This window comes from Podarcis muralis, chromosome Z (genome assembly GCF_964188315.1).
Source record: "Podarcis muralis chromosome Z, rPodMur119.hap1.1, whole genome shotgun sequence".
NCBI classification, from domain to species: domain Eukaryota; kingdom Metazoa; phylum Chordata; class Lepidosauria; order Squamata; family Lacertidae; genus Podarcis; species Podarcis muralis.
In genome coordinates this window covers 37,940,808-38,012,896 of record NC_135673.1, presented here as the reverse complement: position 1 = coordinate 38,012,896, position 72,089 = coordinate 37,940,808, and the positions used below count along the sequence as shown (strand labels likewise).

Genomic DNA, 72,089 nt, shown 5'->3' with positions numbered 1-72,089 from the left:
GAGCTAGCCCTATTTGAGTTCTTGTACATGAAAGACAGCACCCCATGACATTGCCACATAGCAGAGCACACGGCTTGGAGATATGTTCTTGTCAGAGCTGTCTCAACATCACTGCTGCCTGAAGCCAAGGAAGAGATGATGCCCTCCATCACATTCTATGTACAAAAACCACCCAGATTGGCAGTTAAACCCTACTTTGACAGGACAACATCTTCCACTGCACTTGAGGCAGCAGACCAGGTCAGGAGCTACAAGATGGGCCATATTGTACACAAACAGCTGCCCCCCAGTTGCTTGCGCCTTTGCTGCCCCGATCACCACAAGGAAGGGATCATTTTGATGTTTCTTTGCATCTGAACATTTGGCCTGGGCAGCTCCTCTTCTTCATCAAGGCGAAGGCACTCTTCTGCAAGACATCTCAGGGCAGATTCCAGAATGGTAACTTCATTCTTCTTCTTCTTCTTCTTCTTCTTCTTCTTCTTCTTCTTCTTCTTCTTCTTCTTCTTCTTCCTCCTCCTCCTCCTCCTCCTCCTCCTCCTCCTCCTCCTCCTCCTCCTCTACCGATTACTTTGCTTTTCATTGTAGTGTGATGGAAAAGTTTCAATAAAAAATTATGGGGAGAGGGACATTTAAATATGGCCTGCGGCTGTAAAATCCAATATACACATGATTAATTGCCCAAATTCATTTGGGAAAACTCCCACACTAAACTGCCTTAGGAATGCTGGATTTTTTAAAATGCATACCTGTCAGGGACTGGGCAGAGGATGAATGGTGGAGACTGTCTCCCCATCCTGACCCTTCCAGGCAGGAGGAAGAGGAAGACATTATGGATTTACAATAGGGGTTAGAGGGAAGTCACAGTTCAGAGGCAGATGAGGGGAAAAGTTGGGAAATCATAGGAGAGCCAGAGCAGCATCTGGCTGACATGTTGTCATTAGAAAGCATTCCAGACCCATCTCCTGGAACCCGGAGAGCCTTAAAAGTAGGAGAGCAAAGAGATTGAAGACAGGGCACTTAGCAGAACCCATAGAAGAGGTGATGATGACGACGAATGAGGAAGGGGGAGAGACAGGGGTGGAGATTCATTCGGGACAACGCCATTATCCAAGAGGCTGGGTTCTATAGCCTCTCTCTGTAAAGTTTGAAATAAAAAAAAGGACTAAGAAACTTTTCCTTGTCTTTATACTTTCCTGGGCAACCAGCTGGGAGCTGGTGGCAGCATCCTGACAATACCCCATATTCAAAAAATGCAGACTGAATAGATGTCAGATGTGGAGCTAAGGTAAGGTAAAGGACCCCTGGACAGTCAAAGGCGACTATGGGGTTGTGGCGCTCATCTCGCCTCAGGCCGAGGGAGAAGGTGTTTGTCCACAGACAGCTTTCTGGGTCATGTGGCCAGAAGGACTGAACCACTTCTGGTGGAACGGAACACCGTGATGAGTGCCAGAAGGTAAACGCCATTTACCTTCATGCTGTAGCGGTACCGATTTATCTACCTGCAGTGGTGTGCTTTCAAACTGCTAGGTTGGCAGGAGCAGGGAACAGAGCAACGGGAGCTCATTCCGTCACAGGGATTCAAACCGCTGACCTTCCAATAGGCAAACCCATGAGGCTCAGTGGTTTAGACCACAGTGCCACCCACTCCCTATTAGGCCATCTAGGCAGCTACCTAGGGTGCAGACCTCAGAGGGGCAGAGTAGTGACCTTTGAAGGGCACGGTTTTATACTGATTATTTTTTGTCATATCTTAAACATTTCTGATAATACTTTACTTTTATTTTATCTTTTGAATGCAGTTTCTCAAAGCTCAGACCTACAACTTAAAGTTGTTGCAAAAGAGACTAGTTGGCTTGGCAACTATATCTTTGATCATGCACATGTGTCAGTAGTTGACCTGAAGGAATTGGCGACAAAACTTGCAAAGAAAAAGGTATGCAAGGTGAGATTTTTATATGCTTGAAATCAAAACTTTTAAGAGGCTTAAATTTTAACATCAGAATTCGCAAGATTATTCAAAATGATGTGTGTGCTAAAATATATCTTCTGTATTTGAGAAGGATAATCAGATATGGTTGTATTACATATTCTTACAATTTAAAACACGTTTAGCCATTTCAAATTTTGTGCTTTTTGTTTTTTCTGTAAGACATCTGTTTTTGAAAATTGTAGTTAGCAATTTTCTAAAAAAAAATTTTTTGGGTGAGGGACAAATAATTAGCCTTGCCTAAGGTCACAGGTTCCAACTCCCTGGGGCTCTGTGTGCCTAAGCATACACAATATTCTCCATGAAGGGGCCAGGCACCCACAAATTTCAGTGGCAGGGTCATGCATACTGCATGGCGCCCATGGCTCCGGGCACCATGGTCCTGGGGCCAAGTTGGCACTGCTGCCTAGGGTGCAAAACAGCCTGGCACCACCACTGGGGCAAGGCACAGCAAGTGTGTAGGCATGGTACCCATCCATTCTCTCGATTCTCTCCACACATGGGAGAAGTGTCTTCCAATCTGGCATGGTCTTCTATAGGTTGTACTACATTTGCTTGTGCCTATCCCCCAACTCTTATAATATTTGCCTGTTCTCTCCCCCTCCCCAATTCTTCTTCTGGAACTGCTATTATTAGCTTTAAATCAGGGAGGGAGATAGAAAAATGAATATTGGGTTATTTTATTCTTTTGAAGCCTATCAGAAGATGAGCACTCTAAAAAGGAATCTGCTCCCTTCTTATCCACTTTGAAAGATGTTCTGTCTTTGTAAGGACAGATATGTTAGTAAACTCATTTAAAATAATGAGCTCCACACTCCTACTCCTTTTCCTCGATACTCTTGGCCCCTCCATATCAAATAAAAATAAAAAGTCCCCTTTCAAGTTAAAGTTACCATTTGCATTCCTTTGTAATTTTTTAACCTTTAATGACTTTTTAATTTAGCTGTTTAATTTCTGATTTCTAATGCCGATAACCGCTTCTTTAAAATGATATCTCAGCTGTGCTTTTCCTAAAAGTCTCCAACACGGCTATAGTTTGTTCAAAGGATTGCAATGTGCTTAAAGCATGCCAGTTAGCTCTCTCTCTATATATATTTATATATATTCTGCAAAACCTTAGCACCACACACTGGCTGTTGATCAAGCTGTGCATTTCTAAGGGATTTGCTACTGAAGCCTTTAAAATGGCTTCTAAGAATTCTCCAGCGACTGATGTCAGATGGATAGAGCTGTAACCGAGGCCAGGCACTTTGGTTGAGAATACAGAACAGATGTGGAGTGATAGATGCTGGGCAGAAAGAGAGGAGAAGGGGTAGCTTTTAACGTAGGTGAGGCTGGTGCGGGAGACTTTGTTTCAATCTTAAATTCACCATGACTGGCCCAAGACACTTTGCTGCATGAGATGGGCACAATGGCACTCCTCCCTCATTCCACATACCAGTCCTGCTCTGTGGTGAGACTGGGGGACAAGACAAGGCACAAGCTGTGCTTTAGGAACACAGGCGTATAATGCTGCTTCAGCAAGAAACAAACTGAGTCCAATATTATAGCAGCAGTGGCATCCTAACTGCTAGCCCTGCTCACATCAGTAGGTACTACTTTAATTAATGGCCTGGACTTCTCCAGTAGTCTCCTACCGTAACAGAACAAGGGAATCTCTCGTTTCACTGGCCTATCTGCAACAGAGTTGTTTGTCCCCTAGGATATCAGTGACATGTCCTCAGGCTGGAGGGGCACTGACCCAACAGGCAGTAGCAGCTTTTCTGGGCCTGATCCTTCAGGCCTTTTCCCTTTTGGTTAGGAGTCCTGGGTGCCATCACCTGTAGAAGAGGAATGTGACTCTTCCTAATAACAGGGTAGGAAGCCCAAGGCATACCACCATCTGAAGCAAAGTCCAAATTCCCCGCCCCAATCTGCTACATTCAACAAATCTACAGCTGGTGTCCCTGGAGACACAATAGCTGAGCTGTACGAATCATCAAATGGACACTCTTCCACATAAACCATTGTACATGTGTGGAGACAGCTTGTATTCAGTACAATGTGTGAATGGGCTTTATAGAATAGGAAGGAGAAGGGCATTCCTGTCATTGTGTTTCATCACTGGGAATGCAGTGGATGATGAATAGTGTCCTGGCTCCCATGTATGGGCATGGTACCTGGACTGTCAGCATGGTTATTTCCAAAACCTTTATTCCAGAATTCACTGCAAATAGATCAGTAAGCAAATATACCGTATAGATCAGTAAGCAAATATACCGTCTCAGCATTTGACACTCACCCTGAGCTCTCCTTTTGAAGAGCGGGGTGGACACAGTCATTTGTGCAGGTTCTGTCCCAAGCCACAGGTTTAAGCAAGCAAGCAATCACTTTTATGAGTACGGTGGGTCTGTTCAAACTGGCACAACCAATGCCATTCATTGGAGATGGAAAACAGGACAGTGTTATATGTTCACTGTCCAGCCTTAGCTCTAGTGCCTCCCCGGGGGTAGAAAGTGCTTCACTGTCCAAAGACAGATCCAGAGCCAAGTTGAACAATTCTTCCTCAATGCTTAGGGCATCTCATAATGATGAGGAGAGGCTTTCTCCTGACAACCAGCTCAGCCTCTTCCCAGCATCCAGCTCAACACTTTCCAGTGCACTGGGCCCCTCTCCAAGATCAGGTTCAGCACTGCCATACCATTCCTCCCTCTACCATCAACCAGCCCTGCCATGAAATCTCCACAGGGTTCATGGCATATAGTGGACAGAGGCAGAGTAGCTGAAGATATTCCCAGTGTGGGTTTAGGCTACTGACATCATTAGGGTGGCCAGACAGTCAGCAACTATGTGTTGGCATGGTGCTGTCTCTAGTATCCCTTGCTTCCATGGCCCCTTTCTATTGACAAAAGGTAAGAGTAAAGAAGCCTCTCCTTCCTCCATTTGCATGACCTGAAAGCCAGAAATTGCCCCCAAGAGAAAATCACCTCATTGATCTGAACTGCTTCCTATGTACTTCATTATTATTATTATTATTATTATTATTATTATTATTATTATTATACCTTTAAAAGTGCTTATTAGATCTAGGAGAAATTGGAAAAATGGGGAATTGAAACTGACCCATCTTAAATTCTTCTCCCCCACACATTTCCATTTCAGTTTGCATTAAAAAAAAAAAATCATCGTGAAAAGTTCATTTTTAAATGTGAACTGAATTGAATTTCTCTGCCATCCGTTGTGCTTCTATAAACTGAGCTGTGTGCATATATTTTAAGACTTGAATGCATAACTCCCCTTTTGGAAGGGATTTCATTTAATGATGATTTTATACAACAGCAGAGGTTTGTTTTCCTTTGTGTGCACCTACAATGACAAATTTTAAATGTTTCCATCCCCAGCCTAATAGTAACACAGGCTGTTTTCAAGGATCTCTGTGTAGTGTGTAGTTCCAACACATCTTTCTCTTTAGTTTGAACCCCTGCTGTTGAAAAGTTATTTGCACTCAGATCAAATTGTGATCCGGAGAAAATGAAGGCATTTATGTTGAGGGGGAAAGGGGTGTAAAGGGGGGAGGGAAGGATGTACATATGAAATATTTATAGGATTATTGTTACAACATGGGAGAAAAAAGGTATCAATACAATTATGCTCCACAAATCAGATAAGACCCAGGAAACCTGTTTTTGGAAGGAAGAGAGAAGTAGGGGTGGGGGAAAATTCTCCAGTATGTGTGCGCACGCAAAGACTTTTGTATTATATGCTGTTGCTTTGTCATCCCAGTATAAAAGGATAGTTTTCTCATCGACTGTAGTATTTTCCATATAAGGAGCATTTTGACAAACCGAGTAAGCTTCATTTCAAAGACCTCTCGCTTGGGACTGATAAATCTTGAATGCTTCTGATTACCTGAAGGAACAATATTCAGGCTTATGAGATTCCAAAGTGCTTTTCATCTTCATGCAATGCAGCTATTTTCTGAACCTTTGACCTCATTACCATGCAGCAGCTACCTGCACTTCAGTCTTTAAATAATAAAACTCGCATCTGAAGAACCAAAACCAAAATAAAATAAAATATATTTTATTTATTTGTTGTTCTTGCTGTTTTTTAAACACTCCTCAGAAATTGCTCTAACTCTATTTGACTTTCCTTGGATAAAATGATTATGTTTCTGTTATATTTTGTAATATGAGAGATCACTATTGGTAGCTATTATGTTTTAGGAATATGTCCACAAGAGACTTTAAGGTTGTAGTCCTATTTGTGCTCACCTGGGAGTAACTTCCACTCAAATCAATGGAACCTATTTCTAAGCAGACATGTACAGATTTGCTGTGTTAGACTAGCATTGTTCCTTGGGAAAGAGCTGCGGTTCAGTGGTAATCTGCTTTGCATGCAGAAGGTTAAAATCCCCAGCATCTCCAGGTAGGACTGGGAATATTCCCTATCTGAAACCCTGTAGACAGGATATTAGACAATACTGAGCTCGATGGACCATTGGTCTGACTCAGTCTAAGCCAGCTTCTTGCATTCCTTTGTTTCTAGCAAACAAAGAAGAGGCAAAGTCTCAGTTTGCACACACAAGTGGACAAAGCATCCCTTCAAAGGTGCTCACTGACACTGAGGGACCTTATCAAATGAGGAACCCACAAGGGCAGCTGATTACCTTTGAGGGCTCAGCTGACCAGCACTGTCATTGAGCCCCACTTTACAAAGAAACAACAGGAAGCTCAGTTTAAACTCCCATTTGTTCATTTGAAGCCATGTGCTTGCCATTCATATGTCTGGCTTCACATGTGACATCAGGTGTAGCGGATGTGGGTGTGGTTTGGGGGATGATGGATGCATGGGTGAAATGGAACCCATACAAGGCCTAATTAGGCTCATGGGCTTAAGGTCCCCCCATCTTGTGGAGACAATACTGAACCATGTAGACCCCTGGCTCATAGCTGTCAACTTACAGATTTGAAAATAAGGGACCAGCAGCCTCGAAAATAAGGGATCAGCAGTCAAAAAAATGGATTTTCCAGGCACAGGTATGTTCAACTTCTGAGCCCCTCTGAGCCAAAGGCAGAAAGCCCAGCCAGCAGCCAAACGAAGCCTCATCAATAAGGGACAGCAGCGGGACATGGTGCTGGGATAAGGGACTGTCCCGCCAAATAAGGGACGCTTGACAGCTATGCCCTGGCTTGACATTGCATAACACACCTTCCTATGTGCCTATGTTTATACAAGTTGTACACACACATGGGCTGTTCAGAAGATCAATGAACCTGTGAAGGACAGGAATGAACTGGGGAAGTAACAACCCCTCCACACATCCACTGGATCTGAAAAGGCTTTGTGGAAAATCTGAGCCCAGTGGAAGCAGCTGTTGACAGAAAAGAGAAATTTACCTACATTGATTTATAAGAGCAAGGTCATGGAACAATTATCACTAAGGTTATGAAACCAATATTTATGTCCTTGCACCACTGTGATAATCCTTTGCACTCAGTCTCCACATTTATATATTTCATCAACTCAAGACTATGCAAGTCTACTCAGAATAAGTCATTTTGATTCCAAAGAGCCGTACTTCTAGGTAAGCAAGCACAGGAATTGCAGCCACTGGAGGTTTCAGAATGTTTTATTTTGTTTTTTTTTTTTAAATAAATTTTTATTAGTTTTCCATAAATAAAGAATAAACAAAACAAAAACATAAGCATAAACAAACAAAAACATGACTTCCCCATACCACCCCTTTTCTGCATTCTTGTTTCAAGATTTTTTAGCAACCCTCTGATCTTAACTTAAATATATTTCATGTATTTAACTTCAGTTAATTATTAATACAACTGTAGTTCTTTATCTCTTATAACTCTGAGCCCCTAATTTTCCAAATTACAACAGTTTTTAAGATAAACTTTAAATTTGTTCCAGTCTTCATCCACCGCCTCTTTCCCCCGGTCTCGAATTCTGCCAGTCATCTCTGCCAATCCCATATAGTCGATCACCTTCGTCTGCCATTCTTCCAACGTGGGTAAATCTTGCGTCTTCCAATACTTTGCTAGAAGAATTCTTGCTGCTGTAGTGGCGTACATAAAAAATGTCCTATCCTTCTTTGGCACCATTTGGCCCACCATACCCAAGAGAAAGGCCTCTGGTTTTTTAACAAACGTTCTCTTCAGAACTTTTTTTATTTCATTGTAGATCATTTCCCAGAAAGCCTTAATCTTCGGGCAGGTCCACCAAAGGTGATAGAAGGTTCCCTCCGTTTCACTACACTTCCAGCACTTGTTATTGGGCAAATGATAGATCTTTGCTAACTTAGCAGGAGTCATGTACCACCTGTAGATCATTTTCATAATGTTTTCTTTTAAGGCATTACATGCCGTAAATTTAACACCAGTGGTCCATAACTGCTCCCAGTCAGCAAGTTCAATGTCATGCCCAATGTCCTGTGCCCATTTAATCATATTAGATTTCACCATTTCATCTTGAGTATTCCATTTCAACAGCAAGTTGTACATTCTTGACAAATTTTTAGTATTGGGTTCTAACAGTTCTGTTTCTAATTTTGACTTCTCCACTTGGAAGCCTTTCTTTCTGTCCTGTTTAAATACTTCATTTATCTGTCGATAATGTAACCAATCTCTCACCTTAAATTTCAGTTTCTCAAAACTCTGCAATTTTACATTTTCACCATCTTGTTCTATAATTTCACAATATTTAGGCCAATTAGAACCCATATTCAATTTTTTCACCTCTTTTGCTTCCATTGGTGACAACCACCTGGGGGTTTTACTTTCAAACAGGTCTTTATACTTAATCCAAACATTATACAAATCTTTCCTCACCATATGGTTCTTAAAACCTTTATGCAATTTTACCTTGTCATACCATATATATGCATGCCAACCAAATCTGTTGTCAAATCCTTCAAGATCCAAAATGTCTGTATTCTCGAGGAGCAGCCAATCTTTCAACCAGCAAAACGCTGCTGATTCATAGTAGAGTCTTAAGTCCGGCAGGGCAAAACCCCCTCTATCTTTCGCATCTGTTAATGTCTTAAATTTTATTCTTGGCTTTTTGCCCTGCCAGACAAATTTCGATATGTCTTTCTGCCACCTCTTGAAACAGTCCATCTTGTCTATTATTTGTAATGTCTGAAACAGAAATAACATTCTAGGCAATACATTCATTTTGATAACAGCAATTCTGCCTAACAAGGAAAGTTTCAGCCTTGACCATATGTCTAAATCTTTCTTAACTTCTGTCCAACATTTATCATAATTGTCTTTAAAAAGATTCACGTTTTTCGATGTCAAATTCACCCCCAGGTACTTCACTTTTTTTGCTATCTCCAAACCTGTTTCATTCTGGAATGTCTCTTTTTCTTCATTTGTTAGGTTTTTTTCCAAGACTTTAGTTTTTTGTTTATTCAACTTAAATCCTGCAACTTGACCAAATATCTCAATCAGTTCTAATACTCTTTTTGTGCTAGTGATTGGCTGTTGCAAAGTCAAAACTAGGTCATCTGCAAATGCCCTTAATTTATACTCTCTCACTCCGACCTGAATTCCTTTAACCAACTGGTCCTTTCTAATCATATTTAGCAAAACCTCCAGAACCAGTATAAAAAGTAGGGGGGAAATAGGACATCCCTGTCGTGTTCCTTTCTCTATGGCTATCTCTTCCGTTACCACATTATTCACAATTAGCTTTGCCTTCTGCTCAGAATAAATTGCACCTATACCATTTTCAAAACCTTGGCCTACCCCCATCCCTTGGAGATTCTTTTTCATAAAACTCCAAGAAATATTGTCAAAGGCTTTCTCCGCGTCCACAAAAATCAAAACCGCTTTTCTGTTAATGTTCATTTCCAACAGTTCCACAATGTCTATTATGTTCCTCACATTGTCAGACATATGTCTTCCCGGGAGAAAGCCGGATTGATCCTTATGAATCTCACCTGTCAATACTTTCTTCAGTCTTTTTGCTAAAATGTCTGCAAAAATTTTGTAATCCACATTTAATAATGATATCGGGCGGTAGTTCTTAACCTGGTTCTTTTCAGTCTCGGTCTTTGGTATAAGTGAGATAAAAGCCTCTTTCCACGTTTCAGGTGCCCTTTTCCCCTCCAATATTTCATTGCAAACTTCTTTCAATGGTTGCACTAAACCTTCTCTCAAAGCTTTATAATATCTAGCCGTCAGTCCATCTGGTCCTGGAGACTTTCCCAGTTGTGCCTTTTGAATGGCCTCCTCTATTTCCTGTTCTGTTATTTTCTCATTCAAAATCAACTTGCCCTGTTCTGGAATTTTCGGTAATCCATAATTTTTAAGAAATTCTTCTATTTCTTTTTCGTTTACTGGCCCCTGTGTGTATAATTTCCTAAAAAAACTTTGAAAACAGTTACTTATCTCATTTGGCTTATGAACATTCTTTCCCTCTATCTCCAAACAAGTAACTGTATTCAATTTTTGCCTCTTTTTCAATTGCCATGCAAGAAGCTTCCCACACTTGTCTGCAGACTCAAAAGTCCTTTGTCTCATTTGTTTAATTTTCCATTCTATCTCTTGATTTGTCAGTTCCATATATTGCGTCTGGTAATATTTTATCTCTCTCAAAATTTCTTGAGACTTTGGTTTTGACCTCAGTTTCTTTTCTCCTTCCTTCATTTTTTCTAAAATTCTTTCTTTCCTTTCATTTTGCTTTTTCCTCTTGATTGAATTCTGTTGTATCAGGAAGCCTCTCATCACGGCTTTACTCGCGTCCCAAATTGTTCTTTTTTCCACATCTGTTCTCAAATTTATCTCGAAGTAATCTTTCAATGTCTTTAGGGCCTTTATACAGAATTGTTCATCTCTAAATAGGGAGTCATTCATTCTCCATCTAAAGGATCCAGTTGTTGTCATTTTCATCTCCATCTTTACGGCATTGTGGTCGGAGCAGGTTTTTGGGCAGATTTCTACTTTTTTAATCTTTGTAGCCATCACACTAGATACCCAGATTTGGTCAATTCTCGTCCATGTCATTTTAGATTCCGAGAAAAAAGTTCCCTCTCTCTCGAGAGGATTCTTTGTTCTCCAGATGTCAATCAAGTCCATGTTTTCCGTCATCTCGAAGAAAGTCTTTGGTAATCTTCCTTCTTTAGATATTGTCTGTCTTTGTGCCTTGTCCATATTTGTAGAAACCACTCCATTCATGTCCCCCATCATTATTATTTTGCAGTCGAGATAATCTAGTAAGGTCTCATGCAACTTCTTAAAAAATTCTGCCTTCCCATCATTTGGTGCATATACTCCAATTATCAAATATTTTTCCCCCTGGATCTGTACTTCAATTGCCAGGTATCTTCCTTCTTCATCCTTAAATTTTAATTTTGGGTCCAATTTTTCCTTTGCATAAATCACTACTCCTCTCTTTTTTACTTTATCGGAAGATATAAATTCTTGTCCCAATCTTTTGTTCACCAACAATTTCCTGTGTGCTCTAGTTATATGAGTTTCCTGTAGACATATCAGATCCAATTGTTCCCTTTTCAAAATGTGGAAAACCTGTCGTTTTTTTCTGGGATGGTTCAAACCGTTGCAATTCCAGCTTAGAAGTTGCAGAGACATTTTGTTTGTTAGATGTTTGATCCTCCGACCGCTCCAAGTTTTTCTTCCTCTTCAGTTGGCAGTTGTGGTAGTCCGAATGATAAATTTGCAATGTCCGTTAGCCCTCCTCCTTCTGGTGTTGATCCTTGTCCTTCTCTTGCCGGGTCCACCGTACCTTTCTGTAGGTCCTCTAGGTTTCTCTCCAAAAAGTACTCTTTCTCCTGTACTGTTCTTATTCTTACTTTCTTCCCTTTGTAGTTAAAGGACAACCCCTGTGGGAATTCCCACCTGAAGGGTATGAAGTTCTTCCTCAACAAATTGGCAAGATCTCTATAAAAAGTCCTCACTTCCAAGATGTATTTAGGGATGTCCTTAAAGATTTGGACTTGAATGTTTCCAATCACCAAAGCTTTTTGATAGTGAAGGTTCAGTATCTTGTCTCTTTCCTCTTTGGTTCTAAAGGTGATCAGACAATCCCTTGACTTCTTGCTTTGCTTTCTACCAAGTCTGAAAGCAGTTGTTATCCCCACTTCATCTTCCTCCAGATCTTCTTGCCAGTTTTCCAGAATTGCCTCTGTGAGAAATTCCGCCAGATTGTCCTCTTCTTTCTCTGGAACCTGTCTAAATTTCAGATTTCGTTCTTTCCGTTGTAATTCCAGTAAGGAGAGGGCCGCTTCATGCTCATTCACCTTTTTCTCAATCGGCACAAGTCTTTCCTGTGTCTCACCTGCAAAAGATTTTGCACTCTCTGCAATTTTCCTTATTTCTGAAGATTCCTGAATCAGTCTATTTATAGATTCTGTATTTGATGCCACTGATGTAGTATTCAGATCCAATCTTGCTGTAAGTTCTGTCAATTTCTTTGAATTTTCTGTAGATTGCTTTGTTAAGGCCTCAAGGGATTGATTTATTTTAAGCAGTGCCTGTGTCATAGATTCCATTGATGCTGCTGTCCCACTGTCCGGTGCAGGCACTGTGTTGCCAGAGATTGAACCTCTTTTCTTTTGTGTTAGTTTGGCTTTAGATCTGGTTCTTATCTCCTCTGCCGTGCCACTCATATCCCAAGGCCGTTCTCACAGGAAAAACTTGCAATGGAAAATCCCACTATTAGTCAGTTGCTTTGCAATTTTTCCCTCTTAGCCCTCAAGAGGGAGCAGTTAAAGGTTTCCAAGTTAGAAACAACAAAGAGACAGAAAGCCGGATGTAAAAAGTCTCAAGTCCGCCATTAAAGTTGTAAAACTTTTTCTCCAATTTAAATTTGGTTAGTCCAATGTCAGTAACAAAGTCCCATTTAAATCTTAAGTGTCTTAAAGTTTTTTCACCATTTAAGGTATAGTCTATATCCACTTCAAAGTTATTTTAAAGAACAGTTTTCCCGGTGTTAAGTCCTGGCAGGTCGTCCCGGGGATCAGAGCAGTGAAAAACTATGTTTCCCTTTAAATTAAAAGTATCTTCACAAGACTGTCTTTTTTTCCCCCTTCTCCTGGCAATCTGGAGGGGAGAGATACTTTTGACAGCTCAGGTTTGACAGTTCGCAACTAAGTTTCTAATAACTGCAGCGAGGTCTTTCGTTGCTTTAAATTCCTGCAGTCCGGGGGGGGCAGACTTCCTTATTTTTTGCCCTCCCGTTTTCAGCCAAATTTTCTATTTTTAAGGGTTCCTGATTTTTTTCCCTTCTTACTCACGGGAATCCAGTCCAGATTTTCTTTTCAGGAAGGAATCGGCGCTCTCCGCTAATGGCGACGCGGCTTCACTCCGCAGGCTGGGTAGCGACTCTCAGCACCGCGCTCACTCCCGATGCCGCTCCGGAGCCTTTAAAAAGGCTCTTTCACAGTACCGGGGGGCGTAAAGGTGCCCACCGAGTCTCCTTGCTCTCAGGCTTCCGCACCTGAGATTTTAGGGGTCCCCCACTCGCCGTAGCGGGTAAGACCCGAACTTGCGGAGCAGTCCTTCTCCGGAGCTCGGAGGTAGGACCGCCATTAAGCGCTGGCACCGACCGGAACCAGAATGTTTTATTTTGAATCAGTAGCTTTTCCTGTGAATTCCTGAGCATATTAACAGATGTTAGCTTAGTTTAGATGAGAAGAAAGGAATAAGAAAGAAGTTAAATTAAAAATTGGTAGTAATTATTATTTTTTTTTACCACCAATGGTACATTATAGTAATTTTTAATACACCTATGGTAATTTTTGGAATGACATACAAATCTTTACTTCCTAAATGTATTGCGGTGTATGATTGAATACCCAGTAGGGGTATAATGCTAATAAGTGGCCTTAAATTAATATAATAAAGGACGATGCAAGCTGTAGCAATGCTGAACACAGCTGTTGTTAAATAGTTATGAACTGCATAGGGGACGATTACTTTTTCATACCAATGTGAGAGGGAAAGACATAGACCTTCTGAATGTAATGAGATTGGAAGTTGGCCATGACACCAGGTTAACATCCTTGCTCTCATGAAAAGTGCCACTGGACTTCTAATGACAGCTGGTCAGGACCTTGGCTATACATTTCATCTAGGAGGTGGCACTTTGCCGGGAAGGGGGGGAGGGGAATCATCTTGTGCCAAGCTGGTGCATTGACTCAAACACTGATTCCAAGGAAAAAAATGACATCTAATGAATCAGCACTGCCACTTTTCACAACACCTGGTTTCCCCCTAGAGGTCTTCCATCCAAGTGTCGGCCTGACCCACTCTTGCTTGGCTTATGAGATCTGACAAGATCACAACCCAGGGTAGCATGCCTGTTGGTCATGCCAACAAATCTCATTTGTGTTTGAATTTTAATGAGAAAAAGGACATTTTGCCTATAAATCACATTCCTGGTGATAAGTGAGGAGAGAAAGAGAGAGAGAGAGAGAGATCTGCCTTCTTTCTATGGAGAAAAGTTTTAAAAAGTCTTTGATTTTATATGTTCCCAAATTATTACAGCATGGATAGCCCACAGCATATTCTTGACGCACAAAAATAAGGAACCCGCTGTATAAAAATAAGCACAAATAGAGGAACAAAGCAGCGGTTCAAGCCAACATACAAAGACGCAATATATGGCAATCAAAATAAAAAACAAATTGTACTCAGCACATGGTACCCGCTATTACAAGGCATGAAGTACATACAAGCAGTACCCCAGAATCATCAAAATAAGTAGAATATTACAATTAAATGATACATTTTCATTATCTCTGACGCAGGAAAATTCTTGGAAGCGGTGGAACAGTTGTAGCAAATAGAGAAGGCATGTAGTACGTACAAGCAGTTCCCCAGAATAATCAAAATACGTACAATATGACATTTAATATATTTTCATTATCTCTGATGCAAGAAAATTCTTGGAAGCGGTGGAGCAGCTGCAGCAAACAGGACTGGAACATGGTGATCCCAGTTTCAAATAAAAACTCCTTCAGCCTGTGAAGTTAACAAGGGCCCACATTAGGTACAAGTCGAGGCACCTGTATTATATTTGTTTTGATGATTCTGGAGTACTGCTTACATGTACTATATGCCTTGTCTGTTTGCTACAGATGTTCCACCGCTTCCAAGAGCTTTCTTGCATTGGAGATAATGAAAATATATCATTAGTTGTAATATTGTACTTATTTTGATGATTCTGGAGTACCACTTGTATGTGCTACAAGCATATTTTTGAAAGCTGCATAGGGCCTTGGTAACCTTTGGTAACGTACCCTCAAGTTCTGTTTTATTTCGTTAGTTAGTACACACACACACACACACTTGATTAAAAAAAACCCCTCAAGGCACAAAAAAATAAAACAGTATGATTACCACAAAAAAACACTATTAAAACATTTGAAAAATTAAAGTCAGTGATAATCTTAAAACAGATTAAAACACACACACACACACACACACAATTGTCTTTTTTTAAAAAAGTTATTTGCAGGTGCTGAAAAAGTATACAGTGAAGGCACCTGCCTGATGTCATTAGGCAGAGTGCTGCCACACAAAACGAATTACTTGCGTGGACAGGCGGAGTCCCCAGATCCCGCGCGGTCCCCCCCCCCCCGTCATGTGGAATAACGACTCATGACAACGTGCTATGGGATTAAATTGGCCACAACTTTATCAAATTTCAAATGTGGGTAGACCTTGGCTCAGGCATTGGGCGTTCTCCCTCCCCAGTCCCCAGCCGGGGACCTGGGGAGCATCAGGGTTATCCAGTGTGTGTGTGTGTGGGGGGGGATGGGCCGGCTCTGGAGAACATATGTTCAAGCAGAGATAGCCGCCCCCGTTATGACGCCGCCGCAGGGGAGAGCAATGACGACCTTTTGGCGTACGGCCAAAGCCTCCCTTCAGAAACCCCATTAATGGGGAACCCTGGTATCGCCGCCGCAAAGAGGAAGATGGACAAAAGGATTCCGCCCAAGGCCTGAAACCGCCAAAGTTGTGATGTTTTGCTACGGGAAAGGCAAAACCTGCCAATGCAGGGGAATTCCTTTCCGGCCCTTTAACAGCGACCTTGATGTAGCAGCACCCGCATACCTGTGAAGAAAAGTTAACCTGCAAAACCTGTGAAGAAAAGTTAACCTGCAAAACCTGTGAGGAAAAGTTAACCTGCAAAATAAGACATTAACTGAGGGTGGGTAGGGTGGGAGAAGCTCTGGAGCCAAGTGAGGATTCCCAGGTAAGATCCTCCCTCTATTGTGTGGGCAGGTAATCCCTCCCCTACCTAGCCTGGTCTCCTTGGCAACACTTCCCCCAGGTGGGATTGGACAACTGACCGAGGTAGGCGGAGACCTCCAGGTATCCCACCTGAGGGAAGGCAAACCAAGCCTATGCTGTTGGAGCCGCTCCAGATCTAGGGGCTGCGCGCGTCCACGCAAAGGGCGCCCCCCGTTTTAAGCGGGGAGCGGTCATTCTTACGAATTCTTAAATATTATGTGGCACCTGTAGCAGCACTGATTCCACAGATCAAAGTGGTCGAGCAGGCATATTGGGGTGAGGTGATGTCACAGGTAAGCCAGTTCCAAGTTGCTGAAGGCAACATCTCAAACCTGGCCCGAAAAGAAATTGGCAACCACTGCAGGTTTCTGAGCACGTGCGTTATATGCTGACAAGGTCTCACTCCTGTCAATAAACATTCTGCAACATTCTGCACTATCTGCAGCTTTTGGATCAAGCACGATGGAAGCCCCATATAGAACACATTCCACTAATGAATTAACTACTATGGCTAAGATTTTCTGGGGCCAGGAAATGTCATGGCTGTTGTATCAGCTGCAGTTGGTAAAAGACACTTCTAGCCGGCGAGGCTACCTGGGCCTCCAGAGACAAAGGTGGACCGAGAAGCCCCCACAGACTGGAAACCTATTCCTACAGGGTGAGTGCAACGCCATCCAAGATAGACAATTTACCAATTTATTGGACACAAGAACTACTCACCCACAGTGCCTCCATCTTGCCAGGATTTAAATTCATCTGTCTCACCACAGCGTCCAAGCTTTGGCCCAGGGACTTCACAACCTCAGCTGAGAGTTATTGGCATACTAATGGCACCTTGTCCCCAAACTCTTCGCAGCTTAATATAGAAGAGGGATGGGGTGGGGGTTCAACCACAGTGATTCAGGGTAGGGGGAGGTAGAGTGTGGGAGGTGGGGCAGGCCACGTAAGGGGCACACAGTGTTGGTGTAGTTTTGGAATACGTGCAAAATTGCACTAACTGCTTGGTCTGTTCCTCAAGTTGCCTGCCTTCCCACATTCCCATTCCCTGAAGCAAGTCTGGTCAATGGTATCAAAAGCCAAAAAGAGCTCAGTAAGCAGAAGCAAGGCCACATTCCCACTGTCTCATTCTCTGTAAAGGTCATCCATCAGGGAAACCAAGGCCAACTCAGTCCCATGGCCAGTCCTGAATCTAGATTGGAATGGAGCTAAAATAATATGTATCATCCAAGAATGCTTGCAGCTGCCTCACTGCAACCCTCTCTGATCATGACAAGGGAATGCATTGTAGTGTCCCTTGGGTCACATATCACCACAATAATGTGCCCTGCCTGGTTTGTTGAACCAATGACCATGGTTGCCATGGAAGTCCTGAAATCTCAAGCCAGCCCAGTGGCAGCCTCTGCAAGGATACTGAAGTCAACATTACCCCAGGGAGTATCTCAGCCAGCCCTATCAGGGATGCTGGTGGTCTCTGTGGTCTAACACCAGGTATAGACACTCTAAGCCTGTTCTAACATAAAGAGGTTTTCTGGCTAAGAAGATAATGCTTTTATGAACAATAGCAGAACCCTCCCCCCCAGTCTAGACTGGTGATGTACCAAGGACCCAGATGGGTGCAGCTGGTTAAGCTAAGGCCTACCCAGCTCATTCTCCCAAGTCTTGCTAACGCAAGGCAGATCAGCCCATTCATCCACAATCAAAGCTGGCTTTCCACTGCAGCACTACCAAACCAGAAGGCTCAGCAGATATGCTACCAGTACCTTATAGAGGATTGTTAAAGAAAACAGTAACAAAATGCCAACTAGGGATTGGCGAATCTGCCAACTTTATTTTCTCATGTGTCCTATCGTAAGTTCAGTTCACCCCATGTCTGCATCAGGTTGCATTCATTATATATATATATATAAAATCTCTTATTTATTTTAACAATAACATATACTTCAATAGCATATAAGAACAAAGACATAAAGAAAAACAATGGAAATGAATGAAAATGAACCATGCATACAGACAAAATATAAATTTGGGTCATATTATTCAGGAGCCCTGGAAATAATTAGCACTGTTTGTGGTGTTGGGAGTAGGTAGTAACATGTTTTATTTATAAATATTAGGGTATTGCCCTCAAGGTCTTATGGTATTCTCATTTAAAGCTTTAAAGATACAGTACTAAGAATTCCAAATAGCAGCATATTTCACAGGAGGCATTTGAACATTATTATCATCACTATTATATAAAATCTTTTTTTGCCATGTAGTTGAAAATGAATCTTTTTGTTTGTTTGTCCTCTAGTATACCTTAATTCTTGAGTTAATTTTTCAGCCATAGCTGCTGGATCAGATTTGATTATGCCATAAATTATTTTTCTTTTCTTTTTTAAGAGCATACATAAAAAAATTCTGTTATTTCTACAGCAGATTTCTTCTAATATACATATTTCTGTATGGTATTCTGCCTAATTATACACTGCTTTGCAAGCAAGTCCCCTCCCCCAAAATAACACATTTCTGTATGTTCTTTACTGTAGCATATATGGTACTTGTTTCCCCAATATACACATTTTTGCTTGGATAACTGTACCCCCAAATTCTGCAGATTTAGTAGGATAGTAGTGTTTCAGTTAACACTTTGTTCTGGAAAGTGTGAATTAATTGATTTGCATTGAAATGAAATGTGAATTGAATGCATTTCTCCCCCATTTCCACCCTACAGTTTTACTTATAAGGGGAAGAAAATAGTGTTTAAGTAATGATAGGGAAACCAAGAGTTCATGTTTTAATATTACATCTCTATTTAGAGATATGTGTACCGCACCTCTTAACCTTGAATTCCTCTTCTACAAAGTAGAGGAACACTTATTGCTACATTTGTTTATGGAACATCTGCACTTGGAAAATTTAGGCAGCTGCTAAGGGTACATTGTTGTTGATGTCTGCTCGGACTTGACTGACCAACCCACCTGCTTCTCTCGTCTCTATTCTTATCTACCATGGTCCAATGTTCTACACGAGAGCACTGGGAGGTGTTGAAAATGGCATGCGCCTTGCAATCGCCCACTGCAGACACTGCTGCTGCTGCTTCCCACCACTGTCAGTAAGCACTCCACAGCAGAGGCAGAATTAGGGCAGCATTACTGGTTCAGCCATACTGGGTGCTAAGCCTAGGGGGCACCACATGGTGTTGCAACTATGATGTAGTGAATTGAGCACAATGGAAGGCGAGAGGCGGGAGACACCAATTTTGGCCTGGACAGGGAGCTGCTGAAACCTGAAAGACCCAAGTCCTCCCTGTCCACAGAATCTTTTTTGATGTCAGGAGGCCTACCAGAAATCAGGGTTCCATCAGACAGTACTTTGTGGGGAGGTGGAGGAGGGTTCAATCATGGAGCCAGTCCTGAGCCTTATCACTCATGAAGGATTCAGCTGGAGCTGTGAAGTTAATTTTTGCTAATTATTCTGGGTCACAGAACTGAAAAAGCAGCACCCACTGGCCTCCTCCATTAGCCAGAAGACCACGGAAAATGTGGGCTTAGTTTCTTTGTGCAATGGAATATCCATTTGGCCTGTTCCAGTTGGCTCCCTCGGGCAGGCCAAGACACTTGCATTTCAATGCGCTTTTGGCGCAGGTGGTAACTGAGTGCCAGTATTAGTCCAAGAAACTAAGACGAGTACAGCTATACACTGTAACTTAACAACCGTATTTAGCTCATGCATAGTTTTAACATTTAAAAAGAACCCGCTGTTTTTCTTTCAAATTGAAAAAAAAAAAACCCTTGCTCATTAGACTGCAGAAACATTCATTATAAATGCATGGTTAAGTCCTGACTTGCAGCTTTGCAAGTGCATCTCGTGTATTTTTGATACAAGTGTATGTTGACAAACTGCATATATTATATAAATTAATCATACTCCTGCCAACTCATCATAAGGATGCTATTTCTTCTCATGAGAAGTATGTCCTTAAAGTTAGTTTTTGAGAGTTACGCTTATTTATTTGTTGTTCGTTGTTGTTGTTTTTTTGGTTTTTTTTATTTAAAAAATCAGATTATGGTAGAATTTAACACTCTTGACAGGTTGTAAAAAATACTTTTCAAAGTTTAGCGAGTGTTTCCCCTGTGTGTGTTTTTCCAAACTAGGGAAAGCTTAACCCTTAGAAACTGTGGATGAAGTGTGTAAGGTAGGAATCAAGAAGGAATCGATTTTTAAATTTATACACAGAATTTTGTGAATTTGACCAGCTGAGTTTTGCTCACATCAAGTGCCTGGTTATGTTAGAGTGACTCATTGATTGACTGATTGACTGACTGACTGATTGATTGTCCAAGTGATGGTGTGTAAAATTACAAGCAAGAAATACACATATAACATGTGTAATGCATACGAAAGCCAAAGCCCATGAGGCATTATATTTCTGTAGCACAGTTTTCTATTCATACAAATATTTTATACAGGCATATGCATTGCTACCTGTATCCCTTCTTGTGTTGGTTGCTTTGGGACAGGAGTCTTCAAATCCTGCAGACCAAGATTCACCTTTAACCTAAACATGTATTTGGGCACATATTTCTCATTAATATTGCTATTATTTTTGCCATCTATGTATGGTGGCAGTACTTCTCTTGAGGCCCTCCTTAGATCAGGTCACGATGGGTCTCAACTCACTAGTTGAAGACCAACATTTATATACTGGTACTCATGGGAATGTTATCAGTTGTAACACACTCCTTGGAGGCTGGATCTGCTGCCCCCCCTCCAAATAATGCCTCTACAGTGGCCTCCTGGCAAATAGAAGGTGATGTTGATGGTCTGCTCATATCCCCTAGGGAGGAAATAGTGGCTGGTGCCCTCTGGAGTCTCCTAGGCTTTGCACCACCCTGGCATGATTCAGAGTGGAGCCCTTCCCTCCCACAATGGTCTTTGATTCCCACTTCAACCTGTGGGTAAGGTTGATTTTACGCCCCCCAAACGTGTTCCTGATGTAGATCTTCATTCACCCCCTTCTTCCCTCGCCAGGGGATATACCATTTTGTGGTTCACTTCAGATGCCCAAATGTTTTGGGCTGGTCCTAAATGTTTATAATGATTATTGCTACGAGCCCTCTGCAAGCAGGGATGGGAGGAGAGTGCTGAGTTGAATGCTGGGGAGCGGGCAGGTACAGTGGTACCCCCAGTTGCAGATGGGATCCGTTCTGGAACTCTGGTCGGATCCCAAGGTTTCTGGAACCAGAGGGACCACTTCTGAGCATGCGCGCACGGTGGTAGACAGCTTCTGCGCATGTGCGCATGGCAAAACCCAGAAAAATACTTCTGGGTTTGCCACGTTCTCATGCTGATGGATACGCAACTGGAGGTGTGCGTATCCAGAGATACCACTATACTACTAAGATCACTGAGACTGATGTTGGGGAGGGGCTGAGTAGTTCGCTAGGAAACATTCTCCCCCTCTGCCCAGGCAAGATGTCCTGGCAGGGAAGGGAGAGTCACCTGAATCAGCTCCCACTCCATCTTTCACTAGCATGATCTTTCAGCCTGCATCAGATAAACAGCCTAAGCAGACCCCACGTCCACCTCCAGGCATGGATGGTTGGATGTACAGGTGCAAGCAGACCCAACCTACATGCTTGCTTTCCTAGCCCTGTCACTCATGAAATGCATGAATGACTGCCCCACTATTCTAAATGAGGGGGAAAGGTGGCATATCAGGTATTTAGGACAACATATTTGCCATGTAACTTTAGAGCTCTAGTTTGACTCCTTAATTGTGTAACCTGTAACCCGATCTATGCTTAAGCCATGTGGTGATTATTTTGAGTAGTTCCTTTGGGAATAATTGAGCTGAGAGCCAAAGTTCTGTGTTTACTAGTTGAAAGTACAACATATAGAATACACAGAACACTGTATATATTTGAGATTGTACATAAATTTCAGAATTGGGATGGGGGAGGGGAATAACTTCATTCTCCCTGAGATCAAAGGACAAGATTGGCATTTAAAAAGAGATCCATGCAGATCAGCTTCTTGATGAGAAGAAGGTACTCCAACAGTCATTTAAGGGGCACCCCCTAAAATCACATTCAACTTCCCTTGTCGTTAATTGAATGTTACTTAAAGGGGGATGGGTGAGCTGCCACACTGAAGCAAAGAAGCCAATTTTGGGTGGCACCATCCTTTTATAGGGTGATGCAAGGTCTCTGCATCACCAAACAGAACTTCGATATTTTATTAAATATTCGAAACACTGGTATATTTAGTACCATATATTTAAACATCAAACAGGCAAGCTGTGTAATGGCGGCTGCTCCTGTCAGCTCAGTGTAACTCCACTATAGCTGCAGCTCCAGCTCTCCTGCATGTGTGTTGCACTTTTGTCTCAGTATTTATGGTATGTATCGTACTTACACCACAAGCGCAGGCAGATGTGAATGCTGATCAAGGAGCTGCAACTGCAAGAGCAAGTGCGCTTGGGGAATGGGGGGGTCTGGGTAGCCAGGGGGTGGCTGAGGGAACTAGGTGGAAGGGACAATGTCCGGAGTGGGGGCTGCTGGGTGAGTGGGGAGTACCAGACCAGGGTTTGTCGTGAGGCCAATAGTGAGGGGAGGCTGGGGGGAAAGTATGTGAATGGCAGCATTTATTTATTTATTTATTTATTTATTTTTATTTATTTATTTATTTATTTGCAACGTTCCGTGTTTAAATTTGGGGGGAAATATCGTTTTATACACGGAAAAATATGGTAATTGTCAGGAGCACAAGAGGCAGCCTCCCCACGAGGAAGGCACCGATGGGCCTTGCAGTCATATCTGTCTGAGTATATTTAAAGTCTCTCTGTGAACAGGAACCCTTACTTAGCATGAGGAGGCGGCTTTTAAGCACATTCAAATGATTTGTGTTCACAAGCTCCCTTCAAACATTCTAGGAAGGTTGGATAGGAAGCAGGTGTGCCCACGGTGTGCAAGGGGACGCCTACTCTTTCTCCCCAGTTTAAGCACTCACATGTTCTTCTGAATACTTGATTAAGATATTGTATGGTTCATATGTGCGAGTGTGTTTATTTTCATCAAGAGCTTACCAAATTGCTGTTTATCTGCTAACTACAGTGTTATCCATAGGGAATCCTTGGCATGATTGCTGCACACAACTCAGCACAGCTGAAATGAATTTAAGTGGTCCCTGGATATCACTGGATATTAGCATTCTGAAGCCAGGGTTCCTGTTGTCACATAATAAGAGGCGGAAAATGTCATAAAATCAATACTTTCTAATGACAGAAGCAAAATGTCAAAAATTATCCTATTTGCATCACACTTTTTAGACAGTAAGTTCAGAAAGCCTTGGAGGGATTAGGGAGGAATGTTCTGTGTGCTTTGCTGCTCTCTTAAAAGTATTGCTTTTATTGTGTACAATCAAACTGCTTGTGTGGTCCAACTGTTTGGAATGGGCCCACACAAGTTGTCATCTACAAAGTTAAATGCAGCCCACGTATGGATCACAGCAAGCCAGATATAGAAAAGAAATCAGGTTTAGGTCACATTTTCACATGAAACAACCTATCTAGAACACCCCCAGAATAATTCATGAACAGAAACATGCCTAATCTTTTAAAATTTGCACTTCTCTGAATTTTGCAATGCAGTTCGCCAAAAAAGAACCCTCGAAAGTGTGTGTGTGTGTGTGTGTGTGTGTGTGGAGAATCAATATTATTAGAGAAAATATATCTACCAATGCATAACTTTGGAGTGGGGGTATACATGAAATGCAAGGATTCCCTCTCTCCTTCTGCTTCCGAAACAAAGCTCAGGGCAAATTAAAGAAAATGCAAATATCAAAAGGTCTCATTACTCTCCGTGAAGAAAAGCTTTGGTTCTTATTAAAAGCAACTCTCTTTCTTTTGACCCATAGAAAACTTCTGATAAATTCTTGTATGTTCTTAAAATTAGACCCCATGTAGCATTGGAGAAAGGACATCCAACAGTGCGGGAAATTGGCTTCAGGGATACTGCTAATTGTGAATGTACTTTCCCCCCATAGTGTGAACTACATCAATATTTTTACACCTCCTGGAGGCACCCTACCGTACTAGTTCGGAGTAGAAGAAAGTTTTGATTGACCGTTTTCTTTTTAACCTCTCTGAAAATAAATATAATACTGGAGCATGTAACATTGTCCAAAAATAGTTGCAATAACATTGTTAGCTGTTAATACCAGGCTGGTAATCCCCCCCCCCACATTATTGATAATTTACGGACACATACATGATATGTTCATGTTAGAGAATAGAAGAAGCATCTCAGTGGTGCATGAATTGAGCACAAAGATGCGGCTCTAATATATCCTTTGTCAGGGCTGGCTCGTGGGAAGGAATTTGAAGTGAATCGGGATGCAGAAGCCTTTGAGCAAGATACAATAAAGACCAAAGGCCAAAGCGAAGAACATACCAGAACACTGGGAAACAATGGGGAAATTTTCACCTGAAGATGTGAAGTTAAATTCATGAATGAGAAGAGCTACCTCCAATAGTCCAGTGCATCAGTCCCAGACTTTCCCTGGGTGTTAGGTTTGTAGGGAGCTTGGTCTTATATTCACTTGAATGTAAATATAACTTTCTGTGCAAATGGGGATCCCAATAATGGCAAAGTAAATGCCAGCATAAGCCCTCTGCAGAACTTGGGGGTCTTAAGTGGTGAGGACAGTGGGAACTGCATGGAACTTAAGCCTTCATTTGCACTCACCTACATGTATGAATGCAGGGTGATCTCATTTTTCTTATACATATGATTTTGAACATGTGATGCTGAACATATGACATATAAGTCATAACAGCTTGCAACAGCTTGCTAAAGCTGTGCAACATGGTCTGTTACAGGATTACCATGAAAGGATGCGAATGAAATCATGTGGAAAATCTGAATCATATTTATTCTCTCACTTTTTAATGAGATGGAATTGCTATTCGCTATGGTGCTACTTATAATAAAATTGGTGGATGGGATGTGCATTTTGGTTGTTAAGCTATACCCTGTATTTGGAAATTTTGACTTTTATTTTACTTGTTATTATAGGGATGCAGGGATTGTTTTACATTGTTTTTATATAGTAAATTTTGTACAATACTTATAAAGTTTTCTATAATATTAATATTAATGATAATGATAATAATAATAATAATAATAATAATAATAATAATAATAATAATAATAATTTCTACCCCACCCATCTGGCTGGGCTCTGGACAGCTTCCAACAAAAGATTAAAAATACATTAAAACATCTGTCATTAAAAACTTCCCTAAACAGGGCTGCCCTCAGATGTCTTCTAAATGTCAGATAGTTGTTTATTTCTTTGACATCTAATGGGAGGGTGTTTCATGGGGCGGATGTCACTACCCTCTGCCTGGTTCCCTGTAACTTCGCTTCTCGCAGTGAGGGAACCACGAGAAGGCCCTTGGCACTGGACCTCAATGTCTAGGTTGAATGATGGGGATGGAGACACTTCTTTTAGGTCTTTAAAGGTCAACACCAACACTTTGAATTGTGCTCAGAAACGTACTGGGAGCCAATGTAGCTCTTTCAAGACCAGTGTTATACGGTCTCAGTGGCTGCTCCCAGTCACCAGTCTAGCTGCCGAATTCTGGATTAGTTGTAGTTTCCAAGGTAGCCCCATGTAGAGCGCATTGAAGTAGTCCAAGTGGAAGATAACTAGAGCATGCACTACTCTGGCAAGACAGTCCACGGGCAGGTAGGGTCTCAGCCTGCGTACCAGATGGAGCTGGTAGACAGCTGCCCTAGACACAGAATTGACCTGCGCCTCCATGGACAGCTGTGAGTCCAAAATGACTCCCAGGCTGCACACCTGGTCCTTCAGGGGCACAGCTGCCCCATTCAGGACCAGGGAGTCCCCCACACCCACCTGCCCCCACCAAGACAGTACTTCTGGCTTGTCAGGATTCAACCTCAATCCGTTAGCTGCCATCCATCCTCCAACCACCTCCAGGCACTCACACAGGACCTTCACTGCCTTCACTGATTCTGATTTGAAAGAGAGGTAGAGCTGGGTATTACCCACATACTGATGAACACCCAGCCCACACCCCCTGATGATCTCTCCCAGCGGCTTCATGTAGATGTTAAAAAACATGGGGGAGGGGACGGAACCCTGAGGCACCCCACAAGTGAGAGCCCAGGGGTCTGAACACTCATCCCCCAACACCATTTTCTGGACATGGCCCAGGAGGAAGGAGCAGAACCACTGTATAACAGTGCCCCCAGCTCCCAGCTCCTGTTCAACTACCTGCTCAATCACCTTGCCCAAGAGTGGAAGATTTGAGACTGGGCGAATCTGAGCGACTTTATCTGCAAAAAAACTGCAAAATCGTTGCATGAGATCTTGGGGTCTTTACCAGGCCCCGATGGCAAAGGTGATTCCATTAAATTGTGAACCACCTGCAAAAGACTCCTGCTGCTATTCTCTGCAGATGCAATAGAGGCGGTGAAGAAAGTCCTATTTGCCGTCACTATTGCCACTTGGTAGGCTCTACGTTGAGCTCTAACCCGTGTCTGGTCAGATTCAAAATGAGTTTTCCGTTATAATTTATTATCTAAAATGATATACCTAATCAAGGGAAGTTGCTTTTCCAATAGCTTAGGCTTGTCAACAGGAGGGAAATCCTGAGTGCCAGATATTATAGGATGCCACAGCAACTCTCATAAGTCTTAGCCAGCATAACCAATGGTCAGGGACAATGTAGTCCCACGACATCTGAAGGGCACTACATGGACCACCCCCACATTAGAGTCACTTTCCCCACCCAGAAATTTAACTTCTAGCAGGAGAGATGAACCCTGAAGACTGATAATGCCAGTGGATCACACTAACTGCATTTTATCTAGACATCCTGAAAAGGCAAAAGTAGGAACAAAATGGTATGTGTGCGTGTCCAGAGAGAGAATAGTAATGGAATAGAGAATAGAGATCAATGGAGCCTATCAATGTGATTTCAGTACCTTTCACCCAGAGGCGGAGCTAGCTGCTCCAGCACCCGGAGAGGTGCACATGCTGTGCACCCGGGGGGGCGGAGTGAGCGTCCCAGGTAGGTGCTGCCCACAGCGAGTGTCCCGGGGGGCGGTGGCGCAGCAATGTCACTCCCCCTCAGGGATGACACCTGGGGCGAACTGCACCTACTGCACCCCCTTCCTCCGCCAGTGCTTTCACCCATGGTAGGGATTCAAGTCTTTGCTGCAGTCGGCCATCAAAGAAAAGTCCTTTAGGTAAAACGAACCTTTCAAGCTGCAGACTTATGTGTTAATCAGTGCCAAAACATTAGAAGAACTGATTAGTTTTGTTTAACACAAATCCTCTAGGGTTTGGGACGATTCGATTTTTGCAGACTTGATTTGTACACCCTTTGTTCCTTTGAAGCAATAAGGCAAAGATCTTTGAGACCCTTCATTGATCTCTCCTCTTTTCTTGTGATCGCAGTAAGAGTTTTACAAAGTGTGAGGTTCTTCACATTTTTTTGCATGAAACGATTAGCAGGGAGCTTGGTGCTAAAACTTTAATAAAGAGAATTTCAAGTTGCATTCTAGAGTAAAGTGACATGTCAGCTTCAAAAGATCAAGTCAAAATCGTTCTGTGAGCTTCTTCTGTTGAATAAATGATGTTCAGAAGAAATGAAAAAGAGGCTGAGTTGATACAAGATGATAGTTTGAAAACACACTAATTGGTGCTGAGCATATAGTATGTAAATTGTGTATACTTTAATTTTTAAACATCATTGAGATGGTTGAAGCACTTAGAAGATGTGGGTTGTAAATAAAATTTAAAGCAGTATCATACCACTTTAAACAGTCTTGACTTCCCGCAAAGAATGCTGGGAACTGGAGTTTGTTCGTAGTGTTAAGAGTTGTTAGGAGACCCCAATCCCCTCACAGAGCTACAATTCTGAGGGGTTTAACATTCAATCCCTCTTCTGAGGGAACTTGGGCACTTGTAACTCTATGAGGGGAATGGGGTCTCCTAACAATTCTCAGTTCCCCTATAGTTCCCAGGATGCTGGAGGGGGCTGGGGAATGATGACTATATAATGTTGCTTTAAATGAGTAGTGCAGATGGGGCCAAGGAGTCAATGGTGCAGATGGGGCCAAGGAGAAATGGTGTTGGTAAAAATGGAACTCCACAGTGCCATCTGGTATCACAATGTTATAATGCATATACAATGCATATAAAACACTTTTTCTTTACCCATCTAGCCGAGTCCAGAGAGAGACAGAGAGACAGAGAGACAGAGAGAGAGAGAGAGAGAGAGAGAGAGAGAGAAGGAAATTAGACAGTGAGCACCCCCCCCCCCCACTGAATGGACCAACATCTCATTTGACCACATGCAGGTCCAACTACCCACCAGCTCATTCTACAAAAAAATCAGTTATCCCAACATAGAGAATGATGCCCAAACCTTGCTATGCACACCACAGATTCAAATATTGCAGCAGCTGGAATATGCCTATTTCCTCACTGCATTACTTGTTTGTGCTCCTGGTTCGTGGCAGCCCTTTTCAGGCAGAGACCATGTTGAAACATAGAGCAGGAGACATCAGACAAATTAGTTTTTCCTTTGTCTCTCTTTTGCTGGTTGTCTGCAGCCATTCCAGAAATGAACAATGGGGGGTAGGGAAGATTACAGATTATAAATGTTCCCATTGGAATAAGTGGAAATTTTGGACTCGTTATGCAAATGCTTGTCTAATGAACAATTTCCAGGGGATGCATTGTGTATGGTAAGAAGGGCAAGCATTTCTCAGAATCACCTTTTGCAGTGGTCATTCCGCCTGTTCATTATGTAGCATCATCTGGGAGGAAAATGATGGAACTGGTACCCAAATTTTCTGGTTTTCCTCCCCCCCCCCCCCGTATCATTTCCAATATATTAAAGGCTATTATTTTAAACTGTAACTGCATGAAGTACTTGGGCAGGAAGGTTTATATAAATGCAGGAAGTAAGCAGAATTTGATTAAATAGAATAGATAATGCTGAGCCCTAACACACACATGTAAGTTCCCTGTGTAGCAGCCATGGTGCAATTACCATTTATGCCTCAACCAATGCTGTGCCAATTGTGGAACTCGGATGCCTAATTATGATCTGCTGGCATTTCCCTGCAAGATTTTGTCCCCGTTATGAGAACTCAAGTTAGGAGAGAAAAGGAGAATTTGCCCATGGGGGCCTGAAGGTGGCAGGTGGTAGCTTTTCGTACAAAGGAAGACTGATCATACTCATTGATTTTGTGAGTTACACACTCTGATATTTAATAGCAGAAGAGATGCCCCATGAGCAAGCCTGAAGGGCTGTGCACATTTCTTCCTCCGTGCCTTTCTCATGTGCATGCTGAGGCTAGAAATGCTGCCAAAAAGCCAATATCCAATTTGTCAAGAGTGTCCTTAGTCTCAAAAGAGACTCTGTAAAACAATAGCTTTCTAGTCAGCCATCTCTTGAGCATCATTAGCACTATTTCTAAATCTGTTTCCTTCGGCTGCTAAATGTTGTTGGGCAATGTCAAGTGGAAAGTTAACAGTTGGTAGAGTTTTGCTTAGCTAATAGCTAGAGATGTATCTTTAATGGTATTTCATGGTCTTAGGCCCAGAAAACTGGCTCGGGGGGGGGGGGGTCAGGAGAAACTGTATGAGCAGTACTGAGTTTTGCAGCTGGTCACAAAGTACTAGGACTGTGTGCATGAATGCCCCCCCACCCCTGCAGTCTATTAAAAAAAAAAAAGTACTGTCATACATCGGGTTGAAGTTGCTTCAGGTTGAGCGTTTTAGGGTTGCGCTCCGCGGCGACCCGGAAGTAACAGAACGTGTTACTTCCGGGTTTCGCCACTCGCGCATGTGCACAACTTCTAAATCACGCTTCACACATGCGCACAAGCACCAAATCGCACCACGCACCTGCGCAGATACAGCCCTTCAGGTTGCGGGCTTTTCATGTTGTGAACGGGCCTCCGGAACGGATCCCGTTCGCAACCAGAGGTATCCCTGGACAAAGGAAATTCTTTCTATTATTCCAGCCTTTTTTGCACATCTACTTTTTATGCTATCTGCTCCAAATAGTAGCTAGTAATGTAAGAAGTTCTTGCTCTTCCTCTTCAGAATTTATTTCTATCAGGTGATATTTGCAACAAAGTGTGTAGACCTTTCGGTCTCTGACCATAGATGGCAGTTGAACACATCTCAATGCAACCCTTGCACCTCCCCAGAAAAATTCTGGAACAGCAATAACTAGTAAGGACTTCAAGAGCAAAAATAAATAAATAAATAAAAATGCTTCGCTTGTCCCACATTCTTGTTCCCTGGGGGAGGGAGACTGTGGATTTGGGGTCTTGTGCTGGATATAAACATAGCAAAGAAGGCTCATAGAACAGTTTACTTGTTATAGCGTAGTGAAGATGGATCTCTTTACATATCCAAAGGTCCTTTGTCCCCTCCCCTCCTGCAGACATTCACAGTGTCAACTTTTTAAACTTTAGTGTACAGATTCAAAGGAAGAAATGCAGAATTGCTGTGAATCTGAAGTCAGATACCAACCTCTGAAAAGGAAGAAGGCATTATGTAGTAGAGGTGTTTCGCCTAAAAAGAATAGTGTTTCCTTCCTCTGTGCTCTGAATCATGCAGGGAGTGTCTGTTCCATGCACTATTTATTTCTGAGCATTGTAACCGTCTGTTTAAAATCGGATGCTAAATCTTGCATGAGTATTGATCATAACTGAATATCATCCATTATGAATACAGCATTTTGTTCTGAAGAATGGCTTATTAAAATGATAGAGGTTGAGCAGTGAAGTGGGGAGGGAAGAAGCAGTGGCTATTTAATTAGCTGCTGTAATTTTTCACGGTCATTGTAAAGAGGGGTGAAATGACCACATTTTCTTCTCAGCTCTGTAATATCTCTTTATGTACTGGAACATTATATCAGATTCTCTGTTTACCAGGCCTGCACTGAGGATAAAAGAATCACCCACCCACCCCAATTTTAAAAAGTCATTATTTTGCATTTTATAGCAGCAGCTTGAGAAAGCAAAGTTGTTCCTCCTGGAAGAGAAAGTTGCTCAATTATTGATAGTTGCCATCTAATTTGTTTAGTTTTATAAACCGTAGCAGCCAACATCCTTGTTAGCTAATGCCACTTTAAACAGACCCGAGCCTTGTGATGTACAGTATGTTAGCTTTCCTGAAATATAAATAACAAATATATCTTTAACAGAATAGCTTGCAGAACCAGCTGCCACTGCTTCAGACACCATCATGCAACCCAGATAAAGGAGGCTTTGGCAGCAGTGGCAGAATGGGGTGGGTGGAGTAGCACCTTCCCATTTCCTGTTGGGCAGTGACATGTGACCAAAAGTGGAGATGGTCAGTTCCAAATTCACTCTTAAAATGTGGGATCAAACACAACTATGCCATTGTCAAAGGCAAACACAGAAATACCATTACTAAAAGTTTAGGGTTGACAATTGCCCCCTTGATATGTTTTGAGCTACAGACCAGCTTGTGTATACCAAAGCCTTTCTTCCATCTCTTCCAAGCCCTCATGTGTCTTGATAGCCCTTTGGTGCATGAGGAACCATCCAACTCATAATAACTAATATTACTTTCCCTGATTTCCTTTCATAGAATGGACTATTATGGACTAATTAATTTTTTAAGATGAGACATCTTACATGTTAAACACCGAGACCTGCAATCACTCTTTTGTTAGCATTTTATTTCCATTCCTTCTCAGGCTGAGATGCCATTTTAAATTAAGTGTGGACTGGAGAGAACATTTGATGCCCCTTAACCACATATAACTCATTTTCAAAGTTCCACATCCCTAGACTAGCAGATAGGTCAACAAAACATAAACATTGTAAAATTATTTTATTAGCCCACGAGCATATTCATGTTTCTTATGAAAGGGTGCTACATATGGCAATAGTATCACTTTACCCCTCTTCCTTATACCACTGATATTGATAATTAGGTAAATTAATTACTTCATCAGCAAATCAGAGGTCCAACAATCTTCCCACAAATTTGGCGGCACTGAGCACAATAACTAATTAACACAAAGGTGACAAAGTGACCGCTTACCTTTTAAAGCTGTAATTACCCTTGCTATTGCAAAATAGGCCTCCGTTATGCAGATGGCTGATTAGTAAACGTTCCAAAATGTTGCATCTAATTTTAGTAGCCAAACATCCATCTAAATAAAAAAACCAAAAAAAAACCACCTTTATGTAACAAAGTTTGATTACACTTCTAACAATGTTGAAGGTCTACAAAAGTAATTTTACTGTGAAGGAATAACAACATACAAGAAAACCAGGGTAGTGTGTATGGATATGAATTTTATATTTCCAAGATCATCTCATGAGATTTCAGGGTTTTAGATGGTACCTTCATTGGTAATAATAATAATAATAATAATAATAATAATAATAATAATAATAATTTATTTATATCCCACCCATCTGGCTGGGTTTTCCCAGCCACTCTCGGAGGCTTCCAACAGAATATTAAAATACAATAGTCTATTAAACATTAAAAGCTTCCCTAAACAGGGCTGCCTTCAGATGTCTTCCAAAAGTCTGGTAGTTGTTTTTCTCTTTGTCATCTGGTGGGAGGGCGTTCCGCAGGGCGGGTGCCACTACCGACAAGGCCCTCTGCCTGGTTCCCTGTAACTTGGCTTCTCGCAGCGAGGAAACCGGCAGAGGGCCCTCAGTGCTGGACCTTAGTGTCCAGGCTGAACGATGGGGATGGAGATGCTCCTTCAGGTATACTGGACCGAGGCCGTTTAGGGCTAAGCTTTTCATAAAATCCTCTCTCTGCATATCTTTGTTCTTCCACCATCTTTATTTCCCTTCTCCTTTCTTTGAACAAAAACCAGTACTCTGCTGTGTTCATTCCTCTAGTTCATCAATGCTATTTCACAAGCTGGCATCAGCATCAGGTGTGCAGACAAGGCCCTGTTAGCGAAACCAGCCAATATTCTAGAGCAGCTGATTCCAATGTGGCACCATCCACATACTGTTGGATTACAACTTCCATCAACAATAGACAACATGGTCAATGATCAGGGGTTATGGGAGGAATAGTTCACCAATATATGGACTGCTAATCTGGACACAGAGAATCAAGGCATGTTTGTTGAGACCAGAAGATGAGGAGTAGAGCCAGAGGTCTGGCTAGAATGAGTTACCAAACAAAATTGTGATGCTCTGGGCTATCTCTCTCTAAGAATAATGAAAGCAATGAGACCTTATTGCCAAGCAGTTGTGGAAGCAGGAAGAGGTGAAAAAGCAAAGGAGGAAAGGGCCTTCTTAGGGGAAAGGGATTGCCTCGCCATACCTAACTTTGTTGCTTCAATTCAGCCAAGTGCTTCATCCTCTGAGACACCTTGCTTTCCATTTGTAAGTAAATCCATCCATTTGCATGCCAAGACCCCGTGACCCTTCAGTTACCTAAGGGTGAATATACCAGACAAGAGAACAGCATATGGTGTTATGGGTTCCAACAGGCCACAAGCAGTGGCTCTTCAGGGTTTCAAATGGGAGTCTTCCCCAGCCCCACCCGTCAATGCCAGGAAGTGAAACTAGGATCTTGTGCATGTCATGCATGTTGTTTTTATCATTGAGCTACAGCTCTCCCCCTAGCTAACTGCAGCTCAGGAGAGACATAGCTTCACATGGTATGGTACCTCCCCCCTTGTTTTGGTCTGAATGCTAGTGGTGGTTGAAATAGGCTTTGTAGTTTGCTAAACAAATATGCAAACCTGCAATGCCTGCATATTGGGGGTGAAAGTGGGATAGATAACTCTAGACATACTCCAGGCGATGATTCTTCTCTTTTAAAAAGACTCAAAAGTTCTTGGGGGAATAAAGGTAACAGAGATAGGGGCTTTGCATGAGTAGCCCACCTCTTTGGAACTACCTTTCCTGGAGAAAAAATATATTGATGGCATACTCATGTATGTGCTGTTGTTGTAAGCCACTTTGCATTTCTTTTTGCAAAGAAAAAGAATAACTAAAGCATATTTATGTGGCTGTTCTTGGCATTTGACTGCTGAATTCATGCTAAGTTCTATGTTTTAATTGCTGCTGCTTAGCTGTTAATTTATTGACCTTGTTCTATCCTTGTATATCTGTGTTATATTGATGTTTTGTTAGCACATTGGAAAGGTTTTGCCTTAAAAGGTCAGAATGGAAAGGCATTGAATAAATAAATGAATAAGTAAAACCTTCGGCTCTGCCTTTGGGGTGATAATTGTTTTTCAAAACGAGAATTGTTCAAGGATCCTTACTGGATGCTACTGGAGTTCTACTGCTGCATCCCAGATAGAGATTATTTACACACACACACACACACACACACACACACACACACACACACACACTTCATGTCATGAGACAAAGGTTCTTGAGAGCAGAAACACTAAGGCCTACAAGGCCTACACGATCATTCAAGCCTAAGCCTGCTAAGTCACGGTGACTCGTGTCTCATCTTGGGTGATGACACGTTCTCCCTATAAAAGTAGCCAGCCTCTCTGTGGGCCTCAGTGTCTGTGTGTGTCTCAGCCAGTGTGTATGTTGTGTTGTTGCAGACAAGAGTGGCTCCAGGACTCTAGTGAATCACTAACTAAGACTGTGAAGAGTCAGATAGCTGCTATGAGCACTCTGTGTATGCTCTTTAACTATGCTGTTTATGAACAACTTTATTTTCTCAAGTAGGAGTTTTATTCTGTTTCTGAAGAAAACTCTGTGTTGATTAAGTTACCGTTGCGCAACACTTCAGTCCTACTCACTGTGCTGCTATAAAGGCATTCACTGTCTCAACCAGCATCTCTTCCCCAACCCCATTTTCAAATTCCATACTGTAATTACACTGGAAAAAAATGTATAGTGGGAGGATCATTTCTGTGATACACACACAAACACACACACACAGTGGTACCTCGGGTTGCAAACTCCACTAACCCGGAAGTAGTACCTCGGGTTAAGAACTTTACCTCAGAATGAGAACAGAAATCGCGCGGTGGCAGCGGGGGGCCCCATTAGCCAAAGTGGTACCTCAGGTTAAGAATAGTTTCAGGTTAAGAACGTACCTCCGGAATGAATTTTCGTAAACAGAGGTACCACTGTATATGTATATGTGTGTGTGTGTGTGTGTGTGTGTGTGTGTGTATATGCCTAGACACCCCAACTTTTACACGGGAAGACACCCGAGGACACCAAAACCTGCATATATATGTATATGTATACACACACACACACATATATACATATTTCTGTCTTGTCGTGGTATGCAAGCTGTCTTTCAAGTGCCATTGCCAGCCTGTATTTATGAATGTAATTTGTTGTTAAGCAGAAGTTCTGCAATAATCTTGGCAAAGAAGACAGGGAACAAAACTTATCCCCTGGATCGTAGCTTATCCCTCAACCCACAAAACAAGCCTTTTTGAGCTCCATGTCAAAAATGATATGTTCATCTTTCTTGAGACCGAACACAGTTCCTGTGATAGGGAATGTCGAGTTGCACGGTTGATGCTAATACAAAGTGCTGGAATTCAGGTAGGTGCCTGGGGATCAGTCTTATGAAATGTCCACAAGAAAACGGCTGCAGCAGTCTGATGATTGAAAGACAGGTTTGGTAAATGGTTTAAAAGGCAGACCTTCGGGGGGACTTATCAAGAGATGGTAATGGGCTAAAGAACTTCAGGAAAAATTAGACAGAATCAGCATTCCCCTAAGGGAGATGGCTGAAAATTAATCCTGCCATCAACATTTGAGATCACTGAATTTTCCATATGAAGATTTTGAATTATGAGTGTTTAAAAATACCTAAGAATTACTTTTATATTTTCTGAGAAAAAAACAAACAAACATGCAGAGGTGGGGAGCTGGTTTCCTATGGGCCAAATCTGGCCCACACAACTAGTTTCCCAACCTCTCTTTAGCAGCAGTCCAAAAGGACTTTCTGAAGCAGTAGTGGACAGTGGGGTGGGGTGGCAGTGCTCACCTGGCCTCTGGACATCTGAGTCATTGCTGCTATCGGACAGGGGAAGGGAAGAGGGCAGGAAATTTAGCATAGTACAAATGCACAAGTGAAGGCAATACTTGCATCACACTGACGTCTCTGACACCTCACTCCTTTCCTAATAAGTAGCAGTGACTCAGCTCCCAATATGTAGTGGTGACTCAAGCGAGTGCTGCAACTTCACCACTGTTCGCATTCTTCTTCTTTCTCAGTCAGAAAGACCAGGGTCTAGAGAAGCCTGCAATATGGCAAACTACTGTCCCAAGCCACTAGTCCCCAAAGGTTTCACTTATCTTTCACATTCGGAAAAGTAAGGGTGATAGGAGCACTGGCTATGCTGAGATCCAGTGCCTCTAGACACCTACCAATATCTCCTCCCCTACAACTACTAAGGGAAAGAAAATACTATATGCAATGTATTTCTTTTGCAAAATGTCTCCAGCTGATACACAGCCTCCCAACTTCAATCATCATTGCTTTGAATTACTCGATAATGTTGAAAAGTAAATGAGGAAATTGCTTTGAAAACTGCTCCTAGATATTTGCACATCACAACTATCAAAATGTAGTCGCTCCCTAATAGGTATGTATCTCCCCACTCCCAAATGCTGATATTTGTTTCTTCTTGATATAAATATAAATTTCAGTAATTTAGTGAACTCTCTATTAGGTATGCTTATTTGGAAGGTAACAATTATGACTACTTCAGTTTCCTAGCAACATACACAATGTGTGCGGATTGTGGTGGTGGTGGGGTTGCTGTCCAGAGGAAGAACATTTAAACAGTAATGATGTCAAAGTATACCAATGGAAAAAGAAGCAGAAATTGCTGGAGTTGGTATGCTCGTCTTTAGTCAGGAATGAAAATCAGTCAAGCAAATGCAAGCAGTATTTATTGATATCTTTGCTGTTTTTAAGTCCAGAAACAATATGCAGTTGGTGACTCTAACATTGTTTTCATGTTTCCTTTACATTGAAATGAATGTCGGTTATGAAAATTCTTATGTACCTTAATGTACCTTAAATAGCAGACAGCAAGAAAAATAACATAATATTTGGCAGAAACTGAACTACAGAAAAATGGAAACAGTGCTGATTGTGACAAATACAGGTTGGAATGGAAATCACTACCATCTTAGATCCCTAGCTCCCAAAGTAATGTCTTTATACAGCCAGTGCCGAAGTATGTGAATAGGAAGGAAAGCAGAAATACGACGAGGTTATCAAGCTTTACCCAGAATTTTCACTGTGCAGAAAATTGGATCAATACAATGAAACAAAACTAATGAGATAACCCTAAAGATGCCTGACTCACCTTGATGTAGTCTTTATGTCAGCGCACGCACACACACACACACACATACATACACAGTGGGCCCTCTAGTTACGTACCGCTCTGGATACGTAACTTTCGGGTTACGAACGCAGCAAACTTGGAAGTGTATATTTCTGGGTTTCGCCGCATGCGCAGAAGCGCTCAATCGCAGAAGAGACGCCTCTGCCTACGGACTTTTCTGGTTGTGGACGGAGCCCTGGAACGAATTTAATTCATTTCTGGAGGGTCCATTGTGTATGTGTGTGTATATATTGCTGCAATATATCAAACCCCTCAGAAATAATATGTATGCATCTGTAAAGCAATTGCACAGTTCTTTTAAATTTTGGATTCACAGATATTTCATTACTCTGCCTTGCTCAATTACGATTTAATATTTACCTTTGTGTTTATGAATTATATATATCACAAGGTCAGGATCTTTGGAAAGAGAACCAAAAAATACATCAGATTTTTCAAGCTACACTAAGTGTTGCATGTTTTATAGAAACCTTTCTCTTCCCTTTTATATCAAGAGATGCAGGTACAACGGTAGATAGGCTTCCCAGAAGGTTTCATTATGGAGACATTATCAAGGAAGCACAACATGAAGTACAGCCTTTTCCTGAAGTGTGAGCTTAGACATTTTTTCTCACGAATTTATAGAGAAGTAGGCAACCTGCTTATTACCTAGAGCAATGATGGAAAACTATTGTGAAGCTTTTAACTAAATAATTTTGAAGCTTTAATTAGATGCATACACATGGGCATGTTTGGGGTAATGCGAGTTCATCAATTAAGGAGACATTCGCCATGCCTCATGGGGAATATGCACATCTTCTGACCATATAGAAGCAGGGCTAGCCAACCCATGAGACAAGGTGAGGTGACCGCCTCAGGCAACAGTATCCCGAGGAGAAGCAGATCCTGATGTTGATCTTTATTCCTCTCTTGTTCCTGATGTAGATCTTCACTTGCCCCTTCTTCCCTGGGTGTGTGTGCGCGCACCATTTTGTGCTTTACCTCAAGAGCCAAAATGCCTTGGGCAGGCCCTTTGTAGAGGGAGTTGTGCACATTAACCATGATACGTATGTGTTTTTCCCCTGACGGAAATAGGAGTCTCTTAACAACTCCGAGCAGGGCTAGGGGTGCGGGCCACCCAGGCGCCGGGCTGTCAGGGGCGCCAGGCTGAGAGTCCAGGGCTCGAGAATTGAATCCAGATGCTCTGACTGACGGGCGGGCCTTTCTGCTGTGGGCGGCTCTGCGACCAAGTTCGGGGGCGACCAAGTCAGTGAGACGCTGAGGCAGCTGGCCAGCTCCGCCCTCCTGCATGCCTGGGACTGGGCAACCTGCGGGGGGGGGGGGGGTTGCTGGGAGGATCATTGGGGTGGGGGTGACAGCTTGCTTTTATCCTGATTTGAACTACATTGTGGTCTTAGAGGCAAACCAGTGGTGGTGTTGAAAGTGGCATTACATTTAAAATGCATTTTTGGGGCACTGAATATGGGGGACTTATCAAGATCAAGCCAAGTGTGGAGGGTGTGTTTAACCCTTTCTCCTCTGCAGGGCCCTAAGGGAAATCTCAAATCCATAGCTGTCAAGTGTCCCTTATTTGAAGGGACATTCCCTTATTCCAGCGTCATGTCCCGCTGCTGTCCCTTATTGATGAATGTCCCTTAAATGACCCTTAAATGATGTCCCTTAAATTTCAAAGGAAGCAGCTCCTCTCCTTCCCTCCCTCCCTCCCTGCCAGCCAGGGAGGAGGGAGGCTCCAACTGTGTTGCTTGGCTGTGTTGCTCACCCAATAAGAAGTGTAAGAATGACTGGGTGGTGGATCTTGCATGACTTGTGTGTGGCTAGTTAATGCAAGCTGAGGGGGTTTTTGAATGCTGGACACCATTTTGTTGCACGTGCTGTTGCAAACTTTGCAGTGCAAAGCCAGGCCGGGGAGCCATCTTAAGTTGAGGCTGCATAGGCCTTGTGGTGCATGTGATTCAGATTCTATTCAGTTGAACCTCTGGTTACAAAGTTGGTTGGACAGTGTTCTCGAAGCTACCAGCATGAGTTTGACCAGACTGCAGGAGGACAGGAAGACTGGAGTGCCTGGAACAGGTGAGGCTGCAGGTCCCTTATTTTGGCTGCTGGTCCCTTATTTTCAAATCTGTAAGTTGACAGCTATGCTCAAATCACAAGCATTATTTGTTTTGAGATAGGATTCTCCCATTTGCAAACTGAAAAGTTTTTAATAAATAAGAAACCAAATAATATCCCTTCGCCTACCAATCTAGATGTACGAATTTGTGTGAAAAGAGAAAGGAAGATAGAGGGCCTGTCCCACCTCCCCTCCATTCCCAGGAAACCCACTGTATTCTGATGAATTGAGGGGGCGGGGAATCAATTGGTTTTTCTGTGGGTTGACATTTGTTGCATTCAGTGGAAAGCAGTGATTTTTCCTGGGGTAAGTGATGGAGCAAAAGGAAAACCACTTGGACCTGTGATTTGAAAGCATGGGATAAGGAAAAGACCTTTGGGTCCATGAAATGTGTCATTTAGTGCGGTGAAGCTTAATTTTTGCAAATTTCTTCAGGGAATGGTATTCAAAATATGTTTTTGGGTATGAGGAATTCAGATCTGCTTTATTTTTGTGACTGGACGACACGTAGCTTGGTAAGTCTGCATTTGGAGAAGAAGCACTCAAACTTTCAGAAAACCAAAAAATGTTAATGTTACCTTCTTAAAATGTCGGGCATTACTTAATAATAAAAACATCAAATAACAAATAATATTAATATATAATATAACTGCAAATACTTGGCAATCATTTTTTTATGATTTCCATGCAATTTTATACACAAATGTTACTTCCCAAGAAATACTAAATTATATTAATTTAACCAAAATATATTTTGAATCCCCAAGTCGTGTTACAACTTTTTAGCACTCCACCCATACTCCTGGGACGACCCCTGGGACTAGCTGGGACTGGAATCCTGGAAAACTGTAATTGGGGAAACAAAGCCCCAGAGGAATCAAAAGCTTCGCTTCCTTCACTTGCATTGGAGGGACCATGGGCTTCATGAACAGTAGAAGAAGAGGAGGGGCCAGGCTGGGGATCAGGCTGCCTCCCAAACTGCTGGGCCAATGACTCAAGTCCAAATTCAACCTGGTCAAGGCTGCAGTGTCTGAGCCAATATTGGCAACGATAGCACCCAGATGATCCAGTGTTTGCTGAGGAACTGCTGGGGCTTGCACTGAATGCAGCGACTGAGATGGGTCCTAAAGGACTATGGTTCCTTTTAACAGGCATCTCAATAAGCTCTCCCACACTACAAAATAAATAAATTAACTCTTAACCATTAAAATGGCGCTCCCGCCAAAACAAGATGGCGCTCCCACCAAAATAAGCCAGGGAAAATGGCCACCGGCCCCAGTAGTTTCCCCCAACCAGCCTTAAAATTGGGAGGCGGGGGTATAGAATTCACCAGGCTTACAGAGAGGGAACTCTCAAAAGCCGAAACAGCAAACAAAACAATCACTATAACTCAATTTTTTTTTGCCCCCACTAAACTCAGTTCAAGGCTCTTTAAAATAAAGGCGTGGCTATAACCGCTCAAAATTGCTGCTCCCAGAACTCAGGAAAACAGAGGAAACTCCACAGCCAAAAGCGCCAAAGGCAAAAGCCCTGTGGGCGAAATCTCCTCCGCAAATAATAAGAGCGGCCGCTGAGCAGAGGTTTTTTCTGGGCCGCAGTGATGTCATACTCCGGGAGCCCCCGGAGCAACAGGCTCATAAACTAAGGCCCTTAGAGGGATTAGCAAACACTACACAATGCCACAAATATAAAATCGGAATCCGCGGCAAGCCCCGCAAAAGGGAGCACTCAGGAACCCGAAGGAAATTATCAAAAAGCTCTAAAACAGAGTGCTAAGGGCCTGTAGCCCCATGGGGCAAAAGCCCCTCTTGGTAAGGTAAGGGCAAGGACGGGGAGGATTAACCTAAAATTAAAATGAGGGGAAAGGAAGAGGGTGAAAGGAATTAAAAGAAGGGATAACGGAAAGATATCACCAGGACGATCCATCGAAGGTAAATCGCTCTCTCTCTCGGCTCACAGAGGACACGCTGTTGGTGTTTCGAATGCATGAGGAAGCTCTGGGTCACGTGCATGGGTATAAATAGGTCCCTTGAACCGTTTGGACTGCGTCCCATTGGCCAGATTGCACCCAGCTTCGAGGGCCTACCAATTGGGTGTTGTGGCTGACCAATCGTACCCACCCACAACACAGAGTGTCAGTTTTCCAGGTCTCACCATCCTAGTCTTTAAGGGAGGACCCGATTTATTAGAATGTTGTTTGTTTCATCACAAAGTTTGGCTCAGTTCATTCAGCACAATCCCAAGCTCATCTGGGTCGCCATATAACTTCTGCTATCTGATTTTTCTTTCTTCTTTTTAAAGAAACTTGATCCAATTACTTTCTCGAGGATCTGATGAAGAGTCTGCAGGTGTCACTGGTGTACATTCTCATTAAACAGAAATGGGAAGCCAGAGTATCTTTTTCACACACCTGTTTAGACATATCAAGTCACTGATCTTTCAAAATGCATTTGGTGGAGTTTTTGTTTTGCTTTGTTATTTGGGGTGGAGTTGGTGGGAGTTGATATTTTGTGTACTCTGGAATGTTTGGTGCTTTTTATTGGTGGGAATCAGATCTAGGTTTTAGTCTTGGTATCAAGGGCAGAACTGGACTGATGGCAAAACTTGGCATTGCCCATCTTGAAAAGGAGAATTCAGTTCCCGCATCAAATTCATATTAAGTAATGAAACCAGATATTATTATTATTATTATTTTAAAAAGCAAAGAAACAAATAAGCTGCTCTTAGAGATTTTTAAAACATGATTAAGGGGAAATGATAAAGATATACAAAACTGTCCATGTATGCTGTAGAGCAGGCATGTCCAACTCCCAAGAGACTAAGCAACAGAAATGTATTCAGTGCAAATTATCCTTTCTTTACAATCAGTCCAGAAGAACCACATCACTTATCTAAAATAGCAGAAGCAGCGATGGATCTAAGCTTCAGGGCCCTTAATTGAAAACTATAGAGAGAGCAGATAGAATTTCCACTTTTTTTTTTTTATAATAATATTTTATTAAAGTTTTCCAGAAAATTAACATCAACAAAAAACAACAAAATCACAAAAAACAAACAACAAACATCAAAAATCCAAACAGAACAACAGAAAAAAGAAAAATACAAAGGGAAAAAAATTAGCATAAAAGAAAACACTCTTTCATATTATAGCTTTCAAAACCTTATTCTCTTTGCTTCCACCCGCCTTCCCTTCTTGTATTCTACTTTAAAAAATTTAGTTCAGCAAGATCGTTCATTATTCGTTTTAAACCTTTGTCCCTCCCTTTATAATCTTATTTATCTTAATCGCTAGAACCCCTTCATTTCATTTTCAAAGCCTTCAACATTCATAAATTTTACAATATTTTTGTAGATAAACTTTAAACTTCTTCCAGTCCTCTTCCATCTGCTCCTCTCCTTGATCTCGGATTCTGCCAGTCATTTCTGCCAGTTCCATATAGTCTATTACTTGCATCTGCCATTCTTCCAAGGTGGGTAGATCTTGCGTCTTCCAATGCTTTGCAATAAGTATTCTTGCTGCTGCTGTGGCATACATGAAAAAAGTTCTATCCTTCTTTGGCACCAATTGGCCGACTATGCCCAGGAGGAAGGCCTCTGGTTTCTTCAGAAAAGTATACTTAAATACCTTTTTCAGTTCATTATAAATCATTTCCCAGAACGCCTTAATCCTTGGGCACGTCCATCAAAGGTGAAAAAATGTTCCTTCAGTTTCTTTACATTTCCAACACTTGTTATCAGGCAAATGGTAAATCTTTGCAAGCTTGACTGGTGTCATGTACCACTGGTGTCGATGATTACAAGGCACAATTCTCTCTGATTGAACTTAAAGAGAAACAGACTAATCTGAGAATAAGGGTGGTCCCAGAATCAGAAGAAGGGGAGTTAACTGAATTTCTTACATCAGAATTTGAAGATTTCTGGGACCTGGATCCTCAAAAGGAAGAATTTAAGATAGTGAGTGCTTTCCGACTGGGAAGGGTAAAAAGGAAAAACAGAGCAAGAGACTGTCTGATTTCGCTAAGGTCAAAGGAAGAAAGAGATAAAATCTTGAATCTCCACTATCAGAAAGCACTCGTGATAGAAAGTGAGAGAATTGAAATCTTCAAAGATATCCCAAAATATTTACTGGATCTCAGAGTTAACTACGCAGACTTGGTAGGCCTACTAAGGAAAAGCAACGTTCCGTTTAGGTGGGAATTTCCACAAGGCCTCTCATTTACATTTAAAGGAAAGAAAATAAGGATAAGATCAAAGGAAGATAAAGTGAGTTTCTTGAGAGATTTTGGTGAGGACCTGCGAAAAGAGGCCAGAACAAAAGAACCGGAAGTACCAGGAGTGGGACCACTTGATTTGGGAAGACACCCCCTGGGGTTGGATCAATTAGAGAAAGTGACACAACCGTCAGAACAAGAGCAACTCTTAGGAGCGGTCGGAGGAACCTTACAGTAACTACAACATGTCTCTACAGATGTTAACCTGGAATATCAGGGGTTTGAATTCCCCCAGTAAGAGGAAGAGAATTTTTCACATCTTAAAAAAGGAACAATTAGATCTGATTTGTCTACAAGAAACACATATAACAAGACTCCACAGGAAACTACTGATAAATAAACGACTAGGCCAAGAATTTATTTCATCAGACAAAGTTAAAAAAAGAGTTGTGATATATGCAAAAGAGAAATTATCACCAAAATTTCTCCTTAAAGATGAACATGGACGATTTGTAGCAATTGAAATACAATTTCAAGGAGAGAAAATATTAATAATTGGAGTCTATGCACCTAATGAGGGGAAATCAGAATTTTATAAGAAACTGCATGAGACTTTGTTGGACTACATGGATCAAAATATCATTTTGATGGGAGACATGAACGGTGTTGTGTCGACAAATATGGATAAATCTGAAAGACAGTTAGTTACAAAAGATGGAAGACTACCAAAGACTTTTTTTGAAATGACAGACAATATGGACTTGATTGACATTTGGAGAACTAAAAACCCCCTAGGCAGAGAGGGGACTTTTTTCTCTGAAGCCAACATGACCTGGACACGAATTGACCAAATTTGGATTACAAGAGGGATGGCACCTAAGATTCGAAAGGTGGAAATCTGTCCAAAAACTTGCTCCGACCATAACCCTGTGAAAATGGAAATGAAATTAACACCGATTGGTTCCTTCAGATGGAGGATGAACGACACCTTGTTTAGAGATCCAGAAATCATTAAGAAGGCCCAAAAAATTATGAAAGATTATTTTGAAATAAATCTGAAGACTACTGTGGAAAAAAGAGTAATCTGGGACGCAAGTAAAGCCGTAATGAGAGGTTTTTTGATTCAGCAAAATGCTATAAAGAGGAGACTTCAAGAGGAGCGAAAAGAAAAGATTTTAGAGAAAATTAGAGAAGGAGAGAAGAGATTAAGGTCCAAACCTAAGTCACAGGAGGTTTTGCGAGAAATTAAATCATATCAAGCACAATATGTGAAAATGGTTAATCAGGACATAGAATGGAAGATCAAACAGATGAGACAAAAAACCTTTGAATCGGCTAATAAGTGTGGAAAGCTGCTAGCTTGGCAGCTGAAGAAAAGACAAAAATTAAATACTGTGACTAATCTTGAAGTAAATGGAAGGAACATACAAAACCCAAAGGAAATTAAAGATTGTTTCCAGAGATACTTCAAACAACTGTACGCACAAGGGCCACAGAATGAGATCAAGATTGAGAAATTTTTGGAATCAAATGGATTACAAAAAATATCTCAAGAGAACAAACTAATTCTGAATGAAAAAATTTCGGAACAGGAGGTTGAAGGTGCCATAAAGAATTTGCAACTAGGCAAGTCTCCAGGCCTGGATGGACTATCCTCCAAATATTATAAAGTTTTGAAAGACTTTTTAATTCAACCATTAATGGAGGTTTGTAATGAAATTATGGAGGGGAAAAGAGCGCCGGAATCGTGGAAAGAGGCCTACATCACACTAATACCGAAAAATGAGTCTGAAAAGACACAACTTAAGAACTACCGCCCCATATCCCTACTTAATGTGGATTACAAAATTTTTGCTGATATTTTGGCTAAAAGACTGAAAAAAGTTTTAGTTGGAATGATACATAAAGACCAAGCTGGCTTTCTTCCAGGCAGATATATGTCAAATAATACAAGGAATTTGATTGACATTTTGGAAAAATTGCAAGTTAATATAAACACAAAAGCTGTTTTGATATTTATTGATGCGGAGAAAGCCTTTGACAATATTTCTTGGAGTTTTATGAGGAAAAACCTGCAAGGGATGGGGGTGGGAGAAAGGTTTGGAAACGGTATAGGTGCGATTTATTCAGAACAAAAGGCAAAATTAATAGTGAATAATGCAGTTACAGAAGAAGTTAAGATAGAGAAAGGGACACGACAAGGCTGCCCAATTTCCCCTCTGCTTTTTATTTCAGTCCTGGAGGTTTTGCTGAACATGATTAGAAGGGACCAACAGATTCAGGGTATACAGGTCGGAGCTAAACAATATAAACTTAAAGCATATGCAGATGACCTAGTATTGACATTACAGGAGCCAATTCCCAGTACTAACAGAGCTTTGGAAATAATACAAGAATTTGGTCAGGTGGCAGGTTTTAAATTGAATAAATCGAAAACAATGGTCTTGGAGAAGAACTTGACATCGATTGAGAAAGAAAGGTTTCAGGGAGAAACAGGTTTATCATTGGTGAAAAAAGTGAAATACCTAGGGGTGAATATGACTTCAAAAAATGCTAATTTATTTAAAGATAACTATGAGAAGTGTTGGTCAGAAGTGAAAAAAGATCTCGAAATCTGGACAAATTTGAAGCTTTCCTTATTGGGTAGAATTGCGGTCATTAAAATGAATGTATTGCCAAGAATGTTATTTTTGTTTCAGACCTTACAAATCATTGACAAGATGGACTGTTTCAAGAAGTGGCAAAAAGAAATTTCTAGATTTGTCTGGCAGGGCAAAAAGCCCAGAATAAAATACAAAATTCTTACCGATACTAAGAATAGAGGGGGGTTTGCCCTGCCGGACTTTAAGTTATATTATGAAGAAGCAGCCTTTTGCTGGCTGAAGGAATGACTACTTCTTGAGAACACCGACATTTTGGACTTAGAGGGTTTTAATAATGCTTTTGGGTGGCATGCATATCTGTGGTATGATAAGGTTAAAGCTCATAAAGGTTTTAAAAATCATATTGTCAGGAAAGCATTATTTAATGTCTGGACTAGGTACAAAGATCTGTTGGAAAATAAGACTCCTAGGTGGTTGTCGCCAATGGAGGCTAAAGCTGTGAAAAAGCTTAATATGGAATCTAAATGGCCGAGATATTCGGAAATTTTGGAACAAGAAGGGGACAGGTGGAAATTGCAGAGTTTTGAGAAACTTAAGAATAAGGTGCAGGATTGGTTACATTATTTTCAAGTAAGAGAGGCCGATAATTTGGACAGGAAAAATGGCTTCCAGGTGGAAAAATCAAAGTTGGAAACAGAATTGCTAGAACCCAATGCTAAGATACTGTCGAGAATGTATGATTTGCTGTTGAAATGGAATACTGAGGATGAAACGGTTAAATCGGCTATGATAAAATGGGCACAAGACATTGGTCATAATATTATGTTTGCTGACTGGGAACGGTTGTGGACCACCGGTATGAAATTTACGGCATGCAATGCCTTAAGAGAAAATATTAGAATTTCCACATTTTACCACCTGGAACAATTATTTGCAGATGCATGACTTTTACATATTTTATCTATATTGAAGTACAGTTCTGGTTGCCTCACCACAAAAAGGAAACTAGAGATGGGGAAACCAAAATGATCAATGGGTTTCTTTGGTGTTTCTTTTGGTTTCTAAGCGTGGTGTGGAAGAAGTGGACAGATAAAAGTTTTCTTCCTCTCTCATAATACTAAAAGCCAGGGTCATCCAATGAAGCCAAAATGTGGGAGATTCAGGGCAGACAGAACACACAGTGCGAACTATGGAATAACAAGATATCAGGATGGCCACAAACTCAGATTGCTTTAAAAGGTGATTAGACAAATTCATGGAGGTTAAGACTATCAGTGACTACTAGTCATGATTGTTATGTCCTATGGGGCGTGGGTGGCGCTGTAGTCTAAACCACTAAGCCTCTTGGGCTTGCCGATCAGATGGTTGACCGTTCAAATCCCAGTGATGGGGTGAGCTCCTGTTGCTCTGTTCCAGCTCCTGCCAACCTAGCAGTTCGAAAACATGTGAGTGCAAGTAGATAAATACTGTAGGTACCGCTGTGGCAGGAAGGTAAATGGCGTTTCCATGTGCTCTGGTTTCCATCATGGTGTTCAGTTGTGCCAGAAGTGTTTTAGTCATGGTGGCCACATGACTTGAAACCTGTCTGTGGACAAACGCAGCCTCCCTCGGCCTGAAAGGTAGATGAGTGCTGCAACCCCATAGTCACCTTTGACTGGACTTAACCTTCCAGGGGTCCTTTACCTTTTACCTTCACCTCCACCATTGGAGGCAGTATGCCCTTGACTACTAGTCACTGGGAATCAGAGTGCTGTTGCACTCAGGTCCTGTTTGTGGGCTTCCCAGAGGCATCTGGCTGGCTGATGTGAGAACAGAATGGTGGATGGAGGGCCCTTTAACCAGATGCAACACAGCTCTTCTTTTGTTCTTAAAGAAATTGGAAAGGCTTCAGGATGCCTCCCTGCCCCCCCGCCCCCAAAAGCCAGACCAGGTAAGTAGTATTTGCACAGCCTTAGTTTCTCATAATTTAAATGTATAATTCATTTTAGATCTGGTATATTTTTTTGTGCCATGACAAATTTGGAAATACTAGAGATGACGTCTTTATCCTTTGTAGGATCATGAACAATCAATAGCAATTGATTGGCATGCCCTGTTGTGTCGAGACTAAGCTGTGTTTCTTTATCTCAGTGTAGATTGTATCTCAGTTGTGTATTCATTATTGGAATTACAGGTCAAATTGTAGCATTCTTTTTTTATTTTTTTTAAGTGCAGAGATTTACTATTTGTAAAGGGACACTTTCAAGGTTACTTATTCACACATCTCTGTTCTATTATAATTTATTATAAAGTCATCTCCACACCCCCACACCCCGGTGCTGCTTTCTTGAACCATCCTATTGAATCTGATGGGATTGCAATGTGCAGGTACAAATACAAAATTCACTTAGAATTCTTCATACATCTGTTAAATTAAACTTTTTAAAAAGAGATCATATATTATTGAAGTTATAACAATTTAACCCAAACAGAAAAAAATAAACAATTATGCTTAACAGTTTAGGTAGTACCTAACCACACTTAAGGGGAAAAGTCCTGTTAAGCATAGTGGGACTTACACCCAAGTAAAAATACATAGGACTGTGCTGTTAAGAGTTTTATCTGTTTGACATGGACAGATTAGATGGAGAGGACAATGGTTTTGCGTGGTGAGTCCCGCCTCCCCCCTTGGAAAATAAAGACACAAGACACAGCATTTAAGGTTAATGGGTGAAAAAGGCCACAACTTTACTGATTGCAGGAATTGAGCAGTATTGGCTTAGGCATTAGTCCTATCGACTAACCGGCTTCAGCCTGATTGCTTGAAGACCGGCAAGGGTTAACCGCCAGTAGGGGGAGTCCTGCTGATGTACCTCAACTAGGAGCTCCCCCAGGATCACTGCTCGGGGGCGTGCCTTAGGCCCACACCTCCATAGGCTTCGGACAGGGCAACGCCCCCCGGAATCCTTTACCGGACTACCCTTCAATTTGGGGGAAGGTGATGGCGCTTCCTTCCCCCCTCATCTGCATAAAAATACCCCTACCAATACCTAACCACCAATGCCAAGGAAGTTGTGATGATTTGCTACGAGGTAGGCGAAAAAACCAAATGGCTGGTGCCAATTTGCCAAGTGGAAAAATTCCTACCAGGCCCCTTGATGGCGGCCAACCGAAGTCCATAGCAATGTCAGAGAGCCAAACCGGAGCAGCTGGCGTAAAGAAGAGAGGGAAATCCTCAGCCGCGCCAGCCCTAAATAGCCCAGGCCACGCCTCCCTGGCCAGCCGATTGGCTGGCCAAGGAGATGACGCGCCTGAGGATTCCCTCAGTCTCGCAGGGGCTGTGAGTCAGCCCCCGCGCACGTGGGGAGGGTGTGGGGCACGCAACCCCACCTCCTCTCCAGCTCGGAAGTGGCTTTCTCCCAGTAGCACTGCACTCATTAGCATGGGTATGAACAAGGGCAAGACAGCAGTGGTAAAGTTGAATACGATCTAGTGTCTAGAGCCCCACAGGTGCACACACATACTTGCAAGCCTGCCATTGCAGCCTGGAGCTTCCCCACCTCTCCCTGTCCCCATCCTGATTATTTTTGCACAGCCAGGAGGACGCCACCAACTCTGTCCCACATCACAAGCCATCATTGATCCTTGGACTTTCCAACTACCCCATAAAGTAGGTCAGTTTTGCTCTTCTGGTGTTACAGTTGTGAAGCTGATACATAGAGGATGGATATACATTATAATAATAATAATTTATTATTTATACCCCGCCCATCTGGCTGAGTTTCCCCAGCCAATCAAGTGTTAAAAACAGTACAGTGTTAAATATTAAAAACTTCCCTAAACAGGGCTGCCTTAAGATGTCTTCTGAATGTCAGGTAGTTGTTTATCTCTTTGACATCTGATGGGAGGGCGTTCCACAGGGCGGGCACCACTACCGAGAAGGCCCTCTGCCTGGTTCCCTGTAGCCTCACTTCTCGCAATGAGGGAACCGCCAGAAGGCCCTCAGCGCTGGATCTCAGTGTCTGGGCTGAACGATGGAGGTGGAGACGCTCCTTCAGGTATACAGGACTGAGGCCGTTTAGCCTCCTTCAGGTATACAGGACCGAGGATGGAGCTTGATAAAGGCCCCCTTTAACTTCAAGGTGGAGCAGAAGCAGGAATTTAAGATAGAAATTGCAGTTCAGAGTCCAGGTCATAACACCACACTAGTATTTTATTGATTTATTTGTTCATTTGATTTTTAAAAACAAAACAAAAACCTGCATTTACTTATTTTGCTTTGTGAGTAAGAATGGAATATATGGAAATGATATGCACTAGAGTACAGTATTTGGTTTGACACTTCAGCTAGCCTGGGATCTTGGGGCTTTGAGTGAAACTTGCCATTCAGTCCTGTGTGGACCTGGGAATAGATCACATCAAACAGCATAGGCTTATATCAGAATGAATTGACTTTGGATCAGGACAGTATTATGACTGCTGCTTTTGTTGTTATTTAACACTTACAAAGCACCTGCATTATTTAAAAGGATTGTACATAGACTAAAATATAATAGAGTCCATGCTCAAATACTCACAATCTAATGTGATTCAAAACTGGGAAGTGCACAGTAAAGCAAGCTTTGGGGCCTCTGCTCCCATGTGTTCTTCAAAAAACTAGTGGATGATGAAATTTGGGGGGCCATTTCATTTAATGTTTTCTAGAATTTTCTATTTGCCGATGGTTGCTTTCTCCCCACCTGTTTCAACTTATATTTGCAGAAATCTGTCACACACAGCAACAGGCACAAATAATTCCATCGCAAATGAGCAGGGTGGGCTTTTTTTCGTGGTTTTTTTTCTTTCCTTTTTGCAAAGTTCTAGCAAAAGAGATAAAAAGTAGGTAACTTTCCTCCAAGTGTGTTATTTCTGTGATGCTTTGAAGTGTTTGATCTGTGCTATTTTGTCATACTGAAGTAATGAGGGTGTCTGCAAATCAGGCATTTTGCTACATGAGACAGGTGTAAAAATGAGCCCTATCGGATTTTGTCACTTTTCTATCTATAATGTATGCTACAGTCTTTTCGCTTACATCTAATGCAGATCAACTTTTTAAAAGTGTACCTTAGAATACTTATGGATTCTGCACTGTGGTGGCAATGCATATGACAATGTTCTTGTGTGCCTCTGTCTTCTCCTATATATCTAGGCAGTTTTCAACGATATGAGCTCAACTGCCATTTGAGTTTATCTTCTAGCCTCAGAGGACAGAGCTGTGATCTAGTAACTATGCTCAGGTATTATCACCTTCAGCATTAGATAGGATAGTATGAAGGCTGCTGTTGTAGCTGTTGTAGAAAACCCTTTCCCTGGTCACTTGAATGTGTCACAACATCAGACTTCTGTTCCTTAGATAGTCCGGAGGGCTGCCAAGAACAACTGTGACTGGCCGCTTACTACTGCCCAGTTTCCTTGATATGGCAGAGCCTAATCAACAGAGGCACTAGGCTAAATACTGCTACATCCATTATTCCCTGCTATGTAAGCTCTAAGACTCCAAGACCCATTCTCCCTTTCTGCTCCGTATGCTGGGAACATCTTCCAAATATCCAGGTGTCCCTCAACCTTTCTCTCTGCCTGCAACCCACATCCCTTTCATGTCAATTTTTTACTATTAAAATGAAACCCAAAGATATGAAGCATCACAGTCTGCAGATCCATTCCCTGTTATCCTTCTGCTCATTGTAAAGCAGTCTTCAACAACCCAGCACTCTCCAGATTCTTTTTGGGATACAGCTCCTACTAGCCCAAGAGTCTAGAATGTCTGAAGGGCATCAGGTTGGCAAATCATTAGATAGGTAGGTAAAGAACAATCTACATATTATATTGAGCTGTATATAACCTGCCCTGGGGCTGAACAGTAAAGGGCAGGCTAGCAGCCAGTAAGAGCAATACAAGGAAATAAGATTCTGAACTAATCACACACACATACACACACCAATCCTGGCCGCCTGGGAGCCTGGGAGCCAGGCAGGGGCTGTGAATAGGGAAGGCGATCTTCGCTTTTGCTCTTCCCAGCCTCTGCCTGGCAGTCTAGAAACCAGGTGGGAGCCGGGCCAAACAAGTACGCTTGCCACCCCTGCCCAGCACTTACTAGGTGGTGTCATGTGGCACATCACATGACGAGTCACATGACCATGCCCCCTCAATGTGGGGGAGGCAACTTGGTGCCCCTGCTAGCGGGAATAACATGTCAGACCCCTTTTGTCAAATCTTTGAATTCTAAATTCCATTTTTTCTTCTTCCTGAAACTTGGGTGAACTGGGGGGGGGGGGGCAGAGAAAATCTAGAAGCCATTTGGAAGGGAAAGAAGCATGGCAATCTAATCTAAACTAATCTAATATATATATACGGTATTTAAGAACCATGTAAAAAAGAGCAATGTAGTTAATTCCAAAACTTCCAATTTCATGCCCACTTATACTATGCTGTTGAATTGTTTCTTAATCTGGTCTGTTTTGATATTTGTATTTTGGCGAGAAGGTGATAAGGAAAAAGACTGAGCATGTTTAAGACTGAGCATCGTCTGGAACTCTCCCTTGCCTGATGGAGGATAGAAAAGGGTGGCTGGCTAGCTGTGTAGAAACTGCCCTGCTGTACAAAGGTAAAATTTATGTTGGTTGTTCAACCCACTTTTGCCTTTGGCTCCATCCACACTGGCATGTGATGCTCAGTTTCCCAGGTTGAAAAATCTCTGATCTAAATCAATGTGGTTGTGCTGCTGCTTTTATACAGGCAGTTAATATTGTTATAATGTATTTTTGGGGTGAGGAGTTGGCTATATGTTGAGACCCTAATAACCCCAGGATCCAGCAAGTGTTAAAATACAAACTAGGCTAGCTTCCCACTCAGCTGAGAGTCTGGGTGATGGGCCATTAAGGGAACAAAGGAAGGGATTCTGGGCAAGACTGTAAATTGATGGGGGCCCCTCCCTCAACTCACAGGTAGTTAGAAAGACAAAATGGCAGGAGTGAGAGTTGGAGTGATGTGAACTAGAATCAAACAGCAAACTTAGAAGACAGAGTCAGAGCACTGTTTGATTCCCGTTTGAATCAAAGATTGCGGCTATGAAGGAAGGAAGGCCCTCTTGGGTGTTAATGCTCTGAACTGCTCCTTCATAGGCTAAGGTTGTATATATGTGTAGATAAACCATCTATCATAAAGACACCACAGCCTCTGCTGTGTCTCATTTCCAAAGGAAATACGAACCCTGAACAAGCACTTGGAACCCCTGGGATCTTGACCACTCAGAGATTTGGGGGGAGGCATGCAACAATATAGTTCGGAGGCACTGTGTCTTGCCATATGCACTATAAACAATTAATGGTGTCAGAAGAGACCCTGTAGTCTATTGCCATGTTGGAGAAACAAACAGTTTGCCCAGATGATGGAAATTAATGACCATGATGGTTTGACAGGATTAACAACCAGAGAGGAGAGGAGGAAATGCTTTATCTCAAATGCAATGGCCAATAAAGCATCGTCCAGCTCAGCAAAACTGGAAAGGTGAAGTGAAGGCTATTGGTTCAGCTGTCGTAAGTTTTAAGAAAGCAGACATCTTTGCAGCGAGAGCTGTTCATGTGTTTTCCCCACCCCATAAAACTTCTTTCCTGGATTATCAGAGACTTAATTAGTCTCTGGACTCAGCTGTACAGCTGCAAATAAAACGTTTTAAGTGTGTTTTAAGTGCAATATACAATGTGACACTAGATGACGATGGTGAACCTTATGGAAATTTTTATTTATATAGATAGATAGATAGATAGATAGATAGATAGATAGATAGAGAACACTTTTTAAAACAGCATTTTCAGAACATTTTTATATGTGTGTAGAATCCACCTCTTCTCTGCTGCTAAGTAATTCCCCCTTGTTCTGTTTCTTTACTAACTCTAGTCATGCACAAGCAGACTCTCCTAGTTGTGGAAAGGGATGGGGAAGATTCTGTCTCTAAAATAATCCAGGCTACAAACCTATTGACCTTGTTGAGCCAGAAAGAATTCCAGAACATAGGCCATACTTGCTGTAATGTTTCCACAACTAGACACTTTGGGCAAGTGGAAGAGTCTATTCAGACGTGAGGATTTTTGTATTAGTTTTTTGTGATTATAATGCTAGTACTTCTACCCTGGAGCCTAATGTTCCTTTTACACTGCATTACCTGTTATGAAACAGTGGCCTTTTGATCCAAATACCATGTGTATCATTCTAAATTTTAAATATCATGCTGATTTAAAACGGTGGGAAAGAGCTGCATACCACCCCAAATTTTCTCACATGAAATTGCAATGAAAATCCCCACAATTATGCAGCAAACGACACCACCACTTCCAAAATCAAAGCTGGGCAATTTATTTGGGCAGCTGAGGCAGAAAACCCTACAAACACATCTTCCCCTCACAGACTGTAAAAAAATAAAACTGCAACAATATAAATGCCTAAACATTTGCTTCCTTTTCATGACACCGAAAATCAGTTTTATTAAGGTCTGTCTAAAATAGGCTTGCTTTTGAATTATGGTGCTGGAGAAGACTCTTGAGAGTCCCGTGGACTGCAAGAAGATCAAACACATCCATTCTTAAGGAAATCAGCCCTGAGTGCTCACTGGAAGGACAGATCGTGAAGCTGAGGCTCCAGTACTTTGGCCACGTCATGAGAAGAGAAGACTCCCTGGAGAAGACACTGATGCTGGGAAAGATGGAGGGCACAAGGAGAAGGGGGTGACAGAGGACGAGATGGTTGGATAGTGTTTTCGAGGTTACCAGCATGAGTTTGACCAAACTGCGGGAGGTAGTGGAGGACAGAGGTGCCTGGCGTGCTCTGGTCCATGGGGTCACGAAGAGTCGGACACGACTAAACGACTAAACAACAACAAAATAGGCTAGCCCAGTTCATAGCTTCCCATGCATTCTTAGGTCACACCCACACCATATGTTTAAAGCACTATTATACCTCTTTAACAGTCATGGAGAATCCTGGTAGCCTATACCACCATTAACAAACCACATTTCCATAATTCTTCATGATTGGGGGCACTTGTTAAGGCTGAAAGGTTGTACAGAACCAGTAATGGGCCCCTCAGTTCCATCAGTATCACTCATAGTAGTATATTAGCCCCAGACAGAAGAGCGAGAAGAAGTTGAGAGGCCTTGAGGGCTGGCAGCTGTGGAGAAGGATGTTCTCCCCCTTGAGATTATGGATCTTTTGGCTTGCCGTACTGCCACTCCTGTGAACTTCAGAGCCTCTTGGAGTGCAGAGAGTGCTTTGAGCAGCCAGTGAGAGGGGCTGGGGAAAAGGAAGTTGGGCAGAGCTGGAATCATGAAGGCAAGACAGGTGGTTGTTGAGAACCAGGCATCACCTCTGCATTTAGGGCAGTGCAACCAGTTCTGCCACACTAGTTGTTGAGCCTAGGGAGTGCTGCAGGGCATCACAGCTATGATGTAGTGAATTGAGCGGAACAGAAGGTGAGAAGCAATGGAGTGCCAATTTTTGGCCTCACACAGGGCACTGCTGAAATTTGAAAGACCAAAAATCTGCCTCTGATCAAATGCACCAACCTAGGCAGAGATTGTGTTTGCATGAGTGGCAGTCTCATAAGGTGAGAGAGTCTTGTGAGTGAGGCCACCCCACCCCACCTTTAAAAGGCTTGATGGGACAGACGTGATAACTGTTGGGGCATCTTCATTGCTTTTGTTCAATTCTGAGTCTCTTGTCTTGTGTGTGCGCCGTGGAATCACACTTGGATCCTGTGCTTTTTGTTCAGCCTGTATAGAGGTCTCTTCCTTACTCTCAGGTGTAAGTGTCTTGGGACAAGAGCATGCCAATTATTGTTTTGTTTTTTTTAAAAAAATAAACCACATGAACAAATAATTTTAACAAATAAACCACATTAACAAATAAACCACACCACAGGACCCCCCCCCCATGTTTGCAGGTCATCCTTAGCCTCTCCCCACATGGGAGAGTGGGAGAACAAGTAAGAGAAGTTTGGTTTGGCTTTAGTTATAATGCAGATCGATGTAACTGGTTGTCTCTTAAAATAATATGGAAACTGAAATTCAGCTGTTCTTCAAAATTCACACTTTTCTTAATTTGGTGATGCAGTTTTTCACTTTAAAAAAGTGTGCATATTAGGAGAAAGTGTGCATAACAATGTACATATTAATTAAGACAAACATCCAAAACATTATATGAGGGAGATACCCATATGAGAGTTTCATATGAGAAACTATGAGGGAGACAGTTGCATGCAAAATTATGTATAAAAAGCACCCACTTGAAGAATTTTCACGAGTTTTCTTTTTTAAAGTAACACACTGATACAGAAATGTGGCCAGCTGAATATAAAATGGGATAAATGCTTAACTAAGAGAATCTGAAATTGACAGATTCATCCATCCTCATCTCCTCATATCTGTAATGGTGGGTTGTGGAAACCACTTTAATTCTGCAAGCTATTCTGAAGTACTGTCAGAGTGGAAAGTATACATTCCTGGCTCCAGCAAAGCTTTCAGAAGTGGAACCAAACAGCTCCACTCATCCTTATCTGTCTGCGGAGCTCTAGATTTTTGATTCTCAGTAAATCAGTGTTCATGCCAGTATGTTTCGACACTTGCCTTTGTACCAGCGCATCGCGGTTACTTCAAGTTTTAGCTGCGTGACTGAGCTCTGAAGTGTATGGGTATAAAAATCTCTTCAGCGAATCTTGAGAGAATGTGAATACAATGATGATGGCTTAGCATTCTAGCTTTCACAGGGAGTAGGAGAGTGGTGGTTGGAAGGTCATAGTACATTGTGAATCACTCCGTCTCCTCCTCATCAACATAGCAACAAGCCTCATTCATCCTGAATTTGCCTGACTGCTCGACCTGTGTCACAATAGAAATCAAGTTTCTGAATGCTTGGAACAAATCCCCAAGTTGAGATTGCCTGCGTATTTGTCATCCAAGAGTGGTTTTCATTAATTTGAATATAATAGCAGTGATGAAGAGATGTGCTCAGATATGCAGTGTTTTATACCACAGAAGTTTGGGCTGCAATCTTCTTGTCACTTCCTTAGGAGCAGGCCTCATTGAACGCAATGGGACTTATTCCTGTGTGTACACAGGGCTAGGTAGTTCAGCTCGTAACAGTTCTGGGACAGAACTTTACAGAGGACAGTTCTTCATTTGAAAAAGTCCTCTAGTTGAAAGACTACCTGGTCCAGAGATACAGAACCCTAAGAAGGGAGAACAAGGGAGGGTCTTGAAGTGGTCCATCAATGGTTGGCACCTGAGTAACAGACTCTGTAGGCACACAAAACACCTAGTCACAGCCATCCTCACTATGGTGAGTTATAGTGTGTTTCTGTTATTTATATTTAAATGAGAGAAATGACTTTTATTTACCCTATTTATTTCCACCACTAGGTATAAATTGGCAAATGCAAACTTTATGCAAATCTGTGCCCCCTCCCTGGTAATACCTAAAGGGGCAATTCTATGCACATTTCCCTTCTGTTTCTTCTCTCCAGTTCAGACTGTGCTTTCTTCTGGACTTCTTAAGCACTGTCTCCATCCCACTCCTGAAATCAGTTCCTGGGATGGCAGGAAGCATCAGAGATGCTTCATAAGTCCATAAAAACACAAGAAGAGTCTTGGTGGATCAGGCCAATGACCCATCTAGTCCAGGATCCTGTTCTCACAGTGGCCAACCTGATGCATATGGGAAGCTCACAAGAAGGATTCAAGCAGGAGAGCAGTTCTCTGAATTTGAGATTTCCAGAAAGTGGAAATTCCTCTGACAGTGGAAGTAGAACATAGCCATTGTGACTAGTAGCCTTTGCTAGCCTTATCCTTCATTAATCATCCTCTGCCCCTTCCTATTGCCTAAAGTAGGTTCCTAGTTCTTGCTTTTTTTCCTCTCTCGAGTGGGAGGAGACTTGAGAACTATGCAGCATCGATGTTCTGCTCTTTTTAACTTGTATTTAAAAAAATAATAATCACAAAGCCATATACAAAATTAGCTGTGGTGACTGTATGCAACCTGTATTTTTCTGAGGAAGTAGACTTTTGTGGACCAACGGGGCATAAATGTGGGACAGAGCCATCCCCCTCCATTTCTGCTTGCAATCTTCCCATAGATGTGTGGCTAGCCAATGTGGGTAGGATGCTAGGGCTAGATAGACTTTTGGCCTGAAACAGCAGGGTCTCCTCTTATGCTAAGTGCTGGAGAGGAGGAGGCAGAATCCTGCATTGTGAGAATCAGCCCTTGGCTAAATGAAATGTGAAGCTTCCTTTAGTGGAAGGCCGCTCATTAAATAAAATAAATATGGAGCCATTGATTCAGTTAGCGAGCGTTTGAAATGGGTCCTTCATCAGGATGATTTTACAGTGCCATACTCTTAGCACATTTGCTTTGATGGACTGGATTCCCCTTTATTTTTATCGCCTCATTTTTGTGCTTTTGTTTATCCATAATATAGCGCTCCTGGAATTAAAAGCATTGTTTATGGCTCTTTTTTTGCACCACGGTTTTGCTAACATGTCGCATCTTTTTGATGTACGGAGACCAGGATTCCTTTCCTGCTTTGTATTAAATATAAACAAAATAAATAAAACTATTAGAAATGCAGAACTCGTTTTATTGCTTTAGCTTGGGTATCTTGTACTTTAGGATACTGCACATTTGACATTAAGCCTTAGTATATGGCTCTGTGAGGGCTTTAATTATTGTTTCTTTCTGCCCCCCTCCTTTGTTCTACTGTGATAATGAAAGTTTGCAAGGAACAAATAACTTCCATGTTGGATGAATGAATGCAAAACCTGACTCAGATCATTTTCTGCTCCCAACTGTATATACATGGAGATACATCATCCATCACCTGCTTTAACAAACCACTTTCTAAAACAGTTCTAGGGTTCATGTTATGTGTGTTTTAGTTTTTATATTGTAGAGCATCCGGTGATCCTCAGGTGTTATAGAAATTTAATAAATAATAATGATACAGTGGTACCTCGGGTTAAGTACTTAATTCGTTCCGGAGGTCCATTCTTAACCTGAAATTGTTCTTAACCTGAAGCACCACTTTAGCTAATGGGGCCTCCTGCTGCTGCCGATTTCTGTTCTCATCCTGAAGCAAAGTTCTTAACTTGAGGTACTATTTCTGGGTTAGTGGAGTCTGTAACCTGAAGTGTATGTAACCTGAAGCATATATAACCCGAGCTACCACTGTATAGGAAACACAGTGATCTTTGTGATAGATTCAGATCTACAACTGTTCTCGATGCTGCTGCACTGTAAACACTTAGCTTACATACATTTGAGTTTTGCATAATAAAAAGGTCACAAGCTGTAGCTCTTGAATTTTGCAGATTTCAGACTCCATTTTTCCATTTCCCCTTTCTGCCATTCTGTACCCATGTGTACATGAACCTGCCAATTGAGGCTTTTATCAGAATTCTCCAACATCTCTATGCATCATCTAATAACACTGTAACTAAGCAGTGCTTCTAGAAGTAGTTTACAACTGTAGATCCTAAGGCTGTTGCAGTGGCATCACTATGTGCTCTCAAGCAGTGCTTAGAAGTGAAATCTAAACTTCCTTCCCTGCTTGCTGGCTCTAACAACTGTCTCTTTTTCTCCCCAGTTGGAGAGTCATCTATCTCCAGAGAGTTTCCAAGATCTATTCTGGGTTAGACTTGAAATATACCTGAAAGATCATCTCACACCTTATATGCAGCCTCTGTTGTCTTTTCAATGCCTACTAGAGACCTTCCTCTTCCAACTAGCCTTTTAAATTGAGATCTTTCCCAGTCTGAAAGTGTATTGGGATTTTTTTTTTAAAGTTCTTGTTGCTTCATCACTTATTGTTAGCCACTTTATGCTCCTTTGGGGACAAAGATTTAAATTTAACAAACAAACAAACAAACAAACAATAAATAAATAAATAAGCTTATAAATTATTGGCTCTTGAGACTTTGTCCTCTTTTCAGCTGTAATATATTGAGCAGTGGCAGAGTTGTGTAGTAACCCCACCTGCCTCCAATCTCAGGGATTCAATCACATACCAGCAAATTCAGATTGCACAATTAATGCTGATTCAGTGCATTCCCTCCAACATTTCACTCCAACATGAAAATAGGGACATCCTCTTCTACATCAGGAAGCTTCTCCCGTGCTTGATAATAATAATAATAATAATAATAATAATAATAATAATAATAATAATAATAATAATAAAAAATATTTATTGTCATTTATTGATCTCACTGCACACATGGAAGTCATATACACATCAACATTGGTCACCTTGAGCCAATGACAACCTCTCCGTCTCACCAACCTCACAAGATTGTTGTAAAGAAAAAAATGTATCAGGGCAGGGATCATGTACACCTTCTACAGATAAATAGAATGAAATAAAAATTTAGCAATAAGCGGCTTTGAGTCCCTATTGGGAAAATGCGAAATAAATAAATAAATAAATAAATAAATAATAGAAAATGTAATGTGAGAACGATCAGGAACATAAAAGGTAAAGGTAAAGGGACCCCTGACCATTAGGTGCAGTCGTGGCCGACTCTGGGGTTGTGGTGCTCATCTCGCTTTATTGGCCGAGGGAGCTGGCGTACAGCTTCCGGGTCATGTGGCCAGCATGACTAAGCTGCTTCTGGTGAACCAGAGCAGCGCATGGAAATGCCGTTTACCTTCCCGCCAGAGAGGTACCTATTTATCTACTTGCACTTTGACGTGCTTTCAAACTGCTAGGTTGGCAGGAGCAGGGACCGAGTAATGGGAGCTCACCCTGTCGTGGGGATTCGAACCACTGATCTTCTGATCGGCAGGTCTTTGGCTCTGTGGTTTAACCCACAGTGCCACCCACATCCCAGATCAGGAACATACGAGAGAGTAAATCCTGCTGAACTCAGTGGGACTTAGTTCTGAGTAAAAATACTTAGGATTACAGTGTAAGGCTGTCTTGTCTTTACCCAGTTACTTGGGAGTAAGCTCCATTGAATATAGTGGGAGTTACTTCTGAGGAGACAGTGTAAGGTTCCATTTACAATAAAGGAATCAACACTCCCTGCTTTTCCTAAGAAATGGCTGATTGCTGAAGCATTGTGATGAAAGAATTTAAAGTGGATTGGTGACCTTTTGCTTCAAAATTATAGGAAGGGCTTCATATGCCAACTTCACCATTTCCTTCATTTAGTTCCAGTTATTTAATTTCAGGATACACATGAATCTGTTTTTGCACCTACACACAGATCATTTGTTTGTTCTCCGAGGCATAGAGGAAAAAGGAAAAGCAGGACATTCTGGGATCAAATCAGAAACCAGGATGGCTTCTGTAATTCCAGGACTGTCCCTGGAAAATTGGGACACTTGGAGGGTCTGTCAGTACTCTTCAACAACTAACCTGCTTCCACCTCTCCCCCAAATTGCACTTTGTTTCAATTGCTCATTCAATTGTTCTTCCAGATGCCCTGGATTGTGTGGGATAGCAATTGCTCACCAAACTTGTGAAAACACATCAGGATGAATGTTCAAAAAACAGCTTGCATAGAAGCCCCGTTTCATGTCCAATAAGCACAGGATGCCTTTGTCTGACGACACTGTGACCCATAGATTGCAGCAAAATATTGGGCAAGGTTTTGCCCAGTACAGTGGTACCTTGGGATGCGAATGGGATCTATTTTGGAGCCCCGTTCACATCCCCAACAGAACTTAAGACGCGACAGCACGTCTGTGCATGCGCGGGTCACGTTTCACCGCTTCCGCGCATGCGTGTGACGTCACTTTGACTGTCTGCGCATGCGCGAGTGGCGAAACCCAGAAGTAACACGCTCCGTTACTTCTGGGTCACCACTGAGCACAACCTGAAAGTGCTCAACCTGAAGCGTATTTATCCCAAGGTATGACTATATCTTCTGTGTGATGGGTAAAAGCTGTCCCATGAGCCCTTGCTGAAGAGGAGAGGGGAAGCCTGTATAAGGCTGCTCCTACTTGGGCTCACAGCCATTTTGCTTTGAGAGCTTCCCACCTGCCCTTGGGCTAGAGCCTTAACTGAACAATTTTAAGTCATTGGTTGACAGGGCCAGAAATGATCCCCCCCCCTCAACCCGATTGGCACTTTGTTGGGTTCTTTTTCACCTTTCCATCAGTAAAATTGTGGCTTTCCTTAGTTAGGCAGAAGAACATTGTTTGTATGAGGGCGGAAATGATCGATTCCATCAACATGGGGCTTGTGGAATGATGACCTGATCCTGGGACCCAATGCCATGCCAACCCTTGCCCTGTCTGCTGCTCTCAATAAAGATTTGGCCTGATTTTATCCCATCTCAGTTATACAGTCTGGTTATTTTGTTGCTCTCATGGGTCACATAATGCGCCTGCCTGGGCAAGTGACCCTCCTTTCTCTTTCACTGGTGGGCTCTTTGAAATGCCTTTGTAATGCTATTCAGCAAGTCTCTTCAGCTATGGAGATATATAAAAACCCAAATAGAAGGTCATCTCTTCGCTCTGCATGACAGGATATTTACCATGACATCATTAATCACCACACCAATTATGCAACATTGATTTCATGTTAGTAGAGTGGTAGTTCCTTACCCAAAATCAGACAGATACAATTACTACACAGAAGGGCTTATGATCGGCATTAGAGTTTAGCTCATAGGTTGGCAGTTTAGCACAGGCTTGGAGACAGAGTGCTTTGAAATAGTTGTTACCTAATCCTCTCCCATTATTATTTGCATGTGTCTCATTGACTCAAAAGTCTTATGACACTGATAAAGTATTCAGATGTAGAAACTGCAGTAAGACCATTGAGTAATGGATGGTGGGTTTTTATGCTTGCAACCAGAAGGGCTTGCGGGATCCGTTGTTGATGATGTTTTTGTTAATTTTGTATACTGCCCTTAATCCGAATATCTCAGGGCAGTTCACAATATAAAATACAGAATAAAACTACAAAGTACATAATAAAAACAAGGACCAAAACACAAGAAACCAATAGCCCCACCTGCTAGTCCCTCCGCAAAGGAATATGACATTTAAAAGTGTGAACATCTACAAATAGCAAGGATTTTCCTAAATAAATTAATATGAACAATAATTTCTGATCAGAAAGGAAGCCACTACAGGGCATGCCCAACATCATATACCTCAAAGAGCCTTTATCAGCATTATATCACTTGCCCCTGTTTTAATTAGCCAGTTGCCTCTTAAGACACTGTGGAGTCAACACCCAAAACTTACATTCCAAGCTTATCCTCCATATGTCAGAGCCTTGTGACCCCCAGCATTTCCTCCAAAGTATGCCCTACTGAGTTAAATGAGACTTACTCACTAGTAAGAGTGCTTAGTATTGCATCCAGAAGCATACTGCATTGTTACATGATATATTTCCCCAGGTTATACTGCAGTTGATCATAACTTGGCATCTGACCCCCTGTAAACTCACAATATAAACTGAATCTCAACACAGATATTTAGCTTACTTGCCTTACGATTGTTCTGAGAAGCACTTAGCATATTTGGGGTGATTAAAATGTCTGAAACAGAACCATTAATTATGTATTCATTTTATATGTGTACCAGAATGAATTTGCATTTGAACCTATTTTTTTTTTCCTTAGGAAAAAAAATTAAATGAAAATGCAATAACGTTGAGACAAATAACTCATAAAGGACACTAATGAGTGGTGGGAGATGGAGTGGAAAGGCTTTAAATGCGTCCCATTATTTAGTAGGATAATTAAGGACACAGTTCTACCATGGCATTTTATTACAGAAATAGATAAGATCCCATCTTATTGCAAGCAGGTGTTGTAATGAAGCAAATCGAGATCACTTTCCAAGAGGTTATTCTGGCCCAGAGAAGATTGCCAATTTACCTAATTCCACCTGTAGCAACTTCAGCTTACGCTGGCAAAGTCAGTTGGTGGGGGAAGGAATCTTCCATCCTTAATCATTTCTGTTTCTGGCCTGTTTGGGGTTCATGGGGGATTTATTTATTTATCTGTTAAGTTTAAGGGGGATTTATTTATTTATTAAGTTTGTATACTGCCCTTCGTCTAAAGATCACAGGACATGCAAAATATGTTCTTCTTTTTGAGGAATTCAAGCCCACATGGATTATAATTTTATTTGTATCTTATTGATTATATGTATGGTCCGCAGATCATTTGCAACAGATACCATGACATGCTACAAAACATGAAGCAAATAAGAAAACAAGAAGCAAGAAACAATGAAGAACTCACTTCAAACCAAAGAAAAACAGTTAAAAACAAGAGAGAATAATGGCTTGGAGCTGATCAGATTTGTATTACCACCCAGAAAAATGCATTCTCTCGCTTTTGGGGGTCTAGTTCTCAAATAACAAATAAATACCCAAATCTGTTTGCAGATGTGTATTTTAGAATAAAATACATTTAGATATGATTTTTAAAGTGCATTAAAATATGTACATAAATACTCATTTAAATATGAATTTCCAAGTGGAAAATAGATAGATGGGGAAATGGAATGGAACAGACTTATGAATGAATGCAGCAGTAACACAGGCAGGCAGTAGACTGTCCCATTGATCCCTATCAGAGATGCACAACACTGCCCCATTGATCCCTATTCAGAGATGCACAACTTCAAGCCTGATTTTCAAGACGCTAGAAAAAGATATTGCCTTTCCTCCAAGGAGCTCAGGGCAACGGTATAAGGTTTCTGCCCCTCATGGGCACTCTGCTCCTACAACAGCCCTGCAAAGCAAGTTGGGATTATTGTGACAATGTCAACACCCCAATAGCAATGCACATGTTTTGCATGCTGAATGTGCCAAGTTCAATTCCTGGTGGCATCTCCTGTTTGAAGGAGCTCAGGTAGGACGTGATGGGAACTGCTCTTTATGATAGAGGAAGGAGAATGGCCATGGCTCAGTAGTAGAGCACCTTGCTTTCCATGCAGAAAGTCCAAGAGGAAATTTGTGGCATCTCCAGTTAGGGCTGGGAGAGACACCTCTTTAAAACCCTGGATAGCCCCTGCCAGTTAGTGCAGACAATACTGGGCTAGGTTGGAAAACTGCCTGACTTTATCTGTGGCTGATTACTATGTCTCAGTGCAGCTTTAAACCCAAAACTTTCTGCTCGCAGTCTGACACTTGGGCACACTGGCTCACAGCTCATGTTTCCCTTCTAGGAGGTGCCATGTGGTTTTGGTTCTCAAGCCTTTGCCAAGAATAGGGATCTTTCTGGGAATGGAGCTAGAAAGGCATTTCATTTCATTTTAATTTTTAATTTAAAAACTCAATTCTAATCTTTACAACTCAAACCAAAATGTGAACTGAAACACAATTGTCCTTCAGAATTTGCACTTCTCTAAACTTTGCAATGAATTTCCCCAGCCAAACAAGGTGTACACAAATGCATATATTAGGGGGATGTGTGCATTAAAAATGCATGCATTAATGAAAACAGCAAACAAAAATAAATTGTATTAGGAAAAAATTGCTTTGCAAAATGGTGCTGATTGGTCAAAGTTGCATACAGAAATGTGCTATGTGTATGTGCAGACAAATATTCACAAGAGTTAAAAAATATATACATCACACATTCCTGCATAAATGTGGCGTTTGGGGAAGGCTACACCCCTAGTTTAACAACAAAAGAAAAACCCTGCTGGATTTGACCAAAGACACATCTAGTCCCGATTCTGCCTTCACAGTGGCCAACGAGACAGCCAACAAGTAGGACATGAACACAACAGCCCTCTCCCTCTTGTGATCCACAGCTACTGGCATTCAGAGACAATACCCTCCTACTAGAGGCTGCACATAGCCGAGGATAGGGAACCTCAGGGCTGTGGAACAAATAAGAACCTCCAGGTCTCTCTATATAGCTTTTGCAAGTCTTCCCAATCCACACACACAACTGAACCACACCCATGATTTGCACCCTCCTTGAGTGTTTTTGCCTTGCTGGAAAATATACTTGAATGCTAATACAGTGGTACCTCGGGTTCCAGACGCTTCAGGTTACAGATGCTTCAAGTTACAGACTCCCTTAACCCAGAAATAGTAACTTGGGTTAAGAACTTTGCTTCAGGATTGCAACAGAAATCGTGCGGTGGTGGTGGGGCGACAGCGGGAGGCCCCGTTAGCTAAAGCAGTACCTCAGGTTAAGAACTGTTTCAGGTTAAGTACGGACCTCCAGAACGAATTTTGACCTGAGGTACCACTATATTGCTTCTTGGTGTACTGCAGGTTTCCTCAAACTTGGCCCTCCAGATGTTTTGAGACTACAATTCCCATCATCCCTGACCACTGGTCTTGCTAGCTAGGGATTGTGGGCATTGTAGGCCAAAAACAACTGGAGGGCCGAGTTTGAGGAAGCCTGGTGTACTGGATGGAGGGCAGAGATGGATGCATAAACCTGTGTGGTAACTATCTTACTGTTGTTGCTCTGCCTCTCACCATGTCCACTTTTTGCCTCTAGCAGTGCCCACTTCTGACTTCGGGCTTCTAGAAGGTTGCCCAAAAGGTAATGTGGTTCTTGGCCTGGAAAAAAAGGTCGCCCACCCTTAGGGAAGGGATAAATCTGTCAATTACACTCCTCTCAGTTTCTCATTTTTCCAGTCTTAAGTTCAGTTCTTAGCTTCAGTTCCAACATGGTTGTTCAATATCAGTCTACTTTATGGTTTCTCCAGCTTCACGAATCCTGTTTTGCAGCTGCAACTCCTCTGATACTGGAGAAGCAGATGGGTTGCCTTCTGGATGTTCTCCAAGGTCTGTTGCTTTTTAAACAAATGTTCTTTGTAGGGGAGAAAAAGCTTTTTTTTTTTTTTAAGCTACTTTAGCTATATAAACAACTTGTTTGGAGAAGAGGGGGAGTGGAGCCTCCGATCCTAGGGCTTGATCACACCTTTCTCTGTTATGACAATATAGACTGGGGATCCTTGGCTGTTTAAAAACCCAAGACGATTACAACTGAATGAGGAATTCTGCTATTTATTTGAAGCTAATGTTTTGCTTCACACTTTATTGCCCACTAACTGTCTTTCCTCTGTATCTATTAAACCTGTTGTGAGCCATTGAGAAAATACCATTTTTTGTCAGTGGGGAATAACGTAATCAGAAATGTTACACTTATTAGATTGCTTCCTATCCTGGGTGGTCATTCATTCTTAATAGCCCTTCTTATAGTCCCAAGTAGCAATAATGACTTGCGACTAATAAAGTTTCTAATGACACTATCCAAATTACATAGCAGTGGTGCTGCTATAAATTTGCTGGGAAAGCATTAGCTATTTGAAACTTCAAAACAAGCTGAAGAAGTTCTGCACTTCCCCCCTTTCTTTTCCTCATTTAGTACAGATGGGGCACATCTGGAGGGAACCTGAGAACACCAGGAGGTCTAATTATCGTCGCAAATTGCGAAGCATGTTTCGCTATGCAAATTGCACTTAATTGGCCTAGTCACAAAACCATTTACTTTCATTTTCTTACTGATGGTCCGAGATCTATCTCCGTGATATTATAAATAAGAACAAATATTGTAATAGAATGAAGGGGTTTATGTGTCAAAATTCCAGAAAGCTAATCTTTGGAACTTTTCTTCTCCATCCCCCCTTTTTTTTGTTGTTTTGGTTTTCATGTAAATACAAGAACAACATATAAGTACAGGAACTTGTTCAGTGGTATGTTCTTATTAAGTTTCATATGCAGTGCACTATGTTGGGAACTTCAGGCTTGAACAGTGCCTTCCAGACCCCTCTATCTGGCCTTCAGTACTCTATCCAAGCCACACTCCCTTCCCCCACCCTTCATTGGCCCTGAGTTAAATTCCAAATGTTTTTGTTTTTTTCTAGTTGCAATGTGCCCTTGGCATCTGAGAGTGCCTCTTACTTGTCTGAATAGAGGCTAGAAAGGGTGTGTGTTTGTGTACAAACTAGCCTACTTCTCAAAGGTAAAATTTGCATCACTTCTGCCCCTTGTCCTACCCACTGCTGACATGTGGCCCTCAGAAGGCTGTCCCGGAGGGAATGTGGCCCTTGGAATGAAAAGGTTTCTGCATCCCTAATATATGGAGCAAATTGCAATCTGACACTGAGGCACCACTGCTTCTCCAGAAACATAAAGAGGGCTGTGCATTGTCCTTTGGGCATAGCTAGCACACAGTATAACTAAGAATGTAAGACAAGACTCGTCCAGCATCCTGTTCTCACAGTGACCAACCAGATGTCTGTGGGAAGCCTGCAAGCACGACCCAAGCACAAGAGCATTGCAGTTTCAAGAAACTGGTATTCAGAGGCCATCATTGCCAGTAGCTATTGATAGCCTTCTCCTCCATGGATTTGTCTAATCCTCTTTTAAAACCATCCAAGTTGGTGACTATCACTGCCTCCTGTGGACTCCCATAGTTTAACTATGCACTGTGCAAAGAAGTACTTTCTTTTGACTGTACTGAATCTTCCAGCAGTCATCTTCATTGAATGGCCCCAAGTTACAGTGTCATGAGAGAGGAAGAAAAGCTTTTTCTCTTATTTTCTCCATGCCATGCAAAATTTTATAAATACATATTATGCCGCCTCTGCAAACACAGCCGTTTTTAATTCTAATATTTGTGCTTTTTCAACACCAATGCCTACTCACAATCCAATCTAGCTATAGTTAAGCCAAGTTCATTTGCTTAAAGTGCCTTTTAAACTGCCCTCCCCCCCCCCAAGAAAAATATGCCACTGATTAGTAATATTTAGTTCTGAACTCCAGGGTTGGAAGGCAGCCAGATATACCAGATCTTACTTTTTTGCATTCTTCTTCTCCCCTTCCCCCTGAACCACCTTTAAAAAGTTGCATTTAAAGTCAAACTTCAAAACAAGGGAAGAGATTTTGAGCAAAAGTAATTTCCTTGACTCTTTTTTTTTTTTTTTTTTTTGGTAATTAAGTTAACTCAAGGGCACAGCTAATATTTAGGACTTCCAGATAGTCTGCTGGGTCATTAAATAGCTTAATTGGAAGACAGGTTTTCTGAGAACACGCACGAATGAGGCCAAGTATATTGGCTGGAAGAGGGGAGGAAAGTTGGTGTCTTTGTGAAACATTGACGACTGAGCACAATAAACACATCAGAAGTCTTTATTAGCTATCCCCTTCCATGGTTTTCATTTGTGAACATTCCAGTTGGGTAGTGATTGCTAGGTATTTAGTTCACCATTCCGTACCTGTTCATCTTTAGATTGTGTGCTCAGACTCAGACCACTGTTGTTAAATTTGCATGATCTCGCCCACTATGGCAGTTTGCGAAAACAACATTGTTGTTTTCAATTCTGCTGATGGTGGAGTGATCGCTTCCTACGTAATGGCTTTCCGTGTGCCTGTGCCTGTGTGTATTTCACTATTTATAATATGGCTGCTGTTATTGATTATCCACCATCAAGTAGCCATTGCCCCTAAGCAGTTTCACTCCAAAGCCTTATTTACTTGGGGTAGGAAACAAGCAAACAAACAAAAGTAAAATCATTGTCTGTGTGTGACACAGATAATCAACAAGACATTCCCAATGGGGAAAAAAAAATCCCATTGCAACACAGCAACAAATTCAGTCATCTTACTCACCCTCCCTTCCCCTTCTTCTTGTAAAGCCGTGAACGGCAACCTGCAGAAGAACAGTTGGCAAAGTCAATTGCTGCAAAATACAGAGAGAACATCAGAATTATTATTTTTTTAAAAAAAAATGACCAATATTTTTGGATTATAGCATGTGTGTGAGTCTGGAACAAGATGATCCTTGCTGATGATGACAAAAGGAAATACATGAAGTACATGGTTGTGATTATATTTCAGCCATCCAAACAATGAAATGATGTAGAGGCTTGGTGAACAGAGCTGGCTGTATTTCTCCTTAGTATTTTGCAAAAGTGAAGCTGACAAAGCTTTTGCACAACGATGTATGAGATTGCTACTCTGAGAAGCTCAGAGAATTGTTCTTTTGTTTAAAAATTACTTGCCTATGTATATATAAACCGCTAGCATTAAACATTGCTACTTTAACATCCATCAAGCACAAATCATGAAATGAAGAGCTATGTACAAAGAGAGACAGGATAAGAAGCATAACAATGAATGTTAAGAGTTACCACAATCACCTCAGGAAAACAGAGTTCAGTGGAATACACATTTCAGCACAACTGATCTGAAGGTAATTCTATAGCAATGACAACCAACAAGGTAATATTTGTATAAGAAGTAATAGTTAAATATGTCCTGGGTTTGAAAACAGTGCAGTTGATTTTGTCAGATACCTCCCCCTTTTAATTCCGTATTTTTAAAGATCTCTAGCAGTTGTATGGAAACCAACCAGCTGATAGGCGAATAAGAGAATTGCTTCAGACCTGGCATCCGTATTTGATTATTATGAAATTCTCCACTATCCCTATTGATCACTGATAGGTCGCAATTAGGGTTTCCATATTTCAAAAAGCTTTTTTTAGGAAGACTCCAAAGTTGTTGAGCTTTATTTTATTTTTATTTTTCACAAAAATAACCCACGGTTTTTTGTAATGTCCGGGAGGTCCCAGATGTATGGCAGCCCTTAACTGGGCAGATTTGTCCCCATTAATTCATAGGAAATGTATAATTTCAAAATGAACCTGATTTACACAGTTTGCATGACTTGTGAGAGGGATGATGGAAGTAGTAATCCAACCACATCTGGAGAGCTAAGTTTGGGAGAAAACTGCACAATATTATTACTCCTGAAACTGCTTCTGTAACCCCAATCCTCACAGCAAAAGTAGTATTTTTTATTTTTATGATATTGTTTGCTTTTATGCCATATACTTCTTAGAGTTAAAATATTGTTTTACAAATGCTTTTAAATACACGATCAGAATTTACATACTGTTTACTAGAACAAAATACCTCCAAGTGATTTGAAATAATGTCTAATAATAATAATAATAATTTATTATTTGTACCCCACCCATCTGACTGGGTTGTCCCAGCCACTCTGGGTGGCTTCCAGCATATATAAAAATATAGCATATTCATTTAAAATACCAGTAAACAATCAAACAAATGTTAAAAGAGAATTAAATTATAAAATAAAATGATTCTCACTATTCATGAGTAATTGGGGGAAATTGAGTTATACAATATTTTCATTGATGTTCTGCTGGCTTGGTAAATCAAGTGACCAATCCAATCCAGCAGAACTCTTCTAATGTCACTATTATTATTATTATTATTATTATTATTATTATTATATCTGTATACCACCCTATACCCACATGTCTCAAGGTTGTTCACAACATAAAAATACAAAATACATAATAAAAATATAAACAAAAACAACACAATAATCCCAACCGACATTGTAAAAGGGGATTGGATGTCAATCAGACAAAGACCTGGTTAAAGAGGAATGTATTTGCCTGGTGCCTAAAGGTGTACAATGAAGGGGAAAGCATTCCACAAACAGGGAGCCACTGCAGAAAAGGCCTGTTCTTGT

General features: G+C 41.7%; 1 long non-coding RNA gene across 4 annotated transcripts; it reads left to right on the top strand.

Annotated features, from left to right (window-relative positions):
• Positions 1 to 41,764: 41,764 nt before the first annotated feature.
• On the top strand, positions 41,765 to 65,077 carry LOC114589373 (uncharacterized). 4 transcript variants are annotated; one of them, XR_013391320.1, is made up of 6 exons: positions 41,765 to 42,163; positions 48,438 to 48,514; positions 51,752 to 51,839; positions 53,083 to 53,206; positions 54,021 to 54,108; positions 64,768 to 65,077. It is a non-coding gene; the product is annotated as an uncharacterized LOC114589373 (long non-coding RNA). The 4 variants fall into 4 exon arrangements; XR_013391318.1 differs by having other exon boundaries at positions 54,021 to 54,137; XR_013391319.1 differs by lacking the exon at positions 64,768 to 65,077 and having other exon boundaries at positions 53,086 to 53,206; positions 54,021 to 54,294.
• The last annotated feature ends 7,012 nt before the right edge of the window (positions 65,078 to 72,089 follow it).